Source organism: Euwallacea similis, chromosome 12 (assembly GCF_039881205.1).
Source record: "Euwallacea similis isolate ESF13 chromosome 12, ESF131.1, whole genome shotgun sequence".
NCBI classification, from domain to species: Eukaryota; Metazoa; Arthropoda; class Insecta; order Coleoptera; family Curculionidae; genus Euwallacea; species Euwallacea similis.
Genome location: NC_089620.1, coordinates 5,113,570 through 5,176,812, shown reverse-complemented (window position 1 = coordinate 5,176,812; position 63,243 = coordinate 5,113,570). Strand labels below are relative to the sequence as shown.

The 63,243-nt window shown below is 35.6% G+C and overlaps 8 protein-coding genes across 8 annotated transcripts in view; 3 read left to right on the top strand and 5 right to left on the bottom strand.

Annotated features, from left to right (window-relative positions):
• Positions 1–12,103: 12,103 nt before the first annotated feature.
• On the bottom strand, positions 12,104–14,361 carry LOC136412527 (large ribosomal subunit assembly factor BipA-like). Its single transcript, XM_066395602.1, has 2 exons — positions 12,697–14,361; positions 12,104–12,499 (listed from the first exon to the last, which is right to left on the bottom strand). Exons 1-2 carry the CDS (start codon positions 14,359–14,361, stop codon positions 12,104–12,106), a joined length of 2,061 nt encoding a protein of 686 aa, XP_066251699.1.
• A 175-nt stretch (positions 14,362–14,536) lies between these two features.
• On the bottom strand, positions 14,537–16,321 carry LOC136412526 (uncharacterized). Its single transcript, XM_066395601.1, has 4 exons — positions 16,074–16,321; positions 15,309–15,548; positions 14,836–14,939; positions 14,537–14,757 (listed from the first exon to the last, which is right to left on the bottom strand). The coding sequence occupies exons 1-4, from the start codon at positions 16,319–16,321 to the stop codon at positions 14,537–14,539; spliced, it is 813 nt and encodes a 270-aa protein (XP_066251698.1).
• Positions 16,322–16,519: 198 nt separating this feature from the next.
• Positions 16,520–17,845, bottom strand: LOC136412525 (dihydroorotase). Its single transcript, XM_066395600.1, has one exon. It carries the CDS (start codon positions 17,843–17,845, stop codon positions 16,520–16,522), a length of 1,326 nt encoding a protein of 441 aa, XP_066251697.1.
• Positions 17,846–24,053: 6,208 nt separating this feature from the next.
• LOC136412524 (membrane protein insertase YidC-like) lies at positions 24,054–25,953 on the top strand. The gene is made up of 2 exons (XM_066395599.1): positions 24,054–25,017; positions 25,589–25,953. Exons 1-2 carry the CDS (start codon positions 24,054–24,056, stop codon positions 25,951–25,953), a joined length of 1,329 nt encoding a protein of 442 aa, XP_066251696.1.
• A 20,237-nt stretch (positions 25,954–46,190) lies between these two features.
• Positions 46,191–47,189, top strand: LOC136412653 (pyruvate dehydrogenase E1 component subunit beta-like). Its single transcript, XM_066395792.1, has one exon. It carries the CDS (start codon positions 46,191–46,193, stop codon positions 47,187–47,189), a length of 999 nt encoding a protein of 332 aa, XP_066251889.1.
• A 3,101-nt stretch (positions 47,190–50,290) lies between these two features.
• Positions 50,291–51,694, bottom strand: LOC136412523 (malonyl-CoA decarboxylase, mitochondrial-like). The gene has a single exon (XM_066395597.1). It carries the CDS (start codon positions 51,692–51,694, stop codon positions 50,291–50,293), a length of 1,404 nt encoding a protein of 467 aa, XP_066251694.1.
• A 7,454-nt stretch (positions 51,695–59,148) lies between these two features.
• On the top strand, positions 59,149–60,471 carry LOC136412522 (NADP-dependent malic enzyme-like). The gene has a single exon (XM_066395596.1). It carries the CDS (start codon positions 59,149–59,151, stop codon positions 60,469–60,471), a length of 1,323 nt encoding a protein of 440 aa, XP_066251693.1.
• A 14-nt stretch (positions 60,472–60,485) lies between these two features.
• LOC136412521 (fumarate hydratase class II-like) overlaps positions 60,486–63,243 on the bottom strand; it is a 5,865-nt gene continuing 3,107 nt past the window's right edge. Inside the window, exons 2-4 of the mRNA XM_066395595.1 lie at positions 62,291–63,243; positions 62,234–62,241; positions 60,486–61,338 (exon numbers count right to left, since the gene is read on the bottom strand). The exon at positions 62,291–63,243 is cut by the window's right edge and continues 419 nt beyond it. Of these exons, the coding sequence (XP_066251692.1) occupies positions 60,486–61,338; positions 62,234–62,241; positions 62,291–63,243 (1,814 nt within the window). The remainder of the gene's footprint in view (positions 61,339–62,233; positions 62,242–62,290) is intronic.

Here is a 63,243-nt window from a genome sequence, read left to right as displayed (position 1 = left end):
AAAAAGCATGCGTGGATTAACACAGGCAGCAGTAATTAACTGTCTCAATCCTATTATTAAAGGATGGAGTCGATACTACATTCCTGGTGTATCTCGCAAAGTTTTCGAACGTATGGATCATGATATGCACTACAAACTTTGGAAATGGGCATTATATAGACATCCTCATAAAGGAAAAGGTTGGGTTAGAAGAAAATATTTTCGTAAACATGGCAATGATATATGGCGCTTTAAGACACATAAAGAAGAAATTCTTGTTCGTCATAGTGACTTTCATATAAAGCGCTATACAAAGGTATCTGGAGTCAAATCTCCTTATGACGGAGATATGGTATACTGGGCTAGACGGTTAGGAAGATCACCTACCATGCCGCCACGAGTAGTAAAACTTTTGAAAGTGCAACGTGGTAAATGTGAGCTTTGTCAACTTTGGTTTCGCAGTGGTGATCTTATGGAGGTTCATCATAGAGATCAACAACGCAGTAATAATAGAAATGAAAATTTAGTACTACTGCACAGACATTGTCATGATGATATACATAGAGCGAGTTGTATATGACAAATACCGAGTTATTGAGGAGCCGTATGAGTCAAAAGGCTCACGTACGGTTTTGGAGTCAAGTAAAGAGGGGTGACCTTCTTTACTTAGATAACTATCATTTAAAGTTACGTTGCTTCGTAGTGATTGAACTAAAAGATAAGGATTTTAAGCCGGAATATGCTGGTAAAATGAATTTTTATCTTTCTGCAGTTGATGATTTACTGAAGCACTCGACAGATCAACCTTCTATAGGGTTAATCTTATGTAAATCTAAAGACGATGTACTTGCTAAATATACACTCAAAGACATAAATAAACCAATAGGATTAGCGGAATATCGAATAACTGAAAATCTACCAGAGAACATAAAAACAGCTTTACCGACGATAGAAGAATTAGAAGCTGAATTATCCAAAATTTCAGATAAGGAAAAGTAATGGTTACTAAAATTATTCAAACAATTATTTAGCAAACCAAAAACCAAAAGCTCAGCATGGAGGCTCAGGAAGAAGGGTGGCAGCCAATACCTTACTCTCTCATAGCCTTGAAACCTTGGAATAGTAACGGAGTAAGTGATTTTTATGGATTACAAGCTCTAGGTGTACTATCCTATAATATCATACGGTCAATATACTCTAAATGAGATGGAAAGATGAAGGCATCATTATAGCTGCTAAAAAATACGGCGATAAAAACTTAATTCTCTCTCTGTTTACAAAAAATCATGGAAAGCGCAGGGGATTAACTAAGCTAACAAACAATAGCAATTATAAGTTTCAGATAAGTAATCTATTACATGCAGAATGGAGTGCTAAGTTACCTGAAAATCTAGGTTTTTTTAAGTGCGAATTAATCGAATCTCCATTCCATCATTTTTTTCAAGATAGGTTAAAAAGCATTACTATTGTTTCTTTCTCCTCTATTTTAGAAAAAGTGCTTCCAGAAAGTGAACCCTGTGCCATGCTGTATGACAATTTTCGATATTTCATCGATGTAATTAAACACAACAATCAGTCTTGGCAAAGCCATTATCTTAACTTAGAGCTTCTGCTTCTTACGCAATTGGGATTCAAGTTAGACTTATCCAAATGCGCTGTAACAGGTGTTAAGGAAAATCTGCAATTTATTTCTCCAAAAACTGGTAGAGCAGTGTCAAAAAAAGTAGGAGATTATTATGCAGATAAACTCCTACCTTTTCCACAAATGTTGCATGATGTATACAATAATACCCTACAAAACAGCTACTCATTCCAAGAATTTCAGTTAGGACTGAAAGTCACAGGATATTTTTTAAATAAGTATCTATTTTTGCAGTTAAACGTGAAATTTCCAGAGCTGAGAAACCTCATGTTGTCGCTTTAATCTTAGTTATCATTTTTTTGAAATCATTTCAGAAATCTATAGCTAACCCAAGCAACACGTCATACCGCGATTCATTCGCGGTATCTCAGCATAGATTCCGCTAACGAGTAGCGGAATGACGGTTGTCGGTAAACTTAAGCCGCTTTAGCTATAGCCAGTAACCACTCTATTTCTACCACTGTTTTTTGCTTTATATAAATATTTGTCGGCACGTACTATAAATTTTTTAATATCATCAAAGTCAGATCCTTGCATTTCTGCAATTCCAATGCTCACAGTTACATTATGGGTTGTATTTTTATCCGCAAGTACAAAAGGTTCTTTAGCAATAATTTTTCGTATTCTCTCCGCAATAGTATACGCATCTGATACATTGGTATCTGGCATTACAACAACAAACTCCTCACCACCAAACCTAGCTAGTAAATCTGTCACTCTGATATTTTCAGAAATTCTTTTCTGTATTTGCTTTAAAAGTTCATCTCCAGCACTATGCCCAAAACTGTCATTCACTATCTTAAAATAGTCTATATCAAGTATCATAAGAGATAACCTTCTATCCTTTTCCACAGAGTCCTTAACAATGTTTCTTAAGTGTGCATCAAAATATCTTCTATTATAACAGTTAGTTAATGGGTCCTTTATAGACATTTCCGCATTATTAAATAAATTCATTCTCAAGGCATCTTGATATCTTTTGCGTTTTACTTGCGAATTAACCCTTGCTATTAGCTCACCCTCATCCAAAGGTACTGTTAAATAATCATTAGCACCTACATCAAGTGCTTTTACTAAATTGTTTTTATCATAATCCTCAGAAAGAATCAGAATTGGTGTATAACGTGTTTCCACCTTACTACGAAACTCAGAACACAAACGCAAGCCGTCAGTTTTTGAAAATTGCATATCAGAAATGATCAGGTCGTAACCATTCTCAGTACCAACCTTCAATGCTTCCATTGGATCACTCAGTATTTTAATTGACCTAAAGCGTTGCTTTAATATATTATATATCTGCTCTGCTTGATGAACATCCTCATCTATAACAAGTATGTTAGCATCAAAAATCTGATTGGAATAATCCATAATACTGTTTCCTGCGACTCCACCAATCTCAGCGTTAGTTTCTCCTCTCAAACGCAATTCATCAATAATCATCTTTAAGCGTGTGAGAGACTTAATTCGTGCAGATAAAGCAGTTTCGTTTATTGGTTTAGTCAGAAAATCATCCGCGCCAGCATTAATACCTTGCACTCTATCATGAGTATCATGCAGCGCAGTTACCATAATTATTGGAATATGGGTTGTCAAGGGATCACTCTTTAGCTCCTTACAAACTTGAAAGCCATTCATCTTTGGCATCATGATATCAAGTAATATAATATCGGGCTGCTGCTTTGCTACTAAATCTATAGCTTCTTCACCATCATGAGCTACGATAACCGTATAGTACTCTGCTTTTAGTCGAGCTTCTAAAAGCTTGACATTAGATAGTACATCATCTACTACCAGAATCTTTGCTGTCATTATCTTTAGATGTATTATCTATATCATAAGTAGGATAAAGCTTACCATTTTTACCAATTATGTAATTTACTTTCTCAGCATTACATTCTTTATATAAGTCTTCAATTCCTGCGTCTTTCAATAACCTCCTAGCTTTTGATTTTATAATCATAAGATACTTATACACATTCCTAATAAGATCAATAAATACAGGCACCTTATTTTTATCAAGAACAATTATGCTCACTAAAGCTACAACTAAAATTTCTGAAAGACCTATATTAAACATTTTTCCTATGAAGCAAGTACTTTAATCCTCCTGATTATAAATATTAATTTGCTTAAATCAAGTTTAGAAGCAACCATCTCATCTAAAAAACTATTATAACGTTCTATGTAGTCCTTATCATTACAAGCCCAGGTTTGAACCTTATCTTCAGGGTTATCAGTAGCTTTTATGACTTTAACAGCTAGTTTGTGATGGTAATTGCTTAAATCGTCCAATAAATCATTAACTAAGCTGCGATCCCAATAAGAAGAGCGGCTTTTCATCTTGATGGCAATTGTTCTAATCAGATCGAATCTTAACAGCGACTTTAACTCAAAGTATATTTTACCAGCATCAAGAATGGACAAAGATGTCTGTTCAGCAACAGATATAATGTCCAGTGCATAAGCAAGAACGCATAGATCAGCAACTTTTTTTGCTAGATCTTTATTTATATTAAGTTCTACTAAAGAAGTTGATCCATGGCTATAGATCTTTAATAGGTGTTCATCTAAAACATCAGTTAAGTTCTGGCCTAAAGTTTCAATTGCATCTTTAAATTTTGTAACATCATCCAATTCTACAAAGCTAAGCTTGCCAAGATTTTTCACTAGCCAAAATGATACTCTGCCAATAAATTTCTGCACGTTCCTCACTATTTGTAAGTATGAGTTAACATCAATTTTTCCATCCAATTCATCAATTTTCTGCCACAGGCTGTTTAAATCATACAGGTGGTTAACAACAATATATATGTTAACCGCTTCTTGTATCTTAATTCCAGTGTTCTCAGCCAAATTATTGATGAATATACAGCCCATTCTATTCACTACATCATTTGCAATGCAAGTAGAGATAATTTCTCTACGAAGTTGGTGTTTTAATATGAAATCCTTAAACTTTGTTACCATCTTTTTAGGAAAATAACCTAGCAAGTAGTCATGAGATATAAGATCTTTTTCAGACAGATCGGAATGTATAATTTCATTTTTTATTGCTGTTCTAGCATAAGACATTAGAACAGAGAGCTGAGGAGAACTGAAACCTTCTGCACCAGTTAACATCCTTGCTATCTCTTCTTCAGTTGGAAGAAATTCTACGCTTCGGTTTAACAGCCCAGATTTTTCTAAACTGAGCAGTAACCTGTGGTGCTGCTCCAATCTCTCTTTAGCTTGCAAACACTCAAGAAGTAATGCTTTTGTTTCAATTTTGTTGTGGTTCTCAAGCACTTTGGATGCAACTTCATCCACCATACTTGCCAGTATTTCATTCCTTTTTTCTAAAGAAATACCCCCTGCTTTCATAGCTGAAACAAATGCAATCTTAATGTTAACTTCAAGGTCCGAACATATCACTCCGGCTGAATTATCAACAAAATCTGCATTGATATATCCACCTTTTTCAGCATATTCTATTCTTCCAAGCTGTGTACAACCAAGATTTCCACCCTCTATAAACATAGAAGCTCTAATATCCTTACCATTTACTCTCAGCTCATCGTTTGCTTTGTCACCGACCATGCTATGATTTTCACTCTTTGCCTTAACAAACGTGCCAATTCCTCCATTCCATATGAAGTCCACTTTTGCTTTCAACAGATATCTAATCAAATCACTTGGAGGTAGCATATCTTCTGTTATATCAAAGCATTCTTTTATTTCTTGAGAAATGTTTACTTGCTTGCTGCTACGCTCAAATACTCCTCCACCCTTAGAAATCAAATCTTTATTATAATCCATCCAAGTTGAAAATGGTAACTCAAAGAGACGTTTACGCTCTGTGAAACTCTTTTCTGCATCAGGGTTTGGGTCAACAAAAACATGCATATGGTTAAATGCGCCGATTAAATGTATATTTTTTGAAAGCAGCATACCGTTTCCAAATAGATCGCCAGCCATATCTCCAATTCCAATAACAGTTGTATCCTGGTAAATATCCTTATTCATTTTCCAAAAATGCCTTTGTGCTGCAATCCATGCACCTCTGGCTGTAATACCCATTTTTTTGTGATCATAACCTGCTGATCCACCAGATGCAAATGCATCGCCAAGCCAAAAATTGTATTCAGAGGCTATCTGGTTGGCATAATCAGAAAATGAAGCAGTGCCTTTATCTGCTGCAACTACCAAGTATGGATCGTCTTCATCATACCTAATCACATTCTCTGGTGGAATTATTTCACCATCAACCACGTTATCAGTAATATCAAGCATTCCTCTAATAAAACTCTTATAGCACTCAACACTTTTCTCTCTTAAAGTATCTTTGTCTTTATAAACTTGCTTAATTACAAACCCACCCTTTGCGCCAACAGGTACAATAACCGCATTTTTTGTCATCTGAGCTTTCATGAGCCCCAAAACTTCAGTGCGAAAATCTTCCGTCCTATCCGACCACCTTAAGCCACCACGGGCTAATTTCCCTCCTCTTAGATGTATTCCCTCAAAAAGGTTTGAATAAATATATAATTCACGATACGGACGAGGATCAGGCAAACCATTCACTTTACTTGAGTCAAATTTTATGGATAAGTATGGTTTATTATCTTGATAATAACTGGTCCTTAAAATAGCCATTATCAAGTTAAATATCGAGCGCAAAACGTAATCATGTGAAGCATTGCTGATCCCCTTTAGAAGTTCCTCGATTTTTTCTGTCAAAATGTTAGTAGTTTCTGCCCTATCGATATCTATTTTAGTATCAAACCTTGAGTGAAATAATTCTATCAAATACTTTACTACTTTTGGATACTCTGAGACCACTTTTTGCATATATTCTGGGTTATAGTTAAATGACGTCTGCTTTAGGTAAGCACTTAACGCTCTAACCAGAAGCACTTCCTTCCACTTGAGCCCAGCAATAATGATCAAACTATTGAAATAGTCATTTTTAATTTCCTTGCTAAATACTTTTGCAAGCGTTATTTCAAATTGTTCTTTCAGAGTAATGTTGTCTATTAATTCATCAACTCTTGACAACACAAAATGGTGTATCCATATTCCACCATTAATTTCTATGTAATAGCCATTATGAGATAGAATCTTAGCTCCCAAATTCTTAGTAATTCTTAATATCTTCGATAATTCAAGACCTCCATTGCTTGGAGTATAAACCTTTAATTGATAATTAAGATTATCACGAGTAAGTCTTAAATCGACCTCGCTAACTCCTTTTTTTCTCACTATTTCCAATTTTTTCATATCGTAATATGCGTCATGAGGTTCGAAACTCTCTTGATAGCTTATTGGAAATGCCTTGCAATAACGGATGAATATATCCTCAACAGTGCTAAAAGTATTATATAAATTGTCTATAAAACGATCTTCCCACTTTTCCGTAATGTTCCTTAATTTGTTTTCGATACGCAAAACTTCATCATCAGGAACACTAGCGTTTTTAGCCTTTAGCACCACGTGCAATTTCATCAAATCATATTCATTGATAATGTGATTGTTATAAATATCTGAACTTCCTGCACTTGTTTCATCCTTCAATATGTCGCGTATCTTGAACATTAGCCTAGCGCTAGCATAACGCATTGGTATCAGCACTATGCAACTAATAAAATCCCCGACTCTTCTTAAAAATAATCTGACCCTTGGCCTAATCGCAAGAGACATGATCGAAATGCAAATTTTAAATAATTCGTCTTCATTTGATTGGAATAATTCATCACAAGAGAATGCTTGTAAAATAGAAATTAAAGCTTTGTTATTGTGGCCCCCGGTTACAAACCCTGCACTTTTTTCTATAACTTTAACTTTATCTCTTATTATTGGAATAGTTCGAATATCTTGAACCTCCGCTACAGAAGTAAATAGCCCGAAAAAACGCCGTTCCTTTACCACATTACCCTGGTCATCAAATTCTTTTACTCCTATACAATTCATGTATGTACGCCGATGGACTATTGAGATTAGATCTGATCTCAATATGTATAGGGAATCAAAGTTTGCAGAAGGAATCAACGTACTTTGACCTACTCTCATCAGGCCAAGGTCCTTTTTGCTGTCACAGACGAGTTTTTCATCTTTACCAGCAATATATTCTTGATAACCTAGAAATACAAAATTATTGTTCTTTAGCCAAACTAGAAAATCTTTTTGCTCTTGATTTCGGTCTGGTGTCATTCCAGTGCGTGACACTGGAATCCACGTGTCCTTTTCCTGATCAAGTACTGGGATGACAGAAAGACTTGCCTCATCAAGTTTCTTAAGCATTAAGTGCCAATCTTTCACAACGCAATTAACTGCTTTCAGCGTTTTTTGTAGAGATTCTTTTAATGTATCAACAAAACTGTCACTTATACCTTTGATAATTACATATATAACTGACTCTTTGATTCCATTGCTTTCTTCCAAAGGGTAAATCTCGTCTATTAGGCCATCTTTTCTTTTAATGTTAATTACGCTGTTGCTGTAATAGCATATGGTTAAATTGTGCGATTTAATAGTTGCAATAACAGAATCAACCAAAAATGGCATATCATCATTTGTTATCTTAATCGTGGTAAAATCGCCTTCTATTCCTGGTATATCATCTATATTACTTACTACTAACTTACTTTCATCTTTCTCTTTTTGAGAAACAAAATTGTAAGCATCGTTTACAATATATAGGAAAAACTTATCGTTGGCTTTTAGGTCGCTTTTATAAACAAAACTATAAAAATACTTAATAAATTTTTTAATTTTTTCTTTATCTTGCTGATTTTCTTGATCAGCTAACTTAAATAAAGACTCAGTGTCAACATTATGATCTATACACATTTTTTTTAACAAAAATACACAGTGAACTTAAACCTTTTTAACTAAGATTTCATTATCAAGAGCGTACACTATTAGTTCATCATTTTCTACTACTTCCCCTGATAAAACTAATTTAGCTAAATTATTTTGAATACACTCTTGTATAACCCTTTTTAAGGGCCTTGCTCCATATTCAGGGTCATAGCCAGTTTGTGCTATTAGTTCTTTAGCTTCCTGCGACAAACTTATACTCAGTTTACGCTTAGCAAGTGTTTTTTGTAAATAAGAAAATTGAACATCTATAATTTTATAGATGTCATCTCTGGTTAAACTGTGAAATATAATAATTTCATCCAGCCTGTTTAAAAATTCTGGACGAAATGCTGATTTAACTATTTGCATCACTTCATTTGATCTCTCTGGTGTCATTCCAGCGCGTGACGCTGGAATCTGCATCTGGACCCCAGTGTCAGCTACTTGGATGACAGGAAGTATAGGCCTATTCTCCGCTTCCCCTTTAAGCATTATCTCAGCGCCAAGGTTAGAAGTTAAAATCAGTATGGTATTGCGAAAATCAATTAATTTGCCATGACTATCAGTGAGTCTACCCTCATCCAAGATTTGCAGCAATAGATTAAATATATCTGGATTTGCCTTCTCTATTTCATCAAACAGAATAACCTGATATGGCCTTCTTCTTACTGCTTCGGCTAATCTGCCACCCTGCTCATAGCCAACATACCCCGGAGGCGCGCCAATTAGCTTTGAAACAGAATGTTTTTCCATATATTCTGACATATCAAAACGCAAAAGCGCTGATTGATCGTCAAACAGAAATTCAGCAAGGGCTTTTGCCAGTTCCGTTTTACCAACCCCGGTTGGGCCTAAGAATAAAAATGAACCGAAAGGTCGATTATTATCTTGCACACCAGAGCGAGAGCGCCTAACTGCATTACTTATTGCTTCTATCGCGCCTTTTTGCCCTATTACTCTTTTTCCTATTTCATTCTCCATGTTAAGAAGTTTTTCCTTTTCGCTGTGCATCATGTTATCAACTGGAATTCCTGTCCACTTTGAAACAATGTTTGCAATATCATCTCCAGTCACTTCTTTCTTTAAGAAACTATCAGTAACCTTTTCCTGATTTTTTAATTCATTCTCAAGCTGAGGAATCACACCATACATCAGCTCTCCTGCTCTTCCCAAATTCCCACTACGCTGAACTAATTCCAACTCTTTTCTAGCGTTATCTAATTTTTCGGCTGTTTCTTGTATTCTAGCTATTTTATTCTTTTCCATCTGCCATTTGCTGTTCAAGTCAGCAAATTTACTGTTTAGGTTTTCGATCTCTTCATTTATCTTTTTTAAACGCTGTTTAGAATTTTCATCACTTTCTTTTTTTAAAGCCTCTGCTTCAATCTTTAGCTGTATAACCTTTCTCTCAAGTTCATCAATAACTTCAGGCTTGCTATCCATTTCAATTCTCACCCTGCTTGCTGCTTCATCAATCAAATCAATTGCTTTATCAGGTAAAAACCTATCTGTTATATATCTATTGGACAACGTTGCAGCAGCAATTATTGCACCATCTGTAATTCTTATACCATGATGCACCTCATATCTTTCCTTCAAACCCCTGAGTATTGAAATAGTATCAGTTTCAGTTGGTTGAGAGATAAACACGGGCTGGAAACGCCTTGCAAGTGCAGGATCTTTTTCTATATGCTGACGATATTCATCTAAAGTTGTGGCCCCTATACAGCGAATTTCTCCACGCGCAAGAGCAGGCTTTAGCAAATTTGAAGCATCCATTGCACCACTTGTTGCTCCTGCTCCAACTAAAGTATGAAGCTCATCTATAAACAAGATAACTTTTCCCTCTGTTTTTGAAATTTCATTAATCACTGCTTTTAACCTTTCTTCAAATTCTCCTCTAAACTTCGTTCCAGCGATTAATGCACCAAGATCCAAAGCTAAAACCTTTGCATCACGCAAACCAAGTGGCACATCGTTTGCAACAATTCTGTTTGCAAGCCCCTCGACTATTGCAGTTTTTCCAACACCAGGTTCACCTATCAGCACTGGATTATTTTTTGTCCGCCTCAGTGATACCTGCATAGTCCTTCTGATCTCTTCATCACGACCAATTACAGGATCAAGCTTTCCTTGCATAGCAAGCTCTGTAACATCTTTTGTATATTTCTTTGCCGCGTTTAATTTTTCCTCACTGTTTGGCGAGTCCGCACTGCTGCCCTTTCTCATTTCTGCAATAACTGAATTTAATTTTTGCGGTGTAACACCACTTTCTGCCAGAATTTTGCCTACAGTATCATCTTTTTGTGCAGTGAGGCCCTGCAGTAAACGCTCAACAGTAACAAATGAATCTTTATTTCTCTTTGCAATACCAATTGAATCTTCAAAAACTTTTGCTATTTCTCTTGAAAGTTGAAGGCCACCACTTCCTGGACCTTCAATTACTGGCAACTTTTTTATTGCGCTATCCACAGCATCAGAAATACTTTGCACACTTCCACCACAAGCGTTTATCAAATCCTGAACTAAACCTGATTCATCCTCAAGCATCACTTTGAGTAAATGCTCAGGCATAAAAATCTGATGCCCAGCTCCCAACGCTTTCATCTGAGCACTTTGAATTAGGCTTTTTGCTTTTTCGGTAAATTTATTTAAGTCCATAACACCAGTTAAATCCGTATTTGCTGATATATATAACAACTGATTTCATAAATTAAAACCTAAAGTTGTTTATTGTTAGGTATGAAATTTAAAACTTTCTTAAAAAAGGAACTATCATAGTAACTATACAAATATCTTGTATCTCAAGACCTTTGGTTTTTGTTGTTGAAAATGGTTGTATTATTTAAGTTATTAACAATATACAATACTAAGTTAATGTAATTTATTTGGAGATGACAGGAAAATTTATTGTAACTTTATATTCTAAATAGAATAAAGTTCTTTTGTTAGTATTGTCCTTTTTGTAAAAAATATTCCTAATTTCTTCATCATTTTTGTGGGTAAGGTCAGTTTTCAGTTACTCTTTTAACAGCTAAAGTTTTGCCGCTAAAGGAGCGTGTGAGAAGATGCTGTAAAGCTTTCACCTTACCCCATCTTCCTTGTTGGACAGCTTAACAATACGTCTTTGTAGCCTCATAACAACTTTTTGGCATTTCTTCCATGATAACTGGTTCCATGCTTCAGAGCTGTTGGTAGGCGCACTTACAGTTTTACTTGTAATCATCTGCTTCTCTACCTCAAGTGGTTAACAAAGTTTCTTGTCACGAGGGACCAAATGGAAGTCTGCTCGTTTTCACGCGAATTAATGTTACAAATTCTATCCATTTCGTTACAAAATGGCATTCGCTTTCTCCATTATCCTTTACCTGCATTTTCATCAGCGTTCCTTGCAGTTTGCTTGCCATATAGGCGGAAATACAGGCTTACCCTGTTCCTTCTGTCATACAACAGTGGGTTAGGTGACTTCTCTATACCGATGATTTGCGTACATCCAGAAATGAAAAATGTCACATTACCTTTTGGTCGGAGCTTATCAGCATCTTTAGCTCTTTAATCGTTATGATACTTATGAAGCTTCACTTACGTTCACCATACCACTAGCCTAGCTCTCTAACCACATGATGCTTGTAGTTTATGCTCCTCTCACGATTGAGCATCTTCTTTTTCAAGGGGAGGTTCATTGTCTGCATCGCTTGGCACCAACCGGTTACCCGATTCGCACTGATGCGTAGACTCAGATGGCAAAACATCTGGTTTAATAAGTTTTAGAACTCTTTTAGTTTCTTTCTGAAGGAATTCCTCTCCTTTTAAACAATATGACCGAAGACTTTCAGGTCGCACCATTTCAATAATTAGCTGGGTTCCAGCAGAATCAGTACAGAAAACATCAACAATACTTTGTTTTTTAGAGGCAATCTCAGCATCCATGATAGTGCTGAAAAATTCTATTTCTTCTATTTCATCTTTGCCAGCGAAGTCCAATATATCATTGAGAAAGTGAATGAGAATATCTTTATTTTTCTCAGTGCCAAATATTCTCTTGAACGCGAAATTGTTTTTTAGATCGAGAAATTTCGAAAAGGCCATAATTAAATACAATTAGGAGATGAATAATTATACACTATTTTACACAAATATTCAACTTCTGATTACTCCTTATTCTTTGCCCTTCCTGCACGCTTACGTTCATTTGGATCAAGGAATTTCTTGCGTAAACGTATAGATTTTGGAGTTACTTCCACCAATTCATCATCATCTATATACGCTATCATATCCTCCAGTGTCATTATCTTTGGAGGGGTAAGTTTTATGGCTTCATCACTACCTGAAGCTCTTACATTGGTTAATTGTTTACCTTTTAGCACGTTTATCTCCAAATCATTGTCACGGCTATGCTGGCCGACAACCATGCCACAATATACCTTATCTTGTGGCTTAATAAACATAATTCCCCTGTCTTGCAAATTGAAAATTGCATATGCCACAGCCTCACCCTTATCTGTAGAAATTAAAACTCCATTGCGCCTTCCAGAAATTGGACCTCTATGTGGAGCATAACTATGAAATAAACGGTTAATTATGCCTGTGCCCCGAGAATCAGTTAAAAACTCTCCTTGATAACCAATTAATCCTCTTGATGGCACTAAAAACGTTAATCTTGTCCTGCCATTACCAGAAGGTCTCATGTCAGTCACTTCACCTTTTCGGAAGCTGAGCTTTTCCATGATGATTCCACTATATTCATCATCTACATCAATTACTACTTCCTCTATAGGTTCAAGTTTTTTGCCATCTTCTTCCTTAAATAGCACTCGAGGGCGTGATACTGAAAGCTCAAAACCTTCTCTTCTCATATTTTCAATTAACACCCCAAGCTGTAGCTCACCACGTCCACCTACTTCAAACGCTTCACCGCTTGGTGCTAAAGTCACAGTAATTGCAACATTTGTTTCTGCCTCCGCGTATAAGCGATCCTTTATAGCAGTTGAAGTAAGCTTTGTACCTTCTTGCCCAGCAAAAGGTGAATCATTAACACTCAGAGTAATCGCCATTGTCGGCGGATCAACTGGAGTTGAGCTTACTGCAGTTGTAACCTCTGGTGCTGCTATAGTGTCTGAAACTGAAGCTTCCTCAAGCCCTGCAATTGCAATTATGTCTCCCGCCACAGCTTGTTCTACTGGAATGCGTTTCAAGCCAGAAAATGAGAGCAACTTAGTTAATCTTCCTCGTTCAATTACTTTGCCATCGAGGTCAAGCACCTTAAGATCTGAATTGACTTTTGCAATGCCCTGATAAACCTTTCCTGTCAATATTCTGCCAAGAAACTTATCAGACTCAAGTAGAGTGACCAACATAGCAAAAGGTGCATTTTGATTATAAACAGAAGGTTTTATATAATCTATAACCGTTGAAAATAATGGGCTTAAATCTTTTCTTTCATCAGAAAGCTCCTTAGCACACCAGCCATTTCTACCTGAAGCATACAACACTGGAAAATCTAGCTGCTCGTTGGTTGCATCAAGGTTAAAAAATAACTCATATATTTCATTTAATACTTCATCAATTCTGCTGTCTGGTCGATCGACCTTATTGATTATCACAATTGGCTTCAAATTTGCTTTTAGTGCTTTTGAGAGCACAAATTTTGTTTGTGGCATGGGACCTTCTGCAGCATCAACCAGCAGCAACACGCCGTCTGCCATGCACAATACCCTTTCTACTTCTCCACCAAAGTCTGCGTGCCCTGGCGTATCAATAATATTGATTTTTTCATCACCCCACATTATTGATGTGCATTTTGCAAGTATTGTAATCCCGCGCTCACGTTCTTGGTCGCCACTATCCATAACTCGCTCTTGAACTTCTTGATTCTCGCGGAACGTACCACTTTGTTTTAACATGTTATCAAGCAAAGTAGTTTTACCGTGGTCAACGTGTGCGATTATTGCTATATTACGGATCGATTTAAATTCGTTCATTTTCTATCATTTCAAAATTAATTTAGTAATAAGTATACATAAAATACACTTAGAGTAAATAACTAAAGCTGTGCTGTGCTTCCAAGATATTATAGGATTACTTTGTTAAATATTCCCTACTCCCAGGTTTGGTTATGGGTAGTTGTTTTAATTCACTTGGAAGTTCTTCCTCGCTGTAGTTTTTGATGTTCAGTTCAATCAAAGATATGACAGGAAAAGGCAGTTTCGTTTCACTATTTCTCTTTATCAAAGAAGCTTCAGCAACAACTTTACCTCCTTCCCCTTCTGCACATTCCACTGCTTCAAGTGAAGATTTGCCTGTGGTTATCACATCCTCGATAAGTAATATTTTCTCACCCTTTTTGATCTTAAATCCACGGCGTAATTCAAACTTACCATTAACGCGCTCGCAAAACATTGTCTTTATTCCAAGCTGCCTGCCAATCTCATAACCCACAATTATTCCACCAATTGCAGGAGATAATATTAAATCTATGGAGCTATTTAATTCTTTTTTTATTTTATCTGCTAATAATGCGCAAACTTTCATGGCTCTGCTTGGATTTTCAAAAATCTTCGCACACTGTATGTATGTGCCACTATGCAGTCCGGATGATAAAACAAAATGCCCATGCAAAATTGCTTCTGCTTCTTTAAATTCTTTTATTATTAGATTATTCTCGTCTAATATCATTTTTTAAGTTTCACTATTACATTCTTTATTAATTATCTGAGTTATGCAAATATCAGACCACACGTTTATTGCAGTTTCAAACATATCGATGATTGTATAAATAGGCAAAATCAGTCCCATAATATGCAAAGGAACATTCATCGATACGAGATAACTGGTTGCCATAAAATAGCACCCCATAGGCACTCCAGCGTTACCAATTGCAGCCCCTGTAGCTAAAAAAATCCATATCAACATTTCGCTCAAGGAAAATGCGTATCCGTTCATTTCTGCAACAAACATTACAGTGATTAGTATAAATGCAGCACATGCATTCATATTAATTGTTGTGCATATTGGTAAAATAAAAGACGATAATTTCTTTGGCACCTTTAGCTTGTTCTGCACACATTCTATAGTTGTTGGCAATGTTGCACTGGATGATTTAGAAAAAAACGCAAGTGTGAGTGCTGGCATAACCCCTTTCAGCGTTTGAATTGGTGATATGCCTTTATACCACATAAATAGCGGTAAAATCAGAAATGCCTGCACAAAATTTGCAGACATTATGCAAACAAAATACCATAAAAGGTTGTAGAACTCACAACCGCCTTTTAATTCATGCAAAAAACATGTAATAAAAGACCAAACAGCAAGCGGAATAAATTTTAATAACCCTTGAGCAATTTTAAGTAGCGTATCAAAAAGTGCAGAGAATACTTGATATAATATATCCTGCTTTTCTTTTGAAAGTGAAACAATAGCTCCACCCATCAAAAAAGCGATTAATATGCTACCAATCATATTATTTTCAAGAAAAACTTGCACAAAATTAGAAGGAATGAGTGATTTTAAATATGAAAAATAACTGTGGTTATTGCTGTTAATACTCCCTATTGTATTACTTATGAAATTTTTTCTTGCTGGATCTATTAACAAATAAAACGATAATGCAACAAACGCAGCTATAATAGTTGTAAGCAGAGTATAAAATAGTGTTTTCTTAACTAAGACTTTGATTTCAATTGAGTCTTTGAGCCCGGAAATTGTGGAAACTATGGATAAAAAAACCAGAGGTAAGCTTATTAATTTGAGCAAGCTGATAAAGATATCACTAAATAGCTTTGCTATTTCAAATATGATTTCATTGTTTAGGTAGTAAGCAACTATTGCAAGCAGTATAGAAAAAAGTATTGCAAACTTGTGCATTGAAAATAAAACTTCAAAGTAACATTATACAATAATTTTGCTGTTTTGGAATCAGATTGATAGACAAAATAACTTTACAGATTAGGGAAAGATAAGAGGATGTGTTTATTCGGAGACAGTGTAAGATTTCTTAATTTAAATTTAGGTGCACTTAGCCCATTTTGGTGATAACAAATTGGAATAGATAAGATATGATAACTAACTCTTCTGCGAGTATATAGTTTTGCCGGACACAACAGTACGTACTACGTGTCCTTTTACTTTGCGACCATCGAAAGGAGAATTCTTTGATTTACTAGCAAAGTTGTCAGTTTTAATTTCCCATTCATGATTGAGGTCAACTAAAATTAAGTCTGCAGCAAGGTTTTTTTGTATACGACCACGTGGTATGTGTATTATATCTGCAGGCTTATATGTCAATTTTGCAAGCACATCAAGTAGACCCATTTGCCCACTGTGATAGAGTTCAAGTGAAAGGGGCAGCATTGTTTCAAGACCAACAATACCAAATGCAGCATTTTCAAGTGGTAGATCTTTAGAACTACGATCATGCGGAGCGTGATCAGTTGCAATGCAATCAATCACACCTGTCTTTAAACCTTCAACCATAGCTAAACGATCTTCTTCAGTGCGAAGCGGCGGATTCATTTTTGCAATTGCTCCATGTTGTTTTACTATATCTTCAGTCAAAGTGAAGTGATGAGGGGTTACTTCGCACGTAACATTTAATCCCAAATCTTTTGCACGTTTAATAGCATCAAGTGAATCTTTTGAAGAGACATGTAGAATATGGTAGTGCACATTTTCCATATCCTTCATTAGCAGTATATCACGATTTACCATAACCGATTCTGACGCACTCAAGATCCCCTTTACTCCCAATTCTTCAGAAATTTTACCTTTGTTGATTGCGCCACCAGCAGATAAATTTAAATCTTCTGCATGTTGAGCAATAGGAACATTCAGCATACTTGAATAAAGCAGCGCCTGTCTCATAATCATTGGGTTCATAACTGGCATGCCATCATCGGTGAACCCAACCGCACCTGCTTCCTTTAAAAGTGCCATTTCAGTCAGGTGTTCTTCCGAAGTGGTGATTTTAGCGTAAAATTCAACGTTTACATGTGAAGTTTCAAGTGCTCTATATTTCAAATATTTAGCCAAAATAACGCTATCAATTGCTGGAACAGTGTTTGGCTGACAAACTACAGTTGTAACTCCCCCCGCAACTGCAGATTTGCTGCCTGTATATATAGTTTCTTTATGTTCCTGGCCTGGTTCACGAAAATGTACGTGAATGTCAATAAGGCCTGGCATTAGAACAAGCCCTTTACAGTCTATTGTTTCATCAACTCCACTTGTTGAAAATAATGATTCACCAAAGTCAACAATTTTATCCCCTTCAGTCAATAATGAACCTTTTATATCAAGTTTAGTTTCCGGGTCGATAATACGAGCATTAGTATACGCAATTTTATAGCCTTCCTTTTGCCCTGTTTGCAACAAATCCCAAGTTTGAGTCATTATATTTGAGTATCGATTATAAAATAAATTTAAAGTTTTTTTAATAAAACACAACCAAATTAAAACACAGACTAAGAGCTGTCTTGAATTAAAGTGCTTTCATTACCCTAAAGATTTGGTTCTTATAACCTAGTTAGCTCAGTTTTAACGTTAATGTGTGAAACTCTGAGTTCTGTTGAAGGATTTTCCAGCTGAATATCTAGCTCATTCTGTATGTTCGATAAACAAATTAAAGCTGAATCAAAAATTTCATCACACTGCTTTGCTTCATGTATATCATCAATTATTTCCTCGAATTCTTCCACATCATCCATTTCTTGCGGCGCACTTTTTAATATCGCTTTTATTTGGTTTAAGTTTTGACGAATTTTCTCCTGATATCCAACAATTCTCTCTTGATATATATCAATCATTTTTTGACATGCGTTGCCTCTAAATGGATGTTCTTTTTTCTCTTTTATGTAAGAACTTTGAAAGTCTTTGCAGTTAAGGATTGCTTCTCTATGTTTTTTTATGTCATTAATTGCGCTGATTATCGACTTATCTATTTTCTTTAAATTTTCTTCCCGCTCTTCTCTTTTAATTATACTTTTGGATTCATTTTTTATCTGGTTCATTTTGTCATACAGGTTTCTGCATCCTTTGTAAGATGCCATTGGTTGTAATATTCCTTTTTCTACACCTTTATTGTAAAAATTCTTCAACTCATCACTTGATAGTATTGTTATAGCATCTTCCCTTTTACCTTGTGATTTAGGATACTTTTTATTCAATAAACTAACATGATTTAACAAGAAATCTTTAACTAGCCCTTCTTTTTTTACTTCGGATAATCTTTCTAGTGTTTCTATATATTTCAGAGTTTCCGCAAAGAGCTGTCCACCAGAGGGAGCAAATCCTTGAAGTAATTTACTCTGTGCTTTACAAAAATCGGTTTGTAAAAAATCTTCAGCTTGTTTTTTTATTACTGAAAGTTCATTAAAGGCTTTTTCTGGATTGATTTTTCTCAAAATACTAATAGCTTTTCTAATCGCTTTTTCTCTCTTTTTATTATCTTGCTTTTCATTTAATATGAGATGTTCAGTTTTGGTAAAAGCATTACCTTGATCACTCTTTGCAATGTTACAAACGATGTTTTTTACAACTTCTTCAGTTGCTGCATAATCTATTTCTTTTGCAAAGCAGTCAACAAATGATTGCCAAACTTTTTTATTAACAAGTTTACTTGTCTTATTTTCAAAATCTTCTATATCTTTGAATCCTAAAATAGTATAGAGATTTTTTTCGATTATTGGTTCGGCATGTTGTTTTGCCACTTTACCTTTTATATTGAATGGAAATTTACTAATCTTAGTTGTACCCACAATGTTACCTCAATATTAACGCTATCTATAAAAGTATAAAGATTTAATATTTAATTTTTAATTAATACTAGCACAGCTAACTACGGGAGCATTATGCTAGCATCAATTAACACTTTAACTTCTAACTTGTCATCAGTAATATTGTTTATATAAAAACTATAATTTTTTATGCCTGAATTTGGGAATATATTGCTATTGGTAGCCTGCTTATTGTCTTTGACATATTTGTTTTTACCGCTTAGTTCTTGTAGGTTTATTACCACTGCCATATTTTTTTGTGTATCAGCGTCAATGGCTATTTTGATCTACTGCCACATTACAAATGATTTCTCACTCGAAAACGTATATTACCACTCACACACAACAAAACCTTTGATCTATAAGATTTGTGGTGTTTGGGGAAATAAAGAAGGGTCCATGTTGCTTTGGGCATTAGTGCTTGTCATGTATTTATTACTAATGGATATTTATATACCTTCTGTCATCCCAGTTTCCCCCTCTGTCATCCCAGTCTCTTCTTCTGTCATCCCAGTGCCCAGACACTGGGATCCAGACAATTTAATTGCAAATGAGTACATCAAATGGCAGTGTAATAAAAACTGGATTCCAGTGTCAAGCACTGGAATGACACCAGAACGAACTAATGGTAGTAAATTAAAAAAAATATCTCTTATCACTCATGGGCTGATTTGCTTTTGTTTTTTGCTGTTCACTTTAATTGAATCCAGCCCCTTCACTAAAATGCCAGGCATTGAAACAGATGGATTGGGTTTTAATCCGATATTGCAGGATATAGGCCTTGCTATTCATCCACCGATATTATATTTGGGGTACCTTGGATTTAGCGTTCCTTTTTCGCTCTCTATAGCTGGATTAATTTTAAATACTGAAGGAAATGTTTGGGCTAAAATTGTCAGGCCTTGGGTACTTATTTCTTGGTCGCTGCTCACTTTGGGCATCAGCTTGGGTAGCTGGTGGGCATATCGCGAACTTGGGTGGGGTGGATTTTGGTTTTGGGATCCAGTGGAAAACGTTTCTTTGATGCCGTGGCTAATTGCAGTAGCGCTGACACATTTGTTGCTCGTTGTACGAAATTTCAATACTTTAAGGAATTTTGCTATTTTACTTACGCTCACAACTTTTATATTGAGTGTGACTGGAACATTTCTAGTCCGCTCAGGAATACTTACCTCAGTGCACACGTTTGCAGATGACCCAAGGTATGGACTGTATATATTAGCTCTACTTGGTGTAATTACAGTCAGTAGCTTAGTAATATTTGTAGTATTTACGAGAAAAAATCACACGTCTGCGATGTCATTCCAATGCTTGACACTGGAATCTGAAAAGAAACCTGCTACTCAAGTGACAGAGGGTAGAAGATTCTTTTCACGCCTTACGATGATGCTGATGAACAATTTATTATTCATCACTGCCTTTTTCATTGTGTTCGTTGGCACTTTATACCCTACAGTGCTCGAATATTTAACCGGTGAATTAATTTCAGTTGGAGTACCATATTACAATTCTTTATTTAATCCTATTGCACTGGCTATTCTAGCCCTCACGATAATTGGGCAATACTGCAGTTGGCAGGGAAATAGTCTATTGCCAATATTCCGTGAATATAGATTTTCATTTTGTAGTGCTGCAGCTATTTTGCCGTTTATTTTTCACATGGAGCTAATAATTGTGCTATCAATTACTATCTCCATAGCATTATTAATCTTTGTTTTAGAAGCATACAGTAAAAGAATTCGTTTATTTAAGGTAGCATTTGGTGAATCAATTTTATTAGCAAGAAGAGTTTCTAAGTCCTACTATGCAATGATGCTTGCTCATGCTGGAGTGGCAATTCTAGTGTTTGGTATAACTTATTCAGTTGGTTGGCAGGAGAAAAAAGAAAATTACTTAAAAATAGGGGATAGCATAACAGTCAATAAATTTAAAGTTACTTTACGAAATATTGAGCTAATAAAAGAAAAAAATTTCCATGCAGTGAGGGGTACAATGGATATCAGGAATTTGCTGAATAATAAGATATTAGGTGAAGTAACTCCTGAATATAGATTTTACCTTGCGGAAGGTCAGAAAAATGTTGAAAGCAGTATCTACCACAATTTATTTTCTGATATTTATGTTGTAATTGGAGAAATTGATAAGAGTAAGAGCAAAATTGCAGCTAAAGTGCACTATAAACCTGGAATGTCTATAATCTGGTTTGGATCCTTTCTTATCGCTTTTGGTTCGCTCCTTGCCGCTTTTTCTTTATTGAGAAGATTTTAATAGGACTCCTTTATACTATAACGAAAAAACTTACTTGACACCCTTCGCCAGCCCCCCTATCATGGTACTGAAGGTATTCAGTTATTTTCATCTGTGCAGATTAAACAGCAAAAAAACAACGTAGTTGGCGTCTTATTTTTAATTTTTTGCACTATGTGCACCTTATGTCTTCACAACATTTCTGGGTTTTTACCTATATAAGCTGAAACGCGCTTATAAGTCGTTTAAGACAGTATAGTACGCCAATTTGCAGGATTAGAGAGTGACAACTAGCTAACACGGGATTTCTTTTGCCTTTTTTTCTGCTTAGTAAATTTCTTAAACATTTAAACTAAGGTGAGTTGCATTTAAAAGCAGCTAAATTGCAGTGTTTAAGACTTAAAAAACGCCAATACTGAAAATAGACAATGACTAGGGCTTCTTTTGCCTTTTTTTCGTTTGGTAAATTTCTTAAATATTTGTAACTAAAGATTGCACGAATGTTGCAATTACAAAAGCGATTTCTACTAGGGTGTCATCCCAGTGCTTGACACTGGGATCCAGTTTTCCATGTAATCTCATCGAAAACGTTGTAACCACTTTCTATGCTAGTTTGCTTGTGAGCAACCTGGATCCCAGTGTCAAGCACTGGGATGACACCATTCTTTTTTCTGGATTCCAGACTGGAATGACACCGAAGGGGCTACTGTGATGACACCCTTTTGGATGGAAACCAGTGTCAGCTACTTGAATGACAGAGAAGTCCAACCACAAAATAAACTAGTGAATTTTTTGAAAAGTATATAAAATTCAAGTTTAAGTAAATAGCATGGCACTTAGACTCATTCCAGATAACCTCAATATCAAGTTTAGTAAATATAGGGATTTGACTGCACTCGTTAGCATTATTCTTATCATCTTTTCAATGCTCATTGTTGTGCTGCGTGGAGTGAACTTAGGCATAGACTTTGCAGGCGGAATTTTGATAGAGATAAAATCTTCAGATGAGAATCACTCTATTCTCGATGCATTAAAAGAAAATGGTTTTACAGTGCAGAGTTCAAAAGCGGGTGATAATTTAGTCATGCGTTTTAAAGATGAGGGAGACGAAAATAAAATCAAAAAGATAAAAAGCATACTAGAAGAAAAGCTGGGGAGCTCAATAAGCTATCGTAAAATAGACTATGTTGGCCCACAAATAAGCTCAACACAAATATTTGAAGGAATGTTATCCATGTTGATCGCAATTGTTGGAATATTTTTTTACGTTTGGTTTAGATTTAATTGGCAATGTGGATTCAGTGGAATAACAGCACTGATTCATGACGTGATTTTAACTGTTGGTTTTATTAGCCTAACTGGCATTGAGTTTAATATTTCATCAGTTGCAGCCCTTCTCACTGTCATTGGTTATTCAATCAATAACTCAGTAATTATATACGATCGAATTCGAGAATATCGCAAAAGTGGTAAAAGTGGGCGGATGAGTGAGGTAGTAGATGCAAGTATCAACGCTACATTATTTCGCACTATATTAACCTCGGGTACAACCCTTCTTGCTGCTCTTCCTTTGGCATTAATCTGCACAGATGCAGTGAAAGACTTCAGCTTGATCATTTTTTTTGGTATTTTGATTGGCACTTGTTCTGCAATATTTATTTCTGCTCCTATATTGACCTACAGAGCTTTAGATTGTAGAAGTGTTTAGTCGCGGTATAATATCAACTTATTATCTCTTATAGTGAAATGAAAATATCTTAAAAAGCTCATTCCAAGTAGTGAATGAGACATAGAATGAGTGTTAACGCTCGCCTGTACATCATTAACTAAAAAATTCCCTATTTTTACCTGAGGGATGTGAACAACACCAGCTTTTATTTGACCTTTCGCAGTTTCATATATTTTAAAATCCTGAACGTTTTGTAAGTTAATACCAGCATGTAATGCGTCTTTTTGTGATAGAACAATATCGGTTGCTCCGGTATCAAGCAAAAACGTTATATTGCGATCATTGACTTGAGCCTGAATATAAAAGTGTCCATCATATGACTTCGTAAATTCGATACTTCCACTATTCTGACCACTATTTTGAATTCTTCCTTTATATGGTAAAAAAGTACTGAGAAATCTGTCGCTTAGTTTATCCCTTTGTGAATCAATAAGCATTGCAGTAGTGGCTATTATTAGCAACCAAATAACTAGATTTTTCACCGCGTTCATATTGTTAAAATTTGAAGCTATTAAAGTAAATTTTAAAGATCAGCGTTAAAAGTTATTATTAAAAATAAGTAAATTTCATTGTTTTAGTACAATATTTAGTATACACTTTAAGAAGATATGTTTGATTTAATTTCATGTCAGAAGCAAAAAGTTTAATTTTAGCAGCTATCCTTTCCATGTTGATCATGGTATCTTGGCGTATTATTTATGATAATTTTTTTAGTGCAAACCAAAATCAGCCATTGATTGAAAATATTGAACATATCGAATCTTTTAACGACCTTGCTCCTATAATACACCAAAATCGTTCTGAAATTATTAATTCTACTCGAGAACAGAGAGTTAGTTTAACCAATAACATGATTAAAGGATCAATTTCTCTGAAAGGTGCAAGGTTTGATGACTTAATTTTAACTAATTACCACTTAGAACCGAGTTCTTCTTCTCCACAAGTGGTGTTACTGTCACCCGCAGAATCAAAAGATATATATTTTGCAGAATTTGGGTGGCTCGATCCGAATAACAAAATTAAAGTTCCAGATTCTAAGACAGTCTGGCAAGCTGATGGGGCTGAACTGACTAATCAAAAAGTAGTTAATTTATTTTGGGACAATGAGAATGGCATTGTGTTTAAAATGAAAATTAGCCTTGACGATAACTACATGTTTAAAGTTGAGCAAATTATTGAAAACAATACAAAAGATAATGTAATTTTGGTTCCTTATGGTAAAATTAACCGTAAACGTGACAATATCAACGAATCTTATTGGATATCCCATGAAGGAGTACTGGGTGCATTTGATAATAAACTAGAGGAGTGGACATATAAGGATATTTCCAAAAAACATTTAATAAAAGCAAGCACGAGTGAAAAAAATTGGTTTGGTTTTGCTGATAAATACTGGCTTACAGCCATCATACCTGAAAAATCCGATAAAATAAATGTAAGCATTAAACACACGAACGTTAATAATACTGATAAATTCCAAGTAGATTTTGTCAAACCTTACAAGAGCATACTTCCTGGTGCAAGCGTTTCTAATGTGAATTATTTTTTTGCTGGAGCAAAAAAGTTGAATTTACTGGATTCTTATAAGGATACTCTCAATATACCTTTATTTGATAAAGCTGTAGATTTTGGTGTTCTTTACTTTATAACTAAACCAGTGTTTTTACTGCTTGAATACTTTAACTTCGTTTTAAAGAATTTTGGCTTAGCAATATTATTGCTGACTTTAGTAATCAAACTTTTGATGCTTCCCTTATCTACTAGATCATATATCTCGATGTTTAAGGTAAAAAGCCTGCAGCCTGAAGTAACTCGTATAAAAGAACTATATAAAAATGATAATTTAAAGCAGCATAAAGAAATAATTGCATTATACAAGAAAAATAATATAAATCCAATGTCAAGCATTCTTCCTATGCTAATACAAATACCGGTATTTTTTGCTTTATATAAAGTATTATTTGTTACTATAGAGATGAGACACGCCCCTTTTTGTTTATGGATTAAAGATCTTTCAGCTCCTGATCCAACGAACATTTTTACATTATTTGGGTTGTTTAATTACAATTTCCCTATTTCTATAGGCATTTTGCCTATAGTTTTTGGTATTACTATGATAATCCAGCAGAAGCTAAGTGAAAAAGATCAAACCAGCAAAGATGATATTCAAGTAAATGTTATGAAGTTTTTACCTTACATTTCTGTTTTTATTTTTTCTTCTTTTCCTGCCGGCCTGGTAATATATTGGATATTTAGTAATATTATAACTTTAATTCAACAATCATTAATAAAGTTGTTTTTAACGAAAAAAGTGGTAGTGAATGTCGAAAATACTAATAGTTAATTCGATTTATTATACTGAAATAGCGAACCTTTTGCTTGAAGGTGCAATTGATAAATTAAAAGGCAGTAATGCCAGTTACGATGTAGTTGAGGTTCCTGGTACATTTGAGATACCAGCTACAATTCTTTTTGCAATCAAGAGTGGGCATACTAATTATGACGGTTATTTAGCTCTTGGGTGCGTAATTCGTGGTGAAACTGATCATTATCAATATGTTTGTAAAGGAGTAATTGAAGGCTTAAATGCAGTTGTTATGCATTATGCAATGCCCCTTGGTATGGGCGTAATTACCGCTGACAGCAAAGATAAAGCACTAGTTAGAGCTGACAAAAACAAAAAGAACGTTGGTGGCCATGCAGCCTCAACTGTTTTGCATATGATAGATTTACACAATAAATTAAAATAATGGAGGAAAAACCAGTAGATAAAAAGTGGCGCATAAAAAGAAGCACGGCAAGATTTCTTGCTGTACAAATTGCTTATTCAAATATTTTCGTAGGTTACAACAAAAGCACTTTTAAACTGGAAAATTGTGAGCTTAAGGACTACATAAGTAAGTTGAGAGATATATTTGAATGTGAAGAATTTGAACATCAGTTCTTAGAAAACTTGTTATATAAGGTTATAAAAAGCAGTGAAGAATATGATAAAATAATAGAGTCTTACTTACACCCAAGCTGGTCCCTCTCACGGTTAAATCTTATAAGCTTATCTATCTTGCGCGTTGCAATATGTGAGTTAGCTAATTGTGATACACCAGTTCCAGTTGTTATCAATGAGTATACTAACATTGCATCTGATTTGCTTGATAAACCAAGCGAAATTGGTTTTATTAATGGGTTATTAAATAAAGCAAAGGATGCAGTTAAATTAAATAAAAATCCTTAGCAGTTATAACCAGCAAGCACAAGGTGTCATCTGAGTAGCTGACACTGGCTTCCATGTAACCTCATCAAAAATAGACTTCTTGCGTTATCTCCTGTCATCCCAGTGCCCCGACACTGGGATAACAAGAAAGAGAACACTGGAATTTTTGTTTCAGCATTAGCCATGCATCTAAACAGATACGTTGCCTTGAGAATTGCAACATCCATGCAGTTATGCGCGTAACACTGAAAATCAAAAAAAACAAAGAGGCAGACTTAATCTACCTCTTTTATTTCACTTGGCTATGCTGCCTCTTTTCCTTGTTGTTTAGAAGCAACTTGTTCAACAATCAGTGAGCCTAAATAAGTGTTAACCCCTTTAGCACCATCTTTGTCTAAACCTAATGTTTTATTCCACTTTGTTTCATTTACTGCCTCGAACTTGCCTTCATCGTTTTTCTCTTTTAGTGAACCTATCTCGAAGAGTAAAGTATTGCCTAGCGTATTGGTAAGCTGATTAATATCAACAATAATACGGTAGTTCTTGCCTTCTAAGCTGAAGGCTATATAATATTTACCCTTTTCTACCTTACCTTCTTCATCTTTAACTTGGTTATTCCTTGCCATTTCCTTAAATGTGTCTTTTGTTACTAGCAATGCTGTTTCTTTACCGTTTTTTCTATCGTTATTAACAACAATCTTCGGAGCTCTCAACTCAGATATTTCATTGTTTTTGCTGATAGCGTACATTGCTGAACTAACCAGTGCAACAGCAACAATTGCTAATATACCGATTCCAAGTGGTGTAGCTGCAAAAGCTGCAAGTGGAGCAAGCGTGCAAGTTGAAGACACCCAATATGGTGCTGAAAGTGCTACTGCTGCGCCTATGACATACAAAGAAGTAAGTGCAACAAGTGCAGTATTTGTTTTGTGGAATTGACCACAGTGATTTTTGAAAGTTAGCATAAACGACCTCAAATATTAATATGCTTAAATAAAAAAACTGTCATAGTCAAGATTTTTCGTAAGCTACCTGCCGCTTGAGCCAAAGCCCCCTGCATTGCGACCGGTTTCTTCTGCGCAGAATTCTTCTCTGTCATCCCAAATTACCTGAGATACAGGAGAAATAAGGATTTGTGCGATTCTATCTCCTCTTTTTATTTCGTATGGCTGATTACTTAGATTAATTAGACAAATTTTAACTTCACCTCGATAATCAGAGTCTATAGTGCCCGGAGAATTTAAGACAGTGATTCCATGTTTTGCAGTAAGACCAGAACGTGGGCGGATTTGCCCCTCAAAACCGTTTGGTATTGCAATCACAATTCCAGTTGGAACAAGTAATCTTTCAAGTGGATTTAAAACAGCAGAATCATTCAATGCAGCATAAAGATCCATGCCAGCACTCTGCGTAGTTGCATAACATGGAAGAGGCAAGTCTTCTCCGTGTGATAATCTTTTTATTTCTACTTTAATTTTACTTCTTTGCACTCCAATTTACCATCTATGAAGACTCAATTATAGCATGTAAATTGTATCTGCAAAAGTGATAAATGTAAATGATGTCATTCCAGCGCGTGACGCTAGGCCATAAAATTCCTTGACAAGTTCAGTGCTCCTTTTTTTGTCATCCCAGTGCCTCTATGATGTCATTCCAGTCTGGAATCTAGTCCTCATTATGCAGCCACTTGGTTGAAATTAAGTCTTCTGGATCCCAGTGTCTGGGCACTGGGATGACATCATAAGGGCGCTGGGATGACACCCTGACAACCGTCATCCCGCTACTTGTTAGCGGGATCTAGAGATACCGCGAATGAATCGCGGTATGACGTAGATTGCTGTCATTCCAGTGTCAGCTACTTGGATGACACCCTCTTGGTATTCGTGTAGTTGCAAGCAGTATAGCTATAAATCACTCACAATCGATATGCTTGAATTACTCTCAGTAAATAAATCAAGCATAATGTTAGGTATTCTACCATCAACTATGTGAACAACTCCAGCACATTCCTCCGCCATTTTAACGTATGCCATAAGCCTTTCAATAAATTTTTCCCCTTTAATTTTCCCACAATCAATCGATGCATTTAAATTTTTAACAGATATCTTCCTGCCACCAATTTTATCTATTTCTTCATCTGTGTCACTCAAGATTATCATTTTAGATGCAGAAACTGCGATTGCGATTGCGCTTGCAGTGCTATCGGCATCAATATGATATGTTTCCCCATCTTTTCCATGACCAATTGGTGCAATAACTGGTATAAAATCTGATTCTTCAATAAAAAATAATATATCAGGATTGATTTCAGTGGGTCTACCGATGAACCCCATGTCTAATATCTTTTCGATATTATTTGATCTATCTTCTCTAAGCGTAGCGGTTATTTTTTCGGCTTTAATTAAGTTACCATCTTTTCCACATAATCCAATAGCTGAACCACCAGCAGAATTTATATACCGAACAATTTTTTTATTAACTGAACCACACAGTGCCATTTCAATGATTTTCATAGTGTCTTTGTCTGTAAGTCTGATACCATTCACAAACTTACTGTTCATATCCAGCATTTTTAACACTGAGTTAATTTCATATTCTCCGTCATGAATTATTACCGGATTTATACCAAGCTGCTTCAACAAGACAACATTATGCACAAAAGTATTAAATAGTGTTTCATCTAAGATTATTGTACCACCGCATTTAATGACAAAAGTCTCGCCTACAAAGCTAGGTATGTTAGATAGCACTTCAAGTAATATTTCTGCTTTTTGTTCAAATGATACCTCACCCTTTAAAAATTCACTACTCTTCATTTTTTTATCTTGTAAACTTGAAAAACTCATCTCTTACCTTGGTTATTTTATGCTTAACACGGATGCTCATTTGATGAATTGACACATTCTCATTATTAATCCATTTTTGAATATCTTCTATAACAGCACCTAAGCTTTTTTGACTTACTTTATCTATTTTTGTTAGCACAATGTTAAAGTTAATGTTATTATATATTAACCAATAAATGAAGTCTTTGTCTATTTCTTTTAATCCTACCTTGCTATCTATCAACACAAACACTCTTCTTAGATTTTCTCTTTGAATTAGATAATACTCAATTAAGTTTAAATATTGTATAATTTCCTCCTTGCCTGCATGAGAGTAGCCATACCCTGGTAGATCAACAAGTCTGAACTTATCATCGTACATAGAGTAAAAATTTATTTGTCTAGTGCATCCAGGTTTAGAGGAAACTCTGGCAGCTTTTTTGCTGTTTATCAGTAAGTTGATCAGACTGGATTTTCCTACATTTGATCTACCAGCAAACGCAATCTCTGGAGCCGACTCATTTGGTAATGATTTTATGTCCGAAGCTCCAAATATGAAATTGCAGTTTGATGTTATCTGTTTTGCCATTATATTCAACTAGAAGGTAGTAGGTATATTATAGTGTTATTGCTTGATATAAGAAATTTTTTATTTCAGTATATATTACTTAGCTAGATCTGTGCTATATGGATATGGAAAATAATTTACAAGACTTAAAGAAAAAATTTAATGATATAGAGAGGAATTTGGAAAATCCTACCAATTTAAGTCAAAAAGAATTCATTACCCTTTCAAAGGAATACTCTGAGCTCAGGCCAATAATCAAGATAATTGATGAATATAACACGCTGAAAGAGGAAATTTCAGACTTAGAAGAAATAATGAAAGATGAAAACAGCGAAGGTGATATAAAAGAGTTAGCAAAAGAAGAATTTTTCGAAAAGCACAAGGTATTATTACCAAAAATAAAAGCAAAATTAAAGTTAGCATTATTGCCCAAAGATGAAGATGACTCAAGAAATGCAATATTAGAAATTAGAGCAGGTACAGGCGGAGAAGAAGCAGCATTATTTGCAGCAATGTTATTTCGTATGTATCAAAAATATGCAGAAAGAAGAAATTGGAAGTTCGAGCCAATAAGCATTTCTAATACAGGTATAGGTGGCTATAAGGAAGCTTCTGCACTCATTAATGGAACAGAAGTTTTTGCAAGGTTGAAATTTGAATCAGGGGTGCACAGAGTACAGAGAGTGCCAGAAACTGAATCCTCAGGAAGGTTGCATACCTCTGCCGCTACTGTTGCGATATTACCTGAAGTAGAAGAAGTTGACTTTAAAATAGAAGAAAAAGACTTACGAATAGATGTTTATAGATCCAGTGGTCCTGGAGGGCAATCAGTGAATACAACTGACAGCGCAGTAAGGGTCACCCACTTGCCAACAGGGATAGTTGTGATACAGCAAGATGAAAAATCGCAGCACAAAAATAAAGCTAAAGCGCTCAAAGTATTGAGGGCAAGGCTATACGAAATTGAAAGACAAAAAAAAGAAATGGAAAGGTCAACAATGAGGAAAAGCCAAATTGGCTCTGGTGATCGTTCCGAGCGCATAAGAACATATAATTTTCCACAATCAAGAATAACAGACCACAGAATTAATCTAACTTCACATCGGTTAGAGCAGATTATAAAAGAAGGCGAACTAGATGAATTTATTGAGGCATTAATTTCACGCAATGAAGCAGAAAGATTGGCCGGGGAAAGTTAATCGCTCACATCTGTAAAAAGATCATTAATTATACCGGATCTTTTAAAAACAATAAACAGGCAGTAAAAACAAGTTCTAGTACTATCGCGGATAGAACAAGAACAGCTACACTAATTGTTTGACCATTGTAAACGTAGCTTGTTAAGCCGATAAAAATAGCCATGATAAAAGCTCTAATAAATGAAACTGCAGAAGAAGCTGTGCCTTTAATTTCAGGGAAAACATTTATTGATGCATTAAAAATCACTGCCTGGCAAATTGCACAACCGATAGAAAAAATAATCATAGACAGTGTTACTAAGTAGAAAGAGTGGGGTACAATTATACTGAATATTACAAGCAATAGAGACCCAATAGCACCCACGCTCGTGCCAGAAATTACACACCATATTTCTCCAAGTTTCTGCAAGATTTTGCCAGCAAATAGACTAATGAGTGAGAAGCACCCAACTATTGCACCTTGATGTAGTGCATAAATAGTGCTAGATAAACCAAAAGTCTTCATATACAGAAAAGGTCCACAAGTAATGAATGACATATAAGCGGCAGAAAAGAGGCTTGACATCAAAGACAACGTAACAAACCTCGGATTAGATAGTAGTTTTCTGTAATCTTTCATCGTTTTTTTCAAACTGAAAATATCGCGGTCCTTTTTTGTTTCTGGTAACGCTAAAAGCAGCAAAACCCAAGAGATCAAACAAAGTATTGCAATAGTTGCATAATTACCACGCCATCCTACAATTTCATTGATGAAACTGCCTAACACTGGCGCAATTGCCATGACAACTGTTAGAACAGAATTCATGATTCCAATAAATTTCACCGCTTCGTCACCTTTATAGCTGTCTGCAACGATTGCAAACACAACTACAGATGTGCTGACACCAATGCCATGAACAAAGCGAGAGATTAAAAGCCAAAAAATCGACGGTGCAAAAACACAACCAACAGCGCCGATTAATAACAAAGTGTTACCTATGATCATAATTCTCCTTCTGCCGTAGCATTCAGACAATGGACCGAAAAACAACCCTCCTATGCAAAAGCCTAAAAAATTATAAGCAATAGTTAATTGAATTGTTCTTCTGATACGTTAAAATAGCGCACCATATCAGGAAAACTAGGTACGGAAATGTCAATTTCAATGAACTTGGCAATGAGAGACAGGATTAACAGAAATGGTAGTAACATTTGAGATTTTTAATTAATGAATAAAAATATCACATTTAAAGCGTTGAAAGAAAACATTTTTTACTGTTATTAAAATGGTTAGAAACACCTCATGTGAAGGAATGGTGGATAAATTGGACACTAGGGTTAATTAAAGAAAAATATGACAACTATGTTAAAGCTCTTACTCTCTGTCCTAACTTTACTTATTTCCTCTTACTTTTTCAACAGTCCGTCTAAATTACTACAAGCAGTTTAATTTTTAGTAAATATGTCATTATTCAAAAATATGCAAGAAGCTTTACAGAAACTTAACATAATTTTATCATAAAAATGTCATTCTTAAGTCCTATGTAAAAACAAATTTTGGCACTAATTTAATTAACTATGAGCTGGATAAATTGGAAAATAAATTTTGTTTACTTTTACAATACCTTAAGATCTAATATCACTTTATCAGTCAAAAGTATCACAATAGGCTAGTATGTTCTTTACTCTTTTCTTAAAAATATTACCTATTTATATTACGATATTTATTGGTTATTTAGCAGGAAAATGTCTTAAAATTGATAGAAACACTATATCTCAAATACTCTTTTATATAGCTAATCCAATAGTGATTTTATATGGAGTTTCTCATACAGAAGTTAATTTAAAAGTAATTTCTCTGCCGATTTTGATATGGTTTATAGGTAGCACTATGTCCTTATCAGTGTATTATCTTTCTTCTTTTTTATTTAAGGATAACACGAGAAACATATTAGCATTTAGCTCGGGTAGCACAAGTATGGGTTATTTTGGCCTGCCGATTGCCATGGCTTTATTTGATGAAGATTCAGTATCTGTATATGTTGTTTGTTATATAGGAATGGCGCTATTTGAAAACAGCTTAGGATTTTACATAGCTGCAAATGGTATTTATACCGCAAAAGAATGCATATTAAAGTTGTTCAAACTTCCTTCGCTTTATGCGATGGTTCTGGGCTTCTTTTTAAGTATATACGATATACAAATACCTACTTTTTTAACAGATGTTATGATGAATATTAGAAGTACATTTGTCACATTAGGAATGGTGCTACTTGGAGTGAGCATTGCGAATATTACAAGCTTTAAAATAGATTGGAAGCTTGCTTTGATCACTATTACAGCAAAGTACGTATTCTGGCCACTGTTTGTTTTAGGAATTGTCCTTTTAGACAAGCATGTTATAGGTATATACGATGAGAGCATATATAAAGCACTGATGTTGCTAGCTATTATTCCAGTTTCTGGGTCCAGTATAATACTTGCTAATATTTTGAATTATCAACCAGATAAAGCTACTCTGTTGCTTCTAATCAGTACTGCAGTGGGACTGTTTTATGTTCCACTAATAATATCATTATTTTTTACTAAACTTGTTCCTTTTTGATCAAAAAATTAAGCGCTTGCACAACCATTATTTGGGTAACAACACAAGACATTGATAAAACTTGAATTTATAGCTAAAGCAACTTCTACAATTTGGTAACCCGTCATCCCGCTACTAGTTAGCGCCGCGGCGGTAAATTGACCTTACCCAGAAAAAGTAGAGAGAAAGTTAAGACGTTTTTGGAGTAAAATAAAACGTTTTTTCAAAATATGACAAATAGAAGAGAATATACAGCAGAATTCAAATTAGAAGCTGTTAAGCTGGTTAAAGAAACAGGTCAAGCAAGTACAAAAATAGCAAAAGATCTAGGTATAGATGGCAGTATGTTAAGTAAGAAAATATGATGGAAAAATGTCTGGAGCATACGCATTTCCAGGCAAAGGCTCCTTATGACAAAGAAAGATTTGATCTAAAAAAAGAACTAACAAGAGAAAGAGACATTTTAAAAAAAGCCCTGGGCAAAGAAAAAGAGTAAAGTATTCTTTTATATAGAAATTGCTATAAAACACAGGAACTATGTAGGGTTTTGTGCTGGTGGTATGGGTTGCTAAGGAAAAAAGCAGTAAAGAATTAGCAAAAGAAGGGCTTCTAGCAGATATTCAAAAAATACATCAAGCTTCTAAATGCAGATATGGAGCCCCTAAAATTCACGCTGAATTAAAAGCTTTAGGCAAAAATTAAAACAGTACAAAGTGTTATGCAAGCATCGAACAGACAAAATCTGTCAAATCAGAAAGAAACACACAAATTTAAGTTTTTAGTAATTTTCAAGTATAGTTGTAGAGGGAGCGCCTCTGCAGTTATGATCGACATTTTCAATGGTGCCTAAGTGCCCGTATGCAAGCATGGTCTTGGAAGGAACGGTCAAATCATTGATGGAGTCATTTAGACTACCTCGGTTAGGAGATTGTACTATCAACCGTTCCAAGCTGAAGCGTTTCCCTGTAACAAATTATATGTAGGAGTTACCATGAAAAAAGCAAAAAGTAAATTAGAAATAGTGAATCCTAATGCAGCAGGAATAGACGTTGGTTCAGCTGTACACTATGTGTGTGTACCTGAAGGAGGAGATGAACAACGCGTTCAGAAATTTGGCTGCTTTACTGAAGACCTTCATAACTTAGCACAGTGGTTGAAAAAGTGTAAAGTTACAACAGTAGCTATGGAATCAACAGGAGTATACTGGATTCCTTTATTTCAAATACTTGAGTCATATAAATTCGAGGTAAGATTGGTAAATGCACGGCATGTAAAGAATGTACCTGGTAGGAAGTCTGACGTTCAAGATTGCCAATGGCTCCAACAACTGCATAGCTACGGACTGCTTCATGGATCGTTTAGGGTGTGCCGTAGAGACACAAAGAATGCTTAAAAAAAAAATGAGCAAACTAAGTGCAAAGCTGCACAATAGATGAGGGTGGGCCCCTTGAAGTCGGTTTGCAAGAATAGGCTTCAAACAGCCATAAGCTGCTGTGGTAAAGAGCTATGGTAGTGAGCGTTATGGAAAAGGTGCAATTATGCATCATGTGTAAAATAGAGAGGTGAATGAAAATGAACCACTGATGAAGTGTCGAAATTCCAAAGACGACGTCAAAACCATGGGCTCCTGAATCTCTTGGGATAAACCTATCAGGAACTTGTTTACTGGATAGGTGGCGTCCGGCATAGAGGTGGCGTGAATCTATTTTAGGCTATTGTGTGGAACTGCGGGAACCTGTCGTTTCGATGATAAGGGAGAAATTCGAGGAGCTAAACTCTAAGGATGAGAGTACTGATGCGGAAAACAGGGGCGGATCGGCTCGTAGTAGCGAAGAAGTTTCTGTAATGGAAATGGAGCGAAGGGGCTGAGTTATTTAGTTTTAATTATTTATCAACCGAAAGGGAGGAGTTAATGAATAAAACAAAGTCTTTTGATATACCGAAACAACTTATTTGGAGAGCTTATAAACAAGTATCGAAAAATAAAGGTGCTGCAGGTGTAGATGAGGTTTCGATAACAAAGTTTGAGGAAAATCTAAAAGATAATCTGTACAAACTATGGAATCGGATGTCATCCGGAAGTTATTTTCCAGAGCCAGTAAAAGCTGTAGCAATACCGAAGGATACGGGAGAAGGACAAAGAATTTTAGGTGTTCCTTCAGTATTCGACAGGATAGGGCAAACGGCAGCTTCTATGTATCTTGAGCCGCTAGTAGAGCCAAAATTCCACGAGGATTCATATGGTTATAGACCGAATAAATCTGCACTGGATGCGGTAGATACAGCACGCAAGAGATGCTGGAGGTACGATTGGACGATAGATCTTGATATATCTGGATTTTTCGACAATCTGGATCACGAATTAGTTTTGCAAGCTATCAAGAAATATACAAACTGCAAATGGGTCATACTGTATGTTGAGAGGTGGATGAAAGCCCCTATTCAACAAGCAGATGGCACTAGGGAAGTGAGGAATAAGGGAGTTCCGCAAGGAGGTTCTGTAAGCCCAATCATTTCTAACATATTTATGCATCATGCGTTTGATATGTGGATGAGGCAAAACTACCCCACAATACCATTTGAAAGGTATGTTGATGATGCAATAGTGCACTGCAAAACTAAGAGACAGGCAGACTTTATGAGAGTAAAGATTGAAGAAAGATTGGCTGAGTATAAGCTAAAGTTGCATCCCGAAAAGACACGGATAGTGTACTGTAAGAATAGCAACAGGAAGAATACATTTCCTATACAAAGCTTTGATTTTCTAGGATATACCTTTAGACCTAGAGGAGCAAAGAGCAAAATAGGAGAATATTTTGTTGGATTTCTACCTGCAATTAGCAATAAGGCCAAGAAAAAGATCACTCAAACCATAAGGTCATGGAAAATACATAGATTTACAGGAAAGAAGTTGGAGGAAATATCAAAGGAAGTAAATCCAATAGTCAGAGGCTGGTGTCAGTATTATGGCAGGTTTTACCAAACGGAGATGTATAAACTTCTTAATAATGTAGAGCGGCATCTAGAAAAGTGGGTAAGTAAGAAATATCTGATTGGAAAAAGACTAGCAAGGAAACTTCTAGGAAAAATGAGAACAGAAAATCCGAATACTTTTTACCACTGGAGGTTGGTATGGTAATCAAAGTACTGAATAATGGGAGCTGTGTGAATCGAGAGGTTCATGCACAGTTCTGTGAGGGGCTGGGGGGGAAGTTCCACTGGTCTACTCGACCCAGATAATCAGATGTGTGTATTGCGCAGTTACGTGCGGCAGCGCAGAAATCTCACTGAAAGTGCATCTACGCATATTCTACGTATGCAGAAGGCATTAATTCAAATGAATATACAATTACACAAGGTTATTAGTCATATTACTGGGATAACTGGTATGAAAATCATTGAAGCTATAATTGAAGGCGAAAGAGATTCTGAAAAATTAGCAGAATTCAGGGACGTGCGAATGAAAAATGATCAGTCTACTATTGCAAAAGCGTTAGCTGGTGACTATAGAGAAGAACACTTATTCACGCTAAAGCAAGAATTTGAACTATATAATATTTATCAAGAAAAAATAGCAGAATGTGATAGAAATATTGAAGCCTATTATAAAACGTTTGAAACAAAGTCTTGTGAAAGCAAACAGCTAAGTAAGCAAAAGAATAAAAATAGCAAAAGTAAGCCAAGCTTTGCTTTGTATGAGGAACTGCACCGAATCACTGGTATGGATTTCACTAAAATTCCTGGATTTGATGTATTAAGTATACAAACCATAATTTCAGAAGTTGGTATAAACCACAGTAAATGGCCAACAGAAAAGCACTTTTCGTCGTGGTTGGGACTCAGTCCTGCTAATAAAGTTACAGGGGAAAAAGTGTTTAATACAAGAACACGTAAAGTCATTAACCGTGCTGCAAATGCTTTGCGAATAGCTGCTCATTCTGTAGGAAAGAGTAAAAGTGCGTTGGGTGCATACTACAGAAGATTGAAAAAACGACTAGGAGCACCAAAAGCAATAACAGCTACTGCAAGAAAAATGGCATGCATATTTTATAGTATGCTCAAATACGGACAGGAATATGTAGAAAAAGGAATGGAATACTATGAAACACGCTATAAAGATAGAATTGTAAAAAATTTGATCAAAAAAGCGAGCGAATTTGGCTACATATTAGTTCAACAAGAAGAGTTAGTTGAGTGAGTTTCTTAGGAGCGTCGAACAAGAAAAAAATCTTGTTAAACCGGAAAGAAACTATTTCTTCACTTCCATAGCAATTTTTATATATAATTTATCAAGAAGTACTTCTGCAGTTATAACCGACTGATCAATGGTGCTTAAGTGCCCGTTTAGGAGCGTGGTTTTGGAGGAACGGTTAAACCACTGATGGAGTCTATTATGACTACCTCGATTAGAAGATTGTATAATCTAACCGTCCCAAGCTTAAGTGCTTCTCCATTATAAGTTATAGTAGGATAATTACCATGATAAAGGCAAAAAGTAAACTAGAAATAGTGAATCCTGATACAGCAGGAATTGATATCGGCTCAGCTGTACATTATGTATGTGTACCTGAAGGAAGAGATGAACAACGTGTCAAAAAATTTGGATGCTTTACAGTTGATCTTCATAACTTAGCAGGGTGGTTAAAGAAATGTAAAGTTAGAACAGTAGCTATGGAATCAACAGGAGTATATTGGATTCCTTTGTTTCAAATACTTGAGTCATATGGATTTGAGGTAAAATTGGTAAATGCACGATATATTAAGAACGTGCCTGGTAGAAAATCCGACGTTCAAGACTGTCAATGGTTACAACAATTACACAGCTATGGATTACTCCATGGGTCGTTTAGACCTGATGATCAAATGTGTGTGTTGCGTAATTACGTTAGGCAACGTAGCAACCTGATTGAAAGTGCATCCACACATATTCTACGTATGCAAAAAGCGTTAATTCAAATGAACGTTCAATTACACAAAGTCATAAGTGATATTACTGGAGTGACCGGTATGCAAATTATCAAAGCAATAATTGAAGGTGAAAGGAATCCTGAAAAATTATCAGAATTGAGAGATGTACGGATAAGAAATGATAGATCTACCATGGCAAAAGCGCTAAAAGGCGACTACAGAAAGGAACTCTTATTTGTGTTAAAGCAAGAATTTGAATTGTATAATATTTATCAGGAAAAAATAGCAGAATGCGACAAAAGCATCGAACAATATTACAAAACATTTGAAACAAAATCTGACGAGAATAAGCGATGCAGCAAAATAAAGAATAGGTTTTCAAAAAACAGACCAGACTTTCCTTTACACGAAGAACTGTATAGAGTAACCGGTATTGATTTTACTAAAGTTCCTGGGCTTGATGTGCTAACTATACAAACAATTATCTCAGAAGTTGGTTTGAACCACGATAAATGGCCATCAGAGAAGCACTTTACTTCTTGGTTGGGGCTAAGTCCTGCTAATAAAGTTACAGGGGAAAAAGTATTTGGGACGAGAACTCGCAAAGTTATTGCTCGTGCTGCAAATGCTTTTAGGATGGCTGCCCAGTGTGTGTCAAGAAGCAACGGTGGGATTGGTGCATATTGCAGAAGGTTAAAAAAACGACTAGGAGCACCGAAAGCGATTACCGCTACGGCTAGGAAATTGGCGTGCATTTTTTATAGTATGCTAAAGTATGGACAGGAATATGTAGAGAAGGGCATTGATTACTATGAAAAGTTATATAAGGAAAAAATAGTGAAGACTCTAAGCAAGAAAGCTAGTGAATTTGGTTATGTCTTGATTAAAAAAGAGCTACTAGCAGAAAGAGTTTCTTAGAAGGATGAATAGAAAACCTAAGTTGATCTAGAACAGTTCTTAGTGACGGAACATGGGATGACCTAAGGAACGCGAGTTCTATGGTTACGGAGTCATCGTAGTAGTCGTGAAGTAGAGTGAGGAGGGGCGACCTTCTTCATTTAGACAACAATATGCAGATGAAACTACGGAAGAAGACTTAAGGAAAATAGCAGAAAAAGCACCAATAATAAAGTTAGCCTACGATGAATTAGACAGGTTTAGCTGGAATGAAAAAGATTTAGTAGCATATGAAGAAAGAATAATGGATCTGCGGAAAGAAGAAGGCATCCTCGCTCAAAAACTTGATGATGCTACTGAAAAATGTAGAGAAGAAGGCATCCTAATCGGACATGAAAAAGGTAGAAAAGAAAGGGAAATTGAAGTCGCAAAGAATCTACTTAAAGCAGGAGTTTCCATTGATATAATAGCTCAAACTACTGGTCTTACAGTTGATGAAGTTAAAGACTTAAGCTGATTCTATCTTTGGATGTTTAGATGAACATCTTTGTACTAGATGAAAACCCAGAGATTGCGGCAAAAATGTTATGTGATAAGCATATAGTAAAAATGCCATTAGAAACTGCTCAGTTATTAAGTAATGTTTTTTCAATAGCATTAAAAGCGCCAAATCCTTTTGTCAGTACCACAGATCAGAATATAGCAGTTCCATATAAACTCACTCACAGCAATCATCCTTGTTCTTTATGGGCTAGGCAATCGAAAGGGAACTTTCATTGGCTGATAAAGTATGGAAAAGAGTTGTGTACAGAGTATACTTGGCGATACAAAAGAATGCATAAATCAGAGAAAGTAATAGATTGGTGTGATAGTAATAAGGATTTACTCATTTTTCGATCAACTGATATGCAAGCTTTTATACAAGCACTACCCGATCGGTATAAATGTAGTAGTCCTATAAAAGCTTATAGGGAGTATTACCTACAGGAAAAGATGAGATTCGCTAAGTGGGAAAATGGAAGAGAAGCACCAGGTTGGATAGTAGGAAATCCTGCTACACATTTTTTCCACATCTTTTCTTGATAAGGACACAAGGTTTACGATATCCAAGGGCTAGCAGCAGTAATACGCACACGTGCAAGATTATTGGTAACCGTTCACGGAGATAAGGTGGTTTACAAAGTAAATATAAAAGTGTAAAGAAATAGGAAGCTAAATATGGAATGGGTAAATGACAACTGTGCTGCAAAAGGAGATTGTAGCAGAAAACGGTAATCTCAAGGAAGAAATAAAAGCGCTGATTACAGAAAATGATAGCCTGAAAGCAAAAATAATTGAATTAGAAGACAAATTGGGCTTAAATTCACAAAATTCATCGCTGCCACCATCACGAGATATATATCGTAAGAAAGGAAAAAAGAAGAGTGATAAAAACCCAGGAGGTCAGCCAGGACATAAGGCGCATAAGCGTGAATTAATGGCTGCAGACGAGGTAGTGAGCTGCACAATTGGTAAGATTTGTATGTGTGGAAGTAAGGTTGTTTTAGAAGATGAAATTGTTCATCAAAAGGTAGAATTACCAGAAATTAAGCCAATTGTAACTGAGTACAGGTTGCAAAGGGGACGTTGTAGAGTATGTAATAAAAGAACTACAGCAAATTTACCTGAAGGTGTTACAAGAGATCTATTGGGAGCAAATGCCAAAGCAATCATAAGCAGCCTTAGTGGCTTTTTTATTAACTCAAAAAGAGAAGTACAACAGATTTTAAGCAGTATATTTAACCTCACTTGGTTTAGTCTCAAATACTGAACGCAGGGTATCGAAGAAGTGTGCATCTGAATATGAGAAAATGAAGGAAGAGTTGCAAGAAAGCAAGTATTTGCATATAGATGAAACAGATCAAGGGAAAAGAGGCTGGGGTTGGGTAATAACAAATAAAACATTGACACTTTTGAAGCTTCGTGGTAAGAAGGTATTAAAAGGGTTATTGCCAGAATATGATGGCATAGTTGTAAGCGATAGATACGCTGCATACAATTACTTTAATCGTGAAAGTAGACAGATATGTTGGGCACATTTGGCAAGAGATTTGCCCATAGTAAAAATGTTGAAGTGAGCAAAATTGGCCAAGCACTAAAATCGCTCAGCAATAAGGTGTTTGTAGTAGATAAGGCAAAAAAACAAAATTTGATAGATAATTTGAGATTTTATCGACTGATGCGAAAAATTCGGAAAAGGGTAAAACATTTTCTGCGTAAAATGACGAGGGTTGTAAATAGCACTCAAGCTTCGAGAATGGCCGCTAAGATGTTACGGTCTGAGGATATGATGTGGAAGTTTTTAAGAAAACCTGAAGTGATAGAAACAACCAACAACCTTGCAGAACGGCAAATTAGACGGTACGTAATTTATCGTCAAAACGGGAGTGTTAAATAAACTGTGTCAAACCGCATTTTTAGTTCAACTCAATTTTCAATCTATTAGGAAAGAAAATGTCGAGCTGAGACATAGTTAATGCCCAATTAGGCAAAGCCATAGTCCAATTTTGCTCTGCCTTTTTTATAGCACAATACACTTGTTTATACAAGCTGGTAAATGAGCCCTTAGTTTTAGTAAATTTTCTAATCTGTCTATGCAGTCCCTCAATAGGATTGGTAGTATAAATTAGCCTCCTGACTGGGCCAGAATACTTGAAATAGCCGGATCCAATTATTCTGCCAGGATTTTATGACTAGTGGATATTTTTCTCTCCATTTTTCTTCCAACTCAAGCAGATAATTTTCAGCTATTTCTCTACTTGAAGCCTGATATACTTTTTTTAAATCACTCATGAAAATCTTTACATCTTTGCTAGATACATATTTCAGAGAATTGCGTATCTGATGCACCACACATAGCTGTACCTCCGCATTAGGAAACACACTGTTTATGGCTGTAGGAAAGCTTTTTAGCCCATCAACACAGGCAATTAGAATATCTTCTACTCCTCTTTCTTTTAGATCATTTAGTACTCCCAACCAGAAGTTAGCTCCTTCACTTTCAGCCAACTAATACTTCTTTTCTGCCATTTTGGTCTATGCCCAATATATTGTACATACATTTACTTACACAATGTCCGTCCTCTTTGACCTTAAAAAACCATGAACACTATCGGATATACAGATTGCAGCGGACGACTGCGCCATTCATTGATTATCGGTAGCAATTTGTCGGTAATACTTGATATCTCTGCTGCAGATATTTTGTGATCATAAATTTCCTCAACATGTGACGCTATATCTCTATAGCCCATACCACTGGCAAATGTGCTCAAAATCTTCGTTTCAAGCTCTGGTTTGTTTGCCTTTTTTTGACTATTTGGGGTTCAAAGCTTCCTTCTCTATCTCTTGGTGTTAATAGCTCAAATGAGCCTGCACTTGTACGTAAAGTTTTTGCATTCCTCCCATTTCTTCGGTTATTTTCTTCGCTTTCAGCCAATAAGTGGTTTTCTATTTCACCCTCTAGACTCGCCTCCAGCAACCTTTTTATAAACGGTGTTAACGCTCCGTCCCTTCCTGTCAGCGGCCTTCCTTCTCGTATAGACGACAGGATATTTGTTTCTAATTCTTTATAATCTACCAATCCGGTAGTTCTGTTTACTATTTTTTGACTCATGTCAAACCTCCATTTTTTTATATCAATTTATTACTTTTTTTTCGGTTTGACACAGTTTATTTAACACTCCCATTTTCTTACCCTTGCTTCTTAACTTGACGCGTATGGTCTGGATAACAAGGTCTTCTTTCTATACTCCATATAGGAGCAGAAAGTGCCCCAGAAAAAGTACCAACCTGCCCCTACCCACTCTGAGAAGTTATTATCTTCTCTTGCTTTCAACCAAGCAATACTTATTCATACCATCTGGGTAAGGTCATTTAGCTTTCCTTAATATTAGCTATAATTCTGATCATATCTTTTAAGTGTGTAAGATAGTACTGAACGCTCAATCTAACTTATCATTGCACTCTTTATCAAAGCAAGTGCAAGCGTACAAACTGAATTTAGATTTTTCATCTACTAGATATGAACCATCTTGATTTTGAAATCTTATTTTAGTCTCCACGTTAATATGATTTACACTGTTATTCCTCTCATCAAGTAAATATCTTTTTTTTTATCAAATTTTAATTTATAGCAGTCAATTAACTGATCATATTTTACTGAAGCTTGTATCATTAAAAAGTCATAATACAATTGTTGAGCATAATGGTATTTTTCACATCTATTACCATAGCAACTAGAATAAGTATATTCTGGATCAATTGTATAATTAAACTGAATTGTTGCTATATTTTTATCATTCTGCACGGATACTGCTTGATTTTCTTGGGTTAATTTTGAAAATTGAATTTTACCTTGCCCTAAAGTGTCAATTTTTATTTCTATGAAAATGTTTTTAGTATCTGGAACTTTTGCCCATGTCATAGCTCCACCATTTTGTTCGACTATATCGGATATCTTTATTACCAAGTCTTTATAAATTTGAGCTAATGTTACTGTCTTCATTTCTTCTTGGTTGTAATATTGCTGAAAGTTATCTATTTCCACAGGTATAACATATAATCTGATTTTATAAGATATTCTACCGGGATTAAAATATCGTAAATCTTAGGCGTTATAAACAAAATTTACAGGAAAAATAAGATGATACTACTCAAAAAGGCAAACAAGACGGTATTTTTCTGGCATAAGTTAGCGTTCAGCTTTACCTTTCCTTGCAAGACATTTTAGAGCTATTATGTCTTACTTCTTGAAGATACAAGTTAGCGTTTTTAACCCGAATTCTGGATTGGAGATTAAAAAAACAAGAATATCAATAGCTTATTGTTTTAGCATTTACGATAAAGCAGTAAGCATTTTAAGATTAGTTACTAATTTAGTAAAATTCAAGACTTTCAATAATTTACCTAAAATCTAATCCAGAATTCGGGTTAATAATAAAATCTTGTTTTTTGAAAATGAATTTGGTAAACTTTAAAGATGTATGTGACAATATGGTGATATATTGTTTTTAGTATTTAATAAATTAAAGTACGTACTTGATAATTTTTCTGAACGCTCTAATCAAGCTAAAATAGGTAAGCTAGATAAAATTATTCTTAGTTTAAAATTGGTATAAGGTATTAAGATGAAAAAAATTGAAATTTCAGAATTACTAAAAAGAATTTCAATCTGTTTACTATGCGTGGCAACTATTGTCTCTATCGCTTTTTTGTTTGCCTATATGCATACAATGTTGCTTAGTAAAGGGTATGAGTTAGCTGCACATTATGTTAGTGAAGCTATGCCTTGTGTGTTACTTGTCGTTTTCTTTTTTATTGCTTGGTTTATATATGATCAAATATTCAGCAAACTAAAGGAAGTAGAGCTGCCTATATCGATAGAATTAGCTGATTCAGATGATAAAAGAATAACATTTGCTGATGCTATAATTGATGACTCCTTAAAACAACAGTTGCAGATGATTTGCTGTGACCAAATGACAGAAGAAATGCGCAAGCTGTTTGGAAATAAAAGTATTAATTCACTAAGAGGTTACATATTACATGGCCCTCCTGGAAATGGTAAAACACTTATCGCTCGTGCAATTGCAGGTGAATCAAATATGAATTTCATAAGCATCTCAGGTCCTGAACTTATTGGAGTATATATTGGTCATGGTGCACATGCTGTACGCGAGCTTTTTAAAATAGCAAAAAAATATTCTCCTTGTATAGTCTTTATAGATGAAATAGAAGCAGTTGCTCAAAAAAGAAGTACCGCTAATAACTCAGCTTACCATTGTCGAGAGAGTTTAACACAGTTATTAACTGAAATAGATGGATTTAAGAGCAGAAAAGATATAATAGTAATTGGTGCAACTAACCTTATCGGTGGTATAGATCCAGCACTTATTAGACCTGGACGTTTAGGTCAGAAGGTTTATGTCCCTAATCCAAACATAGAAGTGAGACAAAGGATATTGGAACTTTATATGCGAAGTACAAAAACTGATGAAAAGCTAAACCTCCAAGACATTGCAGACAAGACTGAAGGCTATTCTGGGGCTGAATTAGAGCAATTAGTGAATGAAGCAAAAATTCGCGCTGGTACGCAAAGACGGCTTAGAGTGAGTGAGGAAGATTTCAGTTACGCGCTTCACAAGTTAAGTCCAGAACAAGAAAGAGATAGAATAAAGTTAGTTTCAAACGCGAAGACACAGACAGAAGAAACTTCTTTTATACGGTAAACATAAAAATTGAAATTATAGAAGTGTAGCTGAGCCAACCTTCGTTATTCTTATTATTACCCACAAATAAAGACATGGTATTGCATTTACTCAAATAATTTAATTTTATTAACCTGAAAGCTTATTGGATTAAAATTATTAAATTAAGAGTTATAATTTTAGCAACTAAAAGCTGTAAATTGCACCATATAAACAGTTATTTCAAGCAAAAGTTATACTGACCTTAGCCAGAAAAAGTGGTGGAAAAGTTAGGAATGTTTTTTACAAAAAAAGACAGTATCAATAAAAAGGATTTTATTCTATTTGAAATATAAAATTATCATGTATTTTTCTGTTATTCCCAAGTGAATTATTATTAACTTAGCAGTATATATTATTAAAAACACAAGCAATACAATCATTTTTAACAACCAAAACCAGCAAGCGTGAGAAGATTTTTTTTTGGAATGAGTTGGTCATGATGTTTGTAAAACTTAATTTGTACACTTTACTTACCCCCAGTAATTCTGATATAGTTACTTTAGTTAAAGTCTATAAAAGTTTATAAATGGCAACCTTAAGTGTAAGAGAAGCTTTATGCACAGCAATTAGAGAAGAAATGCAAAACGACTCTGATGTGCTTATCATGGGTGAAGAAGTTGCAGAGTATGATGGTGCTTATAAAGTAACGAAAGGATTACTGAAAGAGTTTGGAGAAAACAGAGTAGTTGATACGCCTATTACCGAACATGGATTTGCTGGCCTTGCTGTTGGAGCGGCATTTGCTGGATTAAAGCCAATAGTCGAGTTTATGACTTTTAATTTTTCTATGCAAGCTATTGACCAAATTGTGAATTCCGCAGCAAAAACAAATTATATGTCAGGCGGACAACTTGGATGCCCTATAGTATTTCGTGGACCAAATGGCGCTGCAGCAAGAGTTACTGCACAACATTCTCAATGCTTTGCAGCTTGGTATTCGCATATACCGGGGTTAAAAGTAATAGCACCCTATTTTGCCTCAGATTGCAGAGGTCTGCTTAAAGCTGCAATTCGTGACCCTAATCCGGTAATATTTCTAGAAAACGAAATAGCTTATGGACATGAGCATGAAGTTTCTGACTCTGAGCTATCAAACAAAGATTATCTACTTGAGATAGGCAAAGCTGCTGTTATACGGGAAGGAAAGGATGTAACTATCACTGCTTTTTCATTAAAATTAATGGATGCCTTAAATGCAGCAGATTTACTTTCGAGTGAAGGTATAGAAGCTGAAGTTATTGACCTCAGAACCTTAAGACCACTTGACACTCAAACTGTTATTAACTCTATTCAGAAGACTAATAGGTTAGTTAGTGTAGAAGAAGGATGGCCATTTGCAGGAATAGGAGCAGAGCTGTCAGCCGTTGTTATGGAACAAGGATTTGACTACCTTGATGCTCCAGTTATACGTGTAACTGGCAAGGACATCCCCTTACCTTACGCTGCAAATCTAGAAAAAAAAGCATTACCGCAAGTGGAAGATATAGTTGAAGCCGTGCATCAGGTCTGTTTTAGAAAAAAATAGTTCCTTTTTGTGTCTCCTGTTCCGCATTGGTCCATCAAAGAAGTATTTCCAGTGCCGCCTATACCACCCATTACTTTTATGACGATAGTTTTAGCACCGAAAAATACAGCACAAAATATACCGAGTGCAAAAAGAGCTGGCCATGGCATTCTACCAAATATCGCAAGCAAAGCTGCACCTATTATCACTACGGTCATAAGCGGTCCGCCTATTCCCCAAACATAGCCAATAATGTTACATATCACTTGAGCAGTTGTATCAGTATTAGTGTCAGCGGCAGCACTCCCAACATGAGAAAAAGAAATAAATAATACTATAAAAAGAATATTAAAAACTTTCCTAGGGTTCATCTCTATACCTTAAATTTAGATATTGCAATTATACCTAAAATACTATAATTTTTAGTAAAACTAGCATAAAGATTGAATAACAAACAGTGCCACAAAAGTAGTTGACACACAACTGCACAAATATTGTAATATAGACATAGTAAACGATATTATTCCAGTGCTTGACGCTGGAATCCAGACTTTAATTGTTATATTTATAAATAAGTCTGGTAAGAATAAACGTTCATCTCAAATGCAGTATTTTTGTTGAAATAGCTCAACTGGATCCCAGTGTCAAGCACTGGGATGACAGCAGTCCTACGTCATACCGCGATTTATTCGCGGTATCTCATCAGCTAACAAGTAGCGGGATAACGGTTGTCGTTTAGCCATAAACATTAAGAAATTTACCAAATGAAAAAAAGGCAAAAGAAGCCTCGTGGTGGTTGGCTATTTACTATGTACTAAAATATCGGCGTTTTTTTATTCTAAAACGCTTGATTAAGAGCGATTTAGCTGCTTTTAACTTGCAACTAACCTACACCGCAAGTGTTTAAGAAATTTACTAAGCAGGAAAAAAGGCAAAGAAACCCCGTAGTAGCTAGCATTCAAATTCTCCCTTGTCAATTTGACGTTTTTTGCTGTCTTAAACGCTTTGTAAGCGCGTTTCGGCTTATATAGGTAAAAACCTAAAAATTTTTAAAGACATGCGATGCACGTAGTGCGAAAAATTAAACATGAGACGCCAAATACCCTAAGTTTTTTGTCATTAACCTGCACAGATTGCGAAGATAAATAAATAGCTTCAGTTTCATGATAAGGGGGTTGGCAGAGTTTGTCAAGTAAGTTTTTTCGTTTCTAACGGTTGTTGCCAAAAACTATACAAGAAGTCTTTTAAGATCAATCACTTATCTTCAAGGCTTGAATAAAAGCATTCTGTGGAATATTTACGTTCCCTATAGAATGTAACCTTTTTTTACCCTTCTTTTGCTTTTCAAGTAGTTTCATTCTTCGCGTTACATCTCCACCATAGAGTTTAGCTGTTACATCTTTTCTGTATGGGTTAATCGTTCCTCTGGCAATAATTTTTCCGCCCACTGCCGCTTGAATCGCGATTTTATATTGCTGACGTGGTATTAAATCCTTCAAGCGTGCGCATATTTCACGCCCCCTTTTTTCTGCTCTGCTTTTGTGAGCGATACAAGCCAGTGCATCTACGGGCTCTCCATTAATTAAAAAGCTTAATTTATCTATTTGGCTTACCAGATAGCTGGAAATTTCCCAATCCAAACTTGCATATCCTTTGGAAATTGATTTTAATCGATCATAAAAGTCAAAAACAACTTCAGACAGTGGTAATTTATATCTTAACAATGCTGTTGTTGTGTTACCAATGTAAGATAAATCCTCCTGTTCTCCCCTCCTTTCTTCACATAGAGATAGAATCTCTCCCAAGTATTGGTCAGGGACCATTATGGTTGCGGTAATCCATGGTTCTTCCACAATTTCAATTTTCGTTGGATCTGGCATATCACTTGGGTTATGAATATTCAAAATTTCACCACTTCGTGTTGTAACCCTATATATAACACTCGGTGCAGTTGCTGTTAGGTCTAAATCAAATTCTCTCTCGAGCCTTTCTTGAATAACTTCAAGATGCAACATTCCCAAAAAACCACAACGAAATCCATAGCCTAGTGCATTTGAAGTTTCAGCTTCGAAGGTAAAACTTGCATCATTTAAATGTAACTTCTCTAGAGCTTCCCTTAGATATTTAAAATCATCCGTTTTGTGAGGGAAAATGCTACAAAATACCACAGGATGCACTTCTTTAAATCCAGGAAGTGCTTCACTACAAGGTCTCTTTTCCTCAGTGATAGTGTCCCCTACCTTGCAGTCTGCTACTTCCTTCATTGAAGCAGTTATAAAACCAACTTCACCCGCTGAAAGCTCACTCGTCATAACTTTTTTAGGGGTGAAAATACCGATATTATCTATCTGGTATGTAGCATTATTAGACATCATAACAATTCTCATGCCTTTTTTTAGCACTCCATTTTTAACTCGCACTAAAATTACCACTCCTAAGTAAGTGTCATACCAACTATCAACTAAAATTGCTTGCAGTGGAGCATTTACATCACCTTGAGGAGCTGGAAGTTTTGCCACTATTGCTTCAAGTACATCTTTTATTCCAAGTCCAGTTTTTGCTGATATTAAAACTGACTCACTTGCGTCAATACCGATTATTTCCTCAACCTGGAGTTTTACCCCTTCTGGATCTGCAGCAGGAAGATCAACTTTATTGAGCACAACTATTATTTCATGATTGTTGTCAATAGCTTTATATACATTTGCAAGGGTTTGTGCTTCAACGCCCTGGCTACTATCCACCACTAAAAGTGAACCTTCGCACGCTGCTAAGCTTCGACTTACCTCGTAAGAAAAGTCAACGTGACCTGGGGTGTCCATGAGATTTAGGCAATATTGATTACCGTCGTTTGCCGTATAATTAAGTTTTACCGTCTGTGCTTTAATTGTAATGCCACGTTCACGCTCTATATCCATTGAATCGAGTATTTGATTGATCATTTCTCTTGCTTCAAGGCCGTTACATTCCTCTATTAAACGGTCAGCAAGCGTTGACTTACCGTGGTCTATATGCGCTATTATTGCAAAATTTCTTATGTTGTTCATTTATGGCTATTTTACTTAAGTAGAACCATTTTACATTTTAAGTGTTGTGAGGGCAATCCTTTATTAAGAGACTATTTACTCCTTCAACATAGACGACACTTTTTTCGAGCAGGAAATCATTTTATTAACCATATAGTTTTCATGATTATTATCTATTTTAGGCAACTCATATAGATAATTTACCATCATCCCGGCTGACTGACTAATACCCTTTTCAGAAGTATCCGCCATCCAGTTTAATTGTTTTATCGATGCACCATTGCTTAAATGAAAATGCGCCACCGGGTCATAAGCACCGCCACTATTGTTCTTAACTTTTAGTAAATAGTATGCACATAGTTTAAGCATGCATTGTTTAGTTTCATTTGTACATCCAACGTTAGTTTTTAATTGCTCTATACTTTCTAAAATTTCTGCACTAGATTGTTTTATGTTTAGTTTGCCCAATAAAGTGACATCTTGGTTTAGATTGTTTTTTAGCCATTTCGTAAAGCCAGGTATTGGAGAAAGAGTTGCATATGTTTTTATACTTTTAAACTCCTGTGATAGCTTTTCTACAACCCTTTTGATCAAAAAATTACCAAGGCTGATTCCAGATAACCCTGCTTGAGTACTTGATATTGAATAGAATATAGCAGTGCTCGCACTACTTGGATCATTTGAAGGTACCGACTCATCTAAAAGGTGTTGAATGCTATCTGCAATCTTATCCACCAATGCAACCTCTACAAAAATTAGAGGTTCGTTTGGTATCTTGTAATGAAAAAAAGCAAAACAGAGACGATCAGAGTCTAGTCTGTTTTTTAGGTCGCCCCAAGAGGAAATTTTATGCACAGCTTCATATTTTATAAGTTTTTCTAGCAATGATGCAGGTGAATCCCAGGTGATTTGACGAAGATCAAGTAGATCAACATCAACCCAAGTATAGAGTATATTTTTTAATTCGTTCTCTAGTGGATTCAAGCTTCTATATTGGTTCTTTAGCTTAAGCACGTCAGAACGCATATCAACAATAAACTTAAGGCCTTCTGGTAAAGAAATAAATTGCTTTAATATTTTAGAACGCGGTGATTCAAGAATTTTTATTAAATCCTGTTCAAATTTATAGTTTAACTCGGGATCTTGATTTTTCTTATACTCTTTAATTTTCTCATCTATTTCCACTTTATTCGGATTAAATTTTTCTGCCAGGGTTTGTAGAAATTTTATTTTACCTTTCTCTGATAAGCTCAAGTACAGATTACCAAGAGATACAGCGTTCTTACGTGCTGAAACCTCTCCTCCCTTTGGATTTAAGCACTCGTTCATCTTCAAGACTAAACTATCGATATCGCGACTGTTGCTTAAATCAGGACTGATGTTACCAATCCACGATCTTACAGCATCTGCCACTCCACCTAGTATTTTAAAAAAGCTTCTTACCGCCTTTTTGTCTTCAACTTTCACTATATCAGTTTTTACCAATGATTCTTTTGTCATAGATTCCCTTTATTATACATGGCTAATGCAAATCAGGGTCATACCGCCGCGGTATCTCTAGATCTCGCTAACAAGCAGCGGGATAACGAATTTGTCGTTTATCAAATCGTCGGTAAACCCAAGTTATTTTAGCTACATATAGCTTAAGTTAAAGGAAAATTTTAGCTACATAGCAGGCACTATTACTGAATTATTAATAATTCAGTAATACAATAGACTTCTTGCACTACCTCCCAAGCCACAACTGTCATTCAGTAGAAACGAAAAAACTTACTTGACAAACTCTGCCAGCCCCCCTATCATGGTACTGAAGGTATTCAGTTATCTTCATCTGTGCAGATTAAACAGCAAGAAAACAACGTAGTTGGCGTCTTATTTTTAGTTTTTTGCATTATGTGCACCTTATGTCTTCACAACATTTCTGGGTTTTTACCTATATAAGATGAAACGCGCTTATAAGTCGTTTAAGACAGTATAGTACGCCAATTTGCAGGATTAGAGAGTGACAACTAGCTAACACGGGGTTTCTTTTGCCTTTTTTTCTGCTTAGTAAATTTCTTAAATATTAAAGCTAAGGTTAGTTGCATTTAAAAGCAGCTAAATTGCAGTGTTTAAGACTTAAAAAACGCCAATACTGAAAATAGACAATGACTAGGGCTTCTTTTGCCTTTTTTTATTTGGTAAATTTCTTAATGTTTATAGCTAAAAGAGCCCAAGAGAGGTGTCATTCCAGTGCCCCTGTGATGTCATTCCAGTGCTTGGCACTGGAATCCAGCATTTCACGCAATCCCATCAAGAACGTTGTATTTTACATAACACTTTTATGCTTACCAACTTAATAAAATTCCTGGATCCCAGTGTCTGGGCACTGGGATGACAGGCTAGCCTGACAACCGTCATCCCTGTAAAGATCAAGTATCCCACTACGTGTTAGCAGCTAAGAGATACCGCGAATGAATCGCGGTATGACGGTTCGTGGCGGTATGACGGTTAAGCAATTCGTCATCCCGCTGCTTGTTAGCGGCTAAGAGATACCGCGGCGGTATGACGTAGGACTGCTGTCATTCAAGTAACTGAAACTGGAATGACACGTCATAAAGGAACCAGTGTCAGCTACTTGGATGATACCTTTTTTCTACTTAGTTTGGGTTATGCAAGAAGTCTATTTACTTCTTAACTTGACGCACATGATGTCTTGCAGCATCATCTACTGTCTCTAAATAAATCATTGCTAGACATATACCACTGTGTACTTCTACGGATACCTTATTGCCTAAACTTCGATTAAAGCAAGAATTTTTTCCCGGAAAAGCAAGATTACTAAGGTGCAGTTCCCATTTTAATCCTTTAGTTGATATTTGAGCTCTCGGTATACCAAGTAAAGATATTTTAGTATTTTTTGGCAAAGAAAAAAAATGGGTAATACCTTTTTGTAAAGTGTAACCTACCATGGGAGGTGAAGGTGTGTAAAAGATACTGCCCGTACTTAGAAAAATGTTAATATTCTGTAGTATGTGATCAATTGCTCCTCCAGTAATACCCGTTACTATTGATGGCAATAACTTTACTGTTTTTAAGTGAGCCATTGCTTTAGAAAAGTCGCAATAATCTTGATCAGGTAGATATATCGTATTCAAATTAGCACGTAAATCCAGATTTACGCTATCCAAATCTCCTACTACAAGATCAGGTTTTACGCCAATTGATAGAAGCTTGTTTGCTCCTCCATCTACAGCAATAATAGGTATATCTCGTTTAAAAAACGATGAGCTCGGTATTTTTCCATTTAGCACTACAATAGAACGATATTGTTGTTGTGTACTGCAGTGCAGCACACGATCATGGTGCAGGTTTTGCATCGTAGTAACATTTTTGAATAATTGATATTATGCTAATCACTAATCCAGCAATAGTGATATATGCTTTATATACTTGAGGTGATAATCCAATTAGAGATGCAATTAACGCAATGAAGCCGAAGCATTCTTCAATATTTATATACATACATTTTCCTACGCTTGCTTTAACAATATCAGGTTCAAAGGGTTGTACTTTATGTACTCTCAGCTTTTCTAGAGCACCCCTAATGCGTGTAATTTATAACATCATTTAGTCTATTAATCAAGAAATTAATAGTGACTTGCATTTATGAAACCCAATCGGCTTCTATGCTAATTATTATCTAAACTAATCGTCGGTTGTGCATCTTGCTCAGAGATTGGGGCAACCAACAAATTATTTATCAATTGAACCTTTTGCTTGCCATCTAATTGTAAGCTTTTGTTTTTTTCAAAATGAGCTATTACTTCCTCGACAATTCCTATTGCATTTTGCACTATATGCCTTCTTGCCGAAGTGATAGCATGTGCTTGTTGACGCCTTAACATTGCTTGTGCAATCTCGGACGAATACGCCAAATGCGATATTCTTGCTTCTGTAATCTCAATTCCTGCAACATCTAATCTTTGTTGTAACATTGACCGCAATTCATCTGAAATTTTATCAGAATTTTTACGTAAAGATTCCTCATCGCTTTCGCTATCATACGGATAATTGCTCGCCAATTCTCTAATTACCGAGTCACTTTGTACAAAAACAAATTCGTGATAGTTGTTAACATTATAATACGCCTTTGCAGGACTGCTCACTCTCCAAACAATTACTGCAGAAATCTCTATTGGACTTCCATTTGCATCATTAACTTTTATTTTTTCTGTGTTAATATTCTGAAATTTTAGGGAAACTATATATTTGCTTGAAAAGGGAAGCGTTACACATATTCCAGACTTAAAATAAGTTCCAATATAATGACCAAAAAATTCTATCACTCTTGCTTCATTAGGGTCATTAATAAAAAATCCTTGAAGAAAAGTCAAAATTGAAACGGCAGCAACTCCAAGTGCAATTGTGCTGTCATATGCCAAAAAAAGCAGCGATAAAATTAATCCTAGCGCTATTAGTACAGGAAAAGCCCGAATTTGACTCAAATTTCTATCGTTTATCGTATTCTTATCCATACTGTCTTTAAACTTCTTTTTCACTTGAACCCTCTCTGTTGATCGTTTTGTTTATCTTATTTACAAATAGTTTAAACTCTCTTAATTCATGATCAGGCAATTTTACTTCAGTTTTATGTGCTATCGTAAGCGGATCGATGTGTTTGCCGTTATATATAACTTCGTAATGTAAATGAGGTCCTGTTGCAACACCAGTGCTACCAACATAGGCGATAACCTGCCCCTGCTTTACTTTAGAGCCTAACTTTATATCGCCACTAAATCTACTTATATGCGCGTAACAGGTTGAATATTCATTTTTGTGTTTTATTTTGATGTAATTTCCATAGCCACCATTCTTTCCTATATATTCTATCACACCCTCTGCAGCAGCGTATATGGGAGTGCCAAGTTTAGCTGCATAATCCACTCCTTTGTGAAAAGCAATTTTACCGCGAACAGGATGCTTTCTATTGCCAAATTTTGAGGATATGCGATAATCTCCATTTAAAGGATTTGCAAAAATTTCGCCATTTTTTAAGCTTATTCCTTCATTATTAAAATACCTTTCTTTGCCGTCTTGCGATTTATAATGATATAAACTAATAGCTTTCTTGTTTATTGTCAGTGAAGCATATAAAATTTTTTCTTCAGTCTTCTGATTATTAGGCAATCTCTCAAAAAGAACCTCCGATTTACTCTTCGGCACAATGTCTTTTTTAAAATCAACACCGAAATCTTTATATATGTTGATCAATTTCACCACTGTATTTGGCGCCAACCCTTGCTCAATTCCCGTGGCAAAAAAGGAAGATTTTATGGTACTGGATATGAATAACAACTTTCCATCATGTACTAAGTTTCCTACGTTGCTTCCCTCCATCAAAGTAATATCTTTTTTTTTCTTGATTCCTTGCTGAAGTGACACTGGAGAGTGGGTCAGGTTGCTTTCTGTCATTCCAGTGCTTGACACTGGAATCCAGTTTTTAAATCGAAAATGTTGTATAGTGTGCTGTTTATAATCAATTTTGCTGGATCCCAGTGTCTGGGCACTGGGATGACAAGAAAAAGAGGCACTGGCTGCATACTGCGCAAGATCTGTTGATGTTTCAGCGGTATATAACGGTAAGACAAAGAGCAGCATAAATATAATCAGCTTCATCATTTAAACAGCATCAACAAAAGTAAAATTACCTTCCACATACTGTACATCGTCGCTATCTTCTAGTTCTTCAACCAATGCAGATAATTTATCAATTAACTCTTTATCGCTAATTTCAACTAGATCCTTTGGTTGCCACGAAAGACGAGCAAGTTCTGGTTCTCCGAATTTTGCATAAAAGGCATCGCGTACTTTACCAAAATCTTTTATTTCACAAGTTATAACGTGTAATCCTTCTTTGTCATTTTCCTCAACATTCAATACTTCTAATTCGATTCCATGACTGAATAAATCGTCAAAATTCACACCCTCTGCTTTATAGACAATTAAACCTACATGATCAAAAAGATAACTAACGCTTCCTGTTTCTCCTAAATTTCCACCTTTGCGAGAAAAAATATAACGCACCTCAGAAGCAGTACGGTTGCGGTTATTAGTCAAGGCATGGACAATGAGTGCTGTGCCAAAAGGCCCATGACCTTCATATTGTATTTCCTCGTAATTTTCTCCAGCAACGTTACCAGTTGCATTTTTTATTGCTGTTTCTCTTTTATCTTTTGGTAGATTTTCCTTGCGTGCAGCAAATATAGCAGAGCGAAGGCGCGGGTTGAGTTCTGGATCGGGTAGCCCTTGCTTTGCAGCAACTGTTATTTCTCTAATCAGCTTCGTAAATTTTTGAGAGCGCTTTGCATCCTGAGTGCCTTTCCGATGTTTTATATTTGAAAATTGTGAATGACCAGCCATATTCAAATAGTTAAAAACCTAATTATATATCAAAGCATAGAAAAAGCTAAAGCAAATTTTCAAGCCTCTGGCTTGGCATCTTGCAGATTTTCTGCTAATAACATACTTTCATACTGCTCAGCTTCTAAGTCAAGGCCAAGAGCTAAATGGGCTGCTACTAAATAGTTAATAGACTTAGAAAAATATTTAGAATCTTTATAGCTTGCCATATTCTGGAAACGCTTAATTGCTGCTAAATATTCACCACGCCTCAGGTAAAATTTACCGATAGAGTACTCTTTTGTTGATATATGCTCTGTGATCAGCTTTGCTTTTTCCTTCATCTCGTCTACATATTCGCTGCCTGGAAAGAGATTAATGTACTCAGTGGCTAGCTCTAAAGTTTTATATGCAGTTTGCTGTCCAAGTTGCACTTTATTAATTTGCATGTAATAAGATAATACTCTTAAGTAGTATACATATGGTAAACCTTCACCATTTGAATAAACATATATATAATCATCCATATCACTTGCAGCACTTCTATAGCTACCCATATTATAGTGAGAAACCCCAGATAATAATTTTGCTTTCCTTGCCCAATAAGAGAAAGGGTACAAATCCTCTATCTTTTGAAATGCCCTAATAGCTTGTTTATATTTTTTCTGGTCAAAAAGTTCAACTGCTTCTTCATATAGTTCAGTTTCAGTTTTTTCAAGATCATTCGCATACGATTGTGTAAAGGAGCAAATTAGGAAAATAAAGCACGTGATTAAAGTCTTATACATAAGATTTTTTTCGATCAAAATAAAGTATAGACCTAAATATTACTTAAATAAATAAATTTCTTAGGCAATAGCCGGTCCTTCTTCTTTATAACTACGGTCAGAACTACCTGCATTTCTTGATTCACCTCGTCCTTCCACTTTTGGATCTTTCAGCGTCTTACTGTAGGAATGTATAGTTAAGACCTGTACAGCCATAAAAATTGCAATACCTATCAAGCCTAAAGTAGGTCCAACAGCAGGATTTAAGGACGATGCTAATGCCATTAACATTATCCTTCTTATTAAAAATACAGAAGAACCAGCAAGCGCCAATCCGGCTACAGATATATTGCTAGTTTTCTTGCTAGATTTCTCATCAAAATCAGACTTTTCTGTTTCCTTTTTCTTATTTTTTTCATGCTTATCAATATAAGAAACAAGAGTTGCAAGAAAAGCAATTGCATTGGCAAGAAATAAAATTGCATCCTCTGCTGCTTCAAGTGAAGATGTTTCACCCATTATCATACCTACAATAACCAGTGCAGTTGTTATAGCCTCAATATAGATCAAACACTGACCTATATCAGAAATATTGTGCTCTTTTTCCTTTACTTCCTCTCCATTTTTAATATTCTCCAACTCTCGTTCTTTTTGTGCTATTTTCCTATTATTGTAAATTAAATATAGCGTACAAATAAGAGATAGAACCATGAAAGGTAATATAGTGTGGCTTAGCGCGCCACTTATCACGCCAAGCAATACCTGATCGCTACATATTTTTTCCAGTTCAATAGCCATAAATAATGCAAATGGAACCATTGTTACCAATGATGCACATTGTCTATATAGTTCTCTTTTTTTTAACGTTAATAACTCTTGCTCAAGCTTCTTCTTTTTTTCTGCTGCTTCTTCTTTTAGTGTTAATAACTCTTGTTCTAGCCTTTCTTTTTTGACTTCTTCATCAACCGTTGGCCAAAAATCCCCAAAAAACTCTTCAGGAGAAAACGTAGTCTTAAAGTTATCAGTCATATAAACCCTATTAACTAATATATTATACAGGATTTTAACTATTCAGTCAATATTATAAAAGTATTAACTACTCTTGTCTATTAACTATTTCCTAGGAGATTTAATCAATCTGTTTGATGCCGGCTAGGATATAATTATAGCCCGACCACACAGTTATAATAGCTGCAACCCATAAACAAATCGCACCTGTATATTGAATCATATAATAATCGTTCATTATTAGCGCTACTACAGCAACCATCTGCAAAAATGTTTTAATTTTTCCAGCTTTGCTTACAGGTAGACTAACATTTGTAGCTATCAGAAACTCCCGTAAACCTGAAACTAATATCTCCCGACAGATGATGATAATCGACGGTACTATTGTAAAATCATTTATCTTTTGCTTATAAATTAGCATAATTATTGTTGAAACCACTATTAATTTATCAGCAATTGGATCAAATAGCTTGCCAAACTTTGATTGGACTTTCCACGCACGCGCCAGGTAACCATCAAAAAAATCCGTAATGCACGCAAACATAAAGATTGATATTGTTATCAGGCCTGCATATTTATTTTCTATATAAAAACTTAATATTATTGCTGGTATTGCAAGTGCACGAGAAATTGTAAGCAAATTAGGCACGTTTTTCTTAAGCATGTAATATCATCTTACGTAATAGGTAAACTTATACAGAAGTACAACAGAGTTCACAAGCTAATAGTTTACAATTGAACATTCATAAAAACTCCATATACTTAAAAAATACAAGCTTAAAATATAAGGATGTAATGATGAACGATGATTTAGATAATACCACAAAACAAGAGGCACTTAAGTATCACAGTAGAGGTGGTAACCCTGGTAAAATTTCAATCATGCCAACAAAACCTTTATCTACCCAGTATGATTTGTCACTTGCTTATTCCCCTGGCGTTGCAGCTCCGTGTCTTGAAATAGCTAAAAATCCTGAAGCTGTTTATGATTATACGGCAAAAAGCAACTGTGTTGCTGTCATTTCAAATGGCACTGCAGTGCTTGGACTTGGTAATATCGGTCCTCTTGCTGCAAAACCTGTCATGGAAGGCAAAGCTGTTTTATTTAAGCGTTTTGCTGATATTGATGCAGTTGATATAGAAGTTGGTACAGAAAATATAGAAGATTTCATCAATGCAGTAAGGTATCTTGGGCCAAGTTGGGGGGGGATAAATTTAGAAGATATAAGATCTCCCGATTGTTTTATAATAGAGAAACGCCTGAATGAACTGATGGATATTCCAGTGTTCCATGATGACCAGCATGGAACTGCGGTGGTTGTTGCAGCTGGCATAGAAAATGCTCTTGATATTGTTGAAAAGAAATTAGAGGACGTTAAGATCATTATGAATGGTGCTGGAGCAGCCGGTATTGCATGTTTAGAAATACTAAAGTCCATGGGCGCTAAAAATATAGTGCTGTGTGATAAGCAAGGAGTACTATACAAAGGTAGAAACGAGGATATGAATGAGTGGAAGGAAAAGTATGCAATTGATACTTCCGAACGTTCTCTACTTGATACAATAAAAGGCGCTGATGTATTCATCGGACTATCTGCAAAAGATGTGTTAAATGAAGAGATGTTAAAGAGTATGGGCAAAGACCCAATTATTTTTGCTCTTGCCAATCCCGATCCAGAAGTAAGGCCTGAGTTTGCAAAATCTGTGAGGCCAGATGCAATAATTGCAACTGGTAGGTCAGATTACAACAACCAAGTCAACAACGTAATGGGTTTTCCTTATATATTTAGAGGGGCACTTGATGTACATGCAACAACAATAAATGATGAAATGAAAATTGCAGCTGCAGATGCAATAGCAAAGCTTGCCCGTGAGCCAGTACCAGGTGAGATATCTGCAGTCTATGGCGGTCGTAAAATGGGCTATGGACGTGAATATATAATACCTACTCCATTTGACCCAAGATTAATTTCTATAGTAGCTCCTGCTGTTGCAAAAGCCGCAGTTGATTCAGGTGTTGCAAGAAAGGCAATACAAGATTGGAGTAAATATGAAAATCAATTAAAATCTCGTCTTTCTAATGTTCTCAGCACGCTGAATTTACTATCTTCACATATGTAATTTATTGGATAAAGTTAAAAGTGATAAACCAATCCAAACTCTAAGCCATATATGCCAAACCTATTGGTAATGGTTGCAGTTGTTGATTCAACACGTGCAGTTTCATCAACTTTACTTCCTCCACCGGCAGGAATATATCCTTCACCAGCTAGTATCTTCATTCCTGGTACAATATCTTTAAATTGGTTATCAAGGATACCAAAATAGCGTAAACCAGCAAATGCTTGAGTTTGTGCTGTAAGTTGGTGATTGATACCAAGTTTTGCTTGGTAAGCCAAGGCATATCTGGTTTTTCCTAGAAATTTAACCCTAGTTACACCTGCACCAATACCAACATATGGGGTGAATGGCATTTTTGCTATATTAAAATCACGATATACATTGACCATTCCAGCTAAGTTATTAAAACCTTCATTTTTCATCTTAAATGCAGCTCTGAACTCTGCTTCAACACTACAATTTTCTTGAATGTGAATATCAACCTTTCCACTTCTCCAAGGTGAATTGCATTCCGCTCCAGTAGACGCATCATTGTGACGACGAAGTTCAATATATCTTGCTTTTTTCTTATCTGAATAATCTTCATCATATAAGTTAGTCTGAGAATATAAGCCTTCAAACTCAACTCTCATATTTTTGAATAAATACCCTATTGCAGCACTACCGGCAAACCCTGGAACATATTTAGGACTGTATCCAGCTTCAATTCGCTCCTTCTTATTAAAACTAAAAATCCCCTCTGTTATATTGTCACCTGCATCTTCTTTTCCTTCTAGAGAACCTATTGCATTGAAGAATGCTCCAAAATAGTTAGCTTTGATGTAAACATTCTCTAAGTTATTTATTTTATCATCGTAAGATAAGCACCTAAATGAAAAAGTTAGCAAAACCAATAGATATGTGAATTTAAATCTTTCGCCCACCACAAAGCCTCCCTGCATAATTTGTCATTCCATTATTATAGTATGCTTCTATTTTTTATGATAGCAACTTTTTATTGCGCTCAATCGTTTTAGATTTATAATGAAAGTATTGTAATTTAAAGCAAATCAATGACTATTGCAATTCACGAATTAGAGAGGATCATCAAACAATCGTTCCCCGACGCTGATATAAAGATTCATGATCTTGCTGGAGATGATGACCATTATCATTTAAAAATAAACTCCAAGTGTTTTCTTGGAAAGACAAAAATAGAACAGCATAAAATGGTATATAAAGCTCTGGAAGGTCAGTCTATACACGCCTTGCAACTGGAAACTAATACTTAAAAATAAGGTGAATTTATGAGCAATTTTGAACAAATAAAAAAAGATATAACAGAAAATGATGTGGTATTGTATATGAAAGGCACTTCTGATTTTCCTCAATGCGGATTCTCTGGACTCGTCGTGTCAATCCTAAAAAAATTGAACGTGAAGTTTAAGTATATTAACGTGTTGGAGAATGATGAAATACGTGAATCTATAAAAAAGTTTTCTGATTGGCCAACAATTCCACAATTATATATAAAGGAAGAGTTTATTGGTGGTTGCGACATCACTCGCGAGATGTACGAAAAAGGCGAACTGCAAAGTTTATTGAAGGAAAAAAAAATTATTGCGGAATAAGTACCAAGAAACCAGTGCCCAGACGCTGGATAACGTAGTATAGCTATGAAAAAGGATCTTATGTCTTAAACCGTATCCGTTCAGGGGAGCGGCAAAATAAGGTAGACAAAGCAAGATAATAATGTTGATGTTAACACTATTGTCAAGTTTACTGGCCTTTCTATTAGTGAGATTGAAGAATTAAGTGTGAGCGGTTACAAATAATTTACCATTTCTTCTGGTTTCACTATCCTTTCAAACTCTTCCTCAGTGAGCAGTTGAAGTTTTGCTGCTGCTTCTTTTAGAGTGATATTTTCTTTATAAGCAAGCTTCGCTATTTTTGCTGCATTGTCGTACCCTATATGCGTATTTAATATAGTGACCAACATCAACGACTGATTCAGTAAATCTTTTATCCTCTCTTCATTTGCTTTAATACCAACTACACATTTTTCTGTAAAATTTAAACTTGCGTCAGCTAAAAGTCTTATAGACTGCAAAACATTGTAAATTATCACTGGCTTAAACACATTCAATTCAAAATGACCGTTTGAACCACTAATGGTTACAGCAACATGATTTCCCATAACTTGAGTGCATACCATAGTCACCGCTTCACACTGAGTTGGATTCACTTTACCTGGCATAATTGAAGAACCAGGCTCATTTTCCGGTAACATTATCTCCCCAATTCCGCATCTTGGACCAGAACCAAGCAACCTTATATCATTTGCAATTTTCATTAAACTGACTGCTACTGTATTGAGTGTTCCACTGAGCTCAACTAAAGCATCATTTGCTGCTAGCGCTTCAAATTTATTGCCTGCTGAAGTAAATGGAAGGTTAGTAATTTCTGCAACTTGGCTTGAAAAATCTTCAGCAAAACCCTTTTTAGTATTGAGTCCCGTGCCAACTGCAGTGCCACCTTGTGCAAGCTCATATATATCACTTAAAGTTGATTTTACTCTCTCTATCCCCTTTTTAATCTGGACTGCATAGCCAGAGAACTCCTGTCCTAGTGTTAGGGGCGTTGCATCTTGCAGATGAGTACGTCCTACTTTTATTATATCTTTAAATTCCTGAACCTTATTATCCAGCACCTTATGCAATTTTTCAAGATTTGGAATAAGCAAGCAGTTTATTTGCTCTGCTGCTGCTATATGCATTGCTGTTGGAAAGGTGT

Bases quoted from the DNA above. Each gene is read 5' to 3' on its own strand.
- LOC136412525 (XM_066395600.1), bottom strand. From the start codon at position 17,845: ATGACTCAAACTTGGGATTTGTTGCAAACAGGGCAAAAGGAAGGCTAT.
- LOC136412522 (XM_066395596.1), top strand. From the start codon at position 59,149: ATGAACGATGATTTAGATAATACCACAAAACAAGAGGCACTTAAGTAT.
- LOC136412526 (XM_066395601.1), bottom strand. From the start codon at position 16,321: ATGCACAAGTTTGCAATACTTTTTTCTATACTGCTTGCAATAGTTGCT. The intron at 15,549-16,073 runs GTTTGTTGCATT...TAAATCATCCAG, and splicing joins CTTACAACTATTATAGCTGC to TGCAACATTGCCAACAACTA. The intron at 14,940-15,308 runs GTGCTATTTTAT...AGAATTAAATAG, and splicing joins AACGCTGGAGTGCCTATGGG to CTCCATAGATTTAATATTAT.
- LOC136412653 (XM_066395792.1), top strand. From the start codon at position 46,191: ATGGCAACCTTAAGTGTAAGAGAAGCTTTATGCACAGCAATTAGAGAA.
- LOC136412527 (XM_066395602.1), bottom strand. From the start codon at position 14,361: ATGTTAAAACAAAGTGGTACGTTCCGCGAGAATCAAGAAGTTCAAGAG. The intron at 12,500-12,696 runs GTAACTCCAAAA...TTCGCGTTCAAG, and splicing joins ATGATGATGAATTGGTGGAA to AGAATATTTGGCACTGAGAA.
- LOC136412524 (XM_066395599.1), top strand. From the start codon at position 24,054: ATGATTAAAGGATCAATTTCTCTGAAAGGTGCAAGGTTTGATGACTTA. The intron at 25,018-25,588 runs GTATAAAAGAAC...TTTTGCTTGAAG, and splicing joins CCTGCAGCCTGAAGTAACTC to GTGCAATTGATAAATTAAAA.
- LOC136412523 (XM_066395597.1), bottom strand. From the start codon at position 51,694: ATGACAAAAGAATCATTGGTAAAAACTGATATAGTGAAAGTTGAAGAC.